The following is a 72089-nucleotide window of genomic DNA, read 5'->3' as shown; positions in this document are numbered from 1 at the left end:
GGCAGGTTAGGCTAATGGGTAGTGCCGGATGAGAAAAAAATGTCAGCTCATTGTGGGGTCCATTCCATCCTCCACTGGGCACCCTTTTTGTCCCCTCCTGAATGGCCCCTTTCCCCACATTTGGACCCTCCTTTACACACCCATATATACGCCCAATAGCTATTCTCAGAAGCACAGCCATCGGTGGCTCAAGTGGTAAGTGCTTGGGCTTGGAATGCTGGAGAACTGATTTCAAATCCAATTTCTGCAATCTCCTGGGCATGTTCTTTTTAATTAAAAAAAAATGTTTTTTAATTGAAAATGGGTTTGCATTGCCCTGCACGATCAGCCAACAGCTAATACCCCTTCAATACTTGCATTCCTACTAACAGTTGTACCTTTGTTTTCTGCACTCTGGCCTAGGTAACACCCATACAAAATGTTGTCTCTCTGGCCCCAATTGACTGGAAAAAAACAAGGGGAAAAGGTGTAATCTACGGGTCATGGTTGATACAATAATTGCCCTGGGACTCAAACAGGACACATTTTCGTGGTGCTGTGAGGTGACCACCGCCCCCTGCATAGCAAGCAAACCTGTATCAGCATCTCACCAGCAACTGAATGTGTCGCCTGCAGGCTACACATAGGAGGCTGCAGTAGGTGCATTAACCCATTGGGCTGTCGACCCTCCTTCCTATGAGAGCAGGAAACTGAATTTCCATGTTGCCTTCCTTTGGCACATTAGATCTATCTTTCAACCCAATTAAGAGGATGTTTTGCTTCACGGAGAGATGATAATCATTGTGAGGTGTCAGCCACTTATAGCTAAGCAGGTCAGTTAAATCTTTGACTTTGTCATTGGGGTGTACTGATATGCGCAGCGCAGTCTTCTGTCCTCTGATACTCTATGCTTTCTTATTGCTGCTTGTTCATGATTCCTAAATGTAAACACTCTGCTCTCAAAAGTGAAAGATTTGAAAGACTCTTGATGCAACGAGCATTTCCCACTCTTCGCCCTGGGGGTGAGAGGGCTGCTTTCTGCCTTTAACACCCTCACTTTTGGATTGGCTGGCTCCAGCACTGAGAATGAGGACCTAATCCTTGTCGGAAACGGGCATAGGTCTGCGCCCTGCGTCCTCCACGCGTCCCTAACGCTCCCAAACGCGACCACAGCCCTTACGGGCACAGCCCTATGTCCAGTGCAGCCTCTATGGTGCAGCCACCCATGTAGCTTAGGGTTAGGATATGTGCTCTTCAACGTAAGCCTGGCCAACCAGGCCCCTGGAGAGTGTCACAGCATGCCCTGTAATCCCCTAGTGATTGTGGCCTTGTTGACGATGATCTTGCTGGAATACTGATGCCTTTTTTTCTCCCAGAAACCCCAGAAGCCTAGTGAAATGAAGGGGTATGCACCTCTCACTGGCCTCTGTTTACCCTCTGGCTAACTGAAATTAGTTCTGGGCTCTCCAGGCAAATGTATCCATTCGGGAGAGAGCTAGAAATAGGAAGGCTCTTTCTGCAGGCACGGTGGGGAAGAGTCAGAGAGCTACATGCCTGAGGCATCTTTCCTCCTCCTCCTTCGCTCATTGTGTTCCCTAACTTCTAACTCTCTGCCAGGCCAGGCCCTGTTTCTTTTACTGCCAACCCCCCTGACCCCTCGTCTTCCACCTACTTCCCGCTCTATTATGCCTTCTCCTTTTTTGCTCTCTTCGATGGCCCTTTCAAAAGGAATGCAGGCCTAGCTAAGCCTGATGAAGGAAATCTACCAACAAAAGATGCATTCCTCGCTTATGGTAGGTGCTATGAGACGAGTAAGAAGGGCTGAAGGGGTGATTGGGTTGTTGAGTCGGGAAGCACCAGAGGCGTAGCCAGGATTGACTAGCAAATGGGGCCTGATGCTAATGTAGTTGGGCCCACTGCACTGACAAAAATATCTGTAAATTCCCACACAGCGCTGCTGAGTGGGCATTTACAGATTTTGGGTGGGCCTTGCCCCTCAGGCCCTACCCTGCCTACGCCTCTGTCTCTCCCCCAGGGCTACAGCAAGAGTCTTTCAAATCTTTCACTTTTGAGAGCAGAGTGTTTACATTTAAAAATCTTGAACAAGCAGCAATACCAAAGCATAGTAGAAGAGGACAGAAGACTGCCCTGCGCATATCAGAACACCCCAATGACAAAGGCAAAGATTTAACTGACCTGCTTAGCTATTAGTGGCTGACATCTCACAATGAGTATCATCTCTCTGTGAAGCAAAACATCCTCTGAATTGGGGTGAAAGATAGATCTAATGTGCCAAAGGAAGGCAACATGGAAATTCAGTTTTCTGCCCTCAGAGGAAGGAGGATCGACAGCCCAATGGGTTAATGCACCTACTGCAGCATCCTATGTGTAGCCAGTAGGCGACACATTCAGTTGCTGGTGAGATGCTGATACAGGTTTGCTTGCTATGCAGGGGCCGGGGGTCACCTCACAGCGCCTCGAGAAGGTGTCCTGTTTGAGTCCCTGTGCAAATACCTTATCAACCGTGACCCGTAGGTTACACTTTTCCCCCTCATTTTTTCCAGTCGGTTGGGGCCAGAGAGAGAAGATTTTCTATGGGCGTTACCAAGGCCATAGTGTAGAAAACAAAGGTACAATTGTTAGTAGGAATGCAGGTATTGAAGGGGCATTAGCTGTTGGCTGATCGCACAGGGCAATTCATACCCATTTTGAAAAGAAAAAAAAAAGTTACAAAATAAAAAATAAAAACATGCCCGGCAGATTCCAGACATTGGATTAGAACTCAGGCCTCCAGCATCCCAAGACCAAGCACTTACCACGTGAGCCACTGGTGTCTATTCTTCTGAGTGTTGCTTTTGGGCGTATATATCTTTCTTCTGCATGCCCCTGTGAGCATACCCATTTGCATTGTGAAACATGTTCACTGAAGAAAGTGAGGATAGAACATCTGGCCCCCCAGCTCCACTAAATACCAGCTAACAGCAGTGTCCTAGAGGTTAAGTGCATGTGATACAGCGCTGGGGGCCTGGGTTCGAGTCCTGCTTCCGGCACTTAAACGGAATAGTGGGGTAATTTCCTTGTACAGTTGCTGTGGAACATAGCAGAGAAGTGGGACTGTGGAAGTGAGGGAGTGCAGGCTAAAGGAGGAGGTGGGGCACGCTAAAGGAGGAGGATGTACAGGCTAAAGGGAGAGGCGGGGGTCCCTGTGGAGAGGAGGTGGGGCTGGCTGAGCCAGGGTAGGTCTAGAAGGGCATGGCGTAGGTTCCCTGGTAAAGGAAGGGAGGAAGAAAGCATAGAGGAGGCCAGGAAGTGCAGGGTATAAAGGAGGAGGCAGGTTAGGCTAATGGGTAGTGCCGGATGAGAAAAAAATGTCAGCTCATTGTGGGGTCCATTCCATCCTCCACTGGGCACCCTTTTTGTCCCCTCCTCAATGGCCCCTTTCCCCACATTTGGACCCTCCTTTACACACCCATATATACGCCCAATAGCTATTCTCAGAAGCACAGCCATCGGTGGCTCAAGTGGTAAGTGCTTGGGCTTGGAATGCTGGAGAACTGATTTCAAATCCAATTTCTGCAATCTCCTGGGCATGTTCTTTTTAATTAAAAAAAAATGTTTTTTAATTGAAAATGGGTTTGCATTGCCCTGCACGATCAGCCAACAGCTAATACCCCTTCAATACTTGCATTCCTACTAACAGTTGTACCTTTGTTTTCTGCACTCTGGCCTAGGTAACACCCATACAAAATGTTGTCTCTCTGGCCCCAATTGACTGGAAAAAAACAAGGGGAAAAGGTGTAATCTACGGGTCATGGTTGATACAATAATTGCCCTGGGACTCAAACAGGACACATTTTCGTGGTGCTGTGAGGTGACCACCGGCCCCTGCATAGCAAGCAAACCTGTATCAGCATCTCACCAGCAACTGAATGTGTCGCCTGCAGGCTACACATAGGAGGCTGCAGTAGGTGCATTAACCCATTGGGCTGTCGACCCTCCTTCCTATGAGAGCAGGAAACTGAATTTCCATGTTGCCTTCCTTTGGCACATTAGATCTATCTTTCAACCCAATTAAGAGGATGTTTTGCTTCACGGAGAGATGATAATCATTGTGAGGTGTCAGCCACTTATAGCTAAGCAGGTCAGTTAAATCTTTGACTTTGTCATTGGGGTGTACTGATATGCGCAGCGCAGTCTTCTGTCCTCTGATACTCTATGCTTTCTTATTGCTGTTTGTTCATGATTCCTAAATGTAAACACTCTGCTCTCAAAAGTGAAAGATTTGAAAGACTCTTGATGCAACGAGCATTTCCCACTCTTCGCCCTGGGGGTGAGAGGGCTGCTTTCTGCCTTTAACACCCTCACTTTTGGATTGGCTGGCTCCAGCACTGAGAATGAGGACCTAATCCTTGTCGGAAACGGGCAGAGGTCTGCGCCCTGCGTCCTCCACGCGTCCCTAACGCTCCCAAACGCGACCACAGCCCTTACGGGCACAGCCCTATGTCCAGTGCAGCCTCTATGGTGCAGCCACCCATGTAGCTTAGGGTTAGGATATGTGCTCTTCAACGTAAGCCTGGCCAACCAGGCCCCTGGAGAGTGTCACAGCATGCCCTGTAATCCCCTAGTGATTGTGGCCTTGTTGACGATGATCTTGCTGGAATACTGATGCCTTTTTTCTCCCAGAAACCCCAGAAGCCTAGTGAAATGAAGGGGTATGCACCTCTCACTGGCCTCTGTTTACCCTCTGGCTAACTGAAATTAGTTCTGGGCTCTCCAGGCAAATGTATCCATTCGGGAGAGAGCTAGAAATAGGAAGGCTCTTTCTGCAGGCACGGTGGGGAAGAGTCAGAGAGCTACATGCCTGAGGCATCTTTCCTCCTCCTCCTTCGCTCATTGTGTTCCCTAACTTCTAACTCTCTGCCAGGCCAGGCCCTGTTTCTTTTACTGCCAACCCCCCTGACCCCTCGTCTTCCACCTACTTCCCGCTCTATTATGCCTTCTCCTTTTTTGCTCTCTTCGATGGCCCTTTCAAAAGGAATGCAGGCCTACCTAAGCCTGATGAAGGAAATCTACCAACAAAAGATGCATTCCTCGCTTATGGTAGGTGCTATGAGACGAGTAAGAAGGGCTGAAGGGGTGATTGGGTTGTTGAGTCGGGAAGCACCAGAGGCGTAGCCAGGATTGACTAGCAAATGGGGCCTGATGCTAATGTAGTTGGGCCCACTGCACTGACAAAAATATCTGTAAATTCCCACACAGCGCTGCTGAGTGGGCATTTACAGATTTTGGGTGGGCCTTGCCCCTCAGGCCCTACCCTGCCTACGCCTCTGTCTCTCCCCCAGGGCTACAGCAAGAGTCTTTCAAATCTTTCACTTTTGAGAGCAGAGTGTTTACATTTAAAAATCTTGAACAAGCAGCAATACCAAAGCATAGTAGAAGAGGACAGAAGACTGCCCTGCGCATATCAGAACACCCCAATGACAAAGGCAAAGATTTAACTGACCTGCTTAGCTATTAGTGGCTGACATCTCACAATGAGTATCATCTCTCTGTGAAGCAAAACATCCTCTGAATTGGGGTGAAAGATAGATCTAATGTGCCCAAGGAAGGCAACATGGAAATTCAGTTTTCTGCCCTCAGAGGAAGGAGGATCGACAGCCCAATGGGTTAATGCACCTACTGCAGCATCCTACGTGTAGCCAGTAGGCGACACATTCAGTTGCTGGTGAGATGCTGATACAGGTTTGCTTGCTATGCAGGGGCCGGGGGTCACCTCACAGCGCCTCGAGAAGGTGTCCTGTTTGAGTCCCTGTGCAAATACCTTATCAACCATGACCCGTAGGTTACACTTTTTCCCCTCGTTTTTTCCAGTCAGTTGGGGCCAGAGAGACAAAATTTTCTATGGGCGTTACCAAGGCCATAGTGTAGAAAACAAAGGCACAATTGTTAGTAGGAATGCAGGTATTGAAGGGGCATTAGCTGTTGGCTGATCGCACAGGGCAATTCATACCCATTTTGAAAAGAAAAAAAAAAGTTACAAAATAAAAAATAAAAATATGCCCGGCAGATTCCAGACATTGGATTAGAACTCAGGCCTCCAGCATCCCAAGACCAAGCACTTACCACGTGAGCCACTGGTGTCTATTCTTCTGAGTGTTGCTTTTGGGCGTATATATCTTTCTTCTGCATGCCCCTGTGAGCATACCCATTTGCATTGTGAAACATGTTCACTGAAGAAAGTGAGGATAGAACATCTGGCCCCCCAGCTCCACTAAATACCAGCTAACAGCAGTGTCCTAGAGGTTAAGTGCATGTGATACAGCGCTGGGGGCCTGGGTTCGAGTCCTGCTTCCGGCACTTAAACGGAATAGTGGGGTAATTTCCTTGTACAGTTGCTGTGGAACATAGCAGAGAAGTGGGACTGTGGAAGTGAGGGAGTGCAGGCTAAAGGAGGAGGTGGGGCACGCTAAAGGAGGAGGATGTACAGGCTAAAGGGAGAGGCGGGGGTCCCTGTGGAGAGGAGGTGGGGCTGGCTGAGCCAGGGTAGGTCTAGAAGGGCATGGCGTAGGTTCCCTGGTAAAGGAAGGGAGGAAGAAAGCATAGAGGAGGCCAGGAAGTGCAGGGTATAAAGGAGGAGGCAGGTTAGGCTAATGGGTAGTGCCGGATGAGAAAAAAATGTCAGCTCATTGTGGGGTCCATTCCATCCTCCACTGGGCACCCTTTTTGTCCCCTCCTCAATGGCCCCTTTCCCCACATTTGGACCCTCCTTTACACACCCATATATACGCCCAATAGCTATTCTCAGAAGCACAGCCATCGGTGGCTCAAGTGGTAAGTGCTTGGGCTTGGAATGCTGGAGAACTGATTTCAAATCCAATTTCTGCAATCTCCTGGGCATGTTCTTTTTAATTAAAAAAAAATGTTTTTTAATTGAAAATGGGTTTGCATTGCCCTGCACGATCAGCCAACAGCTAATACCCCTTCAATACTTGCATTCCTACTAACAGTTGTACCTTTGTTTTCTGCACTCTGGCCTAGGTAACACCCATACAAAATGTTGTCTCTCTGGCCCCAATTGACTGGAAAAAAACAAGGGGAAAAGGTGTAATCTACGGGTCATGGTTGATACAGTAATTGCCCTGGGACTCAAACAGGACACATTTTCGTGGTGCTGTGAGGTGACCACCGGCCCCTGCATAGCAAGCAAACCTGTATCAGCATCTCACCAGCAACTGAATGTGTCGCCTGCAGGCTACACATAGGAGGCTGCAGTAGGTGCATTAACCCATTGGGCTGTCGACCCTCCTTCCTATGAGAGCAGGAAACTGAATTTCCATGTTGCCTTCCTTTGGCACATTAGATCTATCTTTCAACCCAATTAAGAGGATGTTTTGCTTCACGGAGAGATGATAATCATTGTGAGGTGTCAGCCACTTATAGCTAAGCAGGTCAGTTAAATCTTTGACTTTGTCATTGGGGTGTACTGATATGCGCAGCGCAGTCTTCTGTCCTCTGATACTCTATGCTTTCTTATTGCTGTTTGTTCATGATTCCTAAATGTAAACACTCTGCTCTCAAAAGTGAAAGATTTGAAAGACTCTTGATGCAACGAGCATTTCCCACTCTTCGCCCTGGGGGTGAGAGGGCTGCTTTCTGCCTTTAACACCCTCACTTTTGGATTGGCTGGCTCCAGCACTGAGAATGAGGACCTAATCCTTGTCGGAAACGGGCAGAGGTCTGCGCCCTGCGTCCTCCACGCGTCCCTAACGCTCCCAAACGCGACCACAGCCCTTACGGGCACAGCCCTATGTCCAGTGCAGCCTCTATGGTGCAGCCACCCATGTAGCTTAGGGTTAGGATATGTGCTCTTCAACGTAAGCCTGGCCAACCAGGCCCCTGGAGAGTGTCACAGCATGCCCTGTAATCCCCTAGTGATTGTGGCCTTGTTGACGATGATCTTGCTGGAATACTGATGCCTTTTTTCTCCCAGAAACCCCAGAAGCCTAGTGAAATGAAGGGGTATGCACCTCTCACTGGCCTCTGTTTACCCTCTGGCTAACTGAAATTAGTTCTGGGCTCTCCAGGCAAATGTATCCATTCGGGAGAGAGCTAGAAATAGGAAGGCTCTTTCTGCAGGCACGGTGGGGAAGAGTCAGAGAGCTACATGCCTGAGGCATCTTTCCTCCTCCTCCTTCGCTCATTGTGTTCCCTAACTTCTAACTCTCTGCCAGGCCAGGCCCTGTTTCTTTTACTGCCAACCCCCCTGACCCCTCGTCTTCCACCTACTTCCCGCTCTATTATGCCTTCTCCTTTTTTGCTCTCTTCGATGGCCCTTTCAAAAGGAATGCAGGCCTAGCTAAGCCTGATGAAGGAAATCTACCAACAAAAGATGCATTCCTCGCTTATGGTAGGTGCTATGAGACGAGTAAGAAGGGCTGAAGGGGTGATTGGGTTGTTGAGTCGGGAAGCACCAGAGGCGTAGCCAGGATTGACTAGCAAATGGGGCCTGATGCTAATGTAGTTGGGCCCACTGCACTGACAAAAATATCTGTAAATTCCCACACAGCGCTGCTGAGTGGGCATTTACAGATTTTGGGTGGGCCTTGCCCCTCAGGCCCTACCCTGCCTACGCCTCTGTCTCTCCCCCAGGGCTACAGCAAGAGTCTTTCAAATCTTTCACTTTTGAGAGCAGAGTGTTTACATTTAAAAATCTTGAACAAGCAGCAATACCAAAGCATAGTAGAAGAGGACAGAAGACTGCCCTGCGCATATCAGAACACCCCAATGACAAAGGCAAAGATTTAACTGACCTGCTTAGCTATTAGTGGCTGACATCTCACAATGAGTATCATCTCTCTGTGAAGCAAAACATCCTCTGAATTGGGGTGAAAGATAGATCTAATGTGCCCAAGGAAGGCAACATGGAAATTCAGTTTTCTGCCCTCAGAGGAAGGAGGATCGACAGCCCAATGGGTTAATGCACCTACTGCAGCATCCTACGTGTAGCCAGTAGGCGACACATTCAGTTGCTGGTGAGATGCTGATACAGGTTTGCTTGCTATGCAGGGGCCGGGGGTCACCTCACAGCGCCTCGAGAAGGTGTCCTGTTTGAGTCCCTGTGCAAATACCTTATCAACCATGACCCGTAGGTTACACTTTTTCCCCTCGTTTTTTCCAGTCAGTTGGGGCCAGAGAGACAAAATTTTCTATGGGCGTTACCAAGGCCATAGTGTAGAAAACAAAGGCACAATTGTTAGTAGGAATGCAGGTATTGAAGGGGCATTAGCTGTTGGCTGATCGCACAGGGCAATTCATACCCATTTTGAAAAGAAAAAAAAAAGTTACAAAATAAAAAATAAAAATATGCCCGGCAGATTCCAGACATTGGATTAGAACTCAGGCCTCCAGGATCCCAAGACCAAGCACTTACCACGTGAGCCACTGGTGTCTATTCTTCTGAGTGTTGCTTTTGGGCGTATATATCTTTCTTCTGCATGCCCCTGTGAGCATACCCATTTGCATTGTGAAACATGTTCACTGAAGAAAGTGAGGATAGAACATCTGGCCCCCCAGCTCCACTAAATACCAGCTAACAGCAGTGTCCTAGAGGTTAAGTGCATGTGATACAGCGCTGGGGGCCTGGGTTCGAGTCCTGCTTCCGGCACTTAAACGGAATAGTGGGGTAATTTCCTTGTACAGTTGCTGTGGAACATAGCAGAGAAGTGGGACTGTGGAAGTGAGGGAGTGCAGGCTAAAGGAGGAGGTGGGGCACGCTAAAGGAGGAGGATGTACAGGCTAAAGGGAGAGGCGGGGGTCCCTGTGGAGAGGAGGTGGGGCTGGCTGAGCCAGGGTAGGTCTAGAAGGGCATGGCGTAGGTTCCCTGGTAAAGGAAGGGAGGAAGAAAGCATAGAGGAGGCCAGGAAGTGCAGGGTATAAAGGAGGAGGCAGGTTAGGCTAATGGGTAGTGCCGGATGAGAAAAAAATGTCAGCTCATTGTGGGGTCCATTCCATCCTCCACTGGGCACCCTTTTTGTCCCCTCCTCAATGGCCCCTTTCCCCACATTTGGACCCTCCTTTACACACCCATATATACGCCCAATAGCTATTCTCAGAAGCACAGCCATCGGTGGCTCAAGTGGTAAGTGCTTGGGCTTGGAATGCTGGAGAACTGATTTCAAATCCAATTTCTGCAATCTCCTGGGCATGTTCTTTTTAATTAAAAAAAAATGTTTTTTAATTGAAAATGGGTTTGCATTGCCCTGCACGATCAGCCAACAGCTAATACCCCTTCAATACTTGCATTCCTACTAACAGTTGTACCTTTGTTTTCTGCACTCTGGCCTAGGTAACACCCATACAAAATGTTGTCTCTCTGGCCCCAATTGACTGGAAAAAAACAAGGGGAAAAGGTGTAATCTACGGGTCATGGTTGATACAATAATTGCCCTGGGACTCAAACAGGACACATTTTCGTGGTGCTGTGAGGTGACCACCGGCCCCTGCATAGCAAGCAAACCTGTATCAGCATCTCACCAGCAACTGAATGTGTCGCCTGCAGGCTACACATAGGAGGCTGCAGTAGGTGCATTAACCCATTGGGCTGTCGACCCTCCTTCCTATGAGAGCAGGAAACTGAATTTCCATGTTGCCTTCCTTTGGCACATTAGATCTATCTTTCAACCCAATTAAGAGGATGTTTTGCTTCACGGAGAGATGATAATCATTGTGAGGTGTCAGCCACTTATAGCTAAGCAGGTCAGTTAAATCTTTGACTTTGTCATTGGGGTGTACTGATATGCGCAGCGCAGTCTTCTGTCCTCTGATACTCTATGCTTTCTTATTGCTGTTTGTTCATGATTCCTAAATGTAAACACTCTGCTCTCAAAAGTGAAAGATTTGAAAGACTCTTGATGCAACGAGCATTTCCCACTCTTCGCCCTGGGGGTGAGAGGGCTGCTTTCTGCCTTTAACACCCTCACTTTTGGATTGGCTGGCTCCAGCACTGAGAATGAGGACCTAATCCTTGTCGGAAACGGGCAGAGGTCTGCGCCCTGCGTCCTCCACGCGTCCCTAACGCTCCCAAACGCGACCACAGCCCTTACGGGCACAGCCCTATGTCCAGTGCAGCCTCTATGGTGCAGCCACCCATGTAGCTTAGGGTTAGGATATGTGCTCTTCAACGTAAGCCTGGCCAACCAGGCCCCTGGAGAGTGTCACAGCATGCCCTGTAATCCCCTAGTGATTGTGGCCTTGTTGACGATGATCTTGCTGGAATACTGATGCCTTTTTTCTCCCAGAAACCCCAGAAGCCTAGTGAAATGAAGGGGTATGCACCTCTCACTGGCCTCTGTTTACCCTCTGGCTAACTGAAATTAGTTCTGGGCTCTCCAGGCAAATGTATCCATTCGGGAGAGAGCTAGAAATAGGAAGGCTCTTTCTGCAGGCACGGTGGGGAAGAGTCAGAGAGCTACATGCCTGAGGCATCTTTCCTCCTCCTCCTTCGCTCATTGTGTTCCCTAACTTCTAACTCTCTGCCAGGCCAGGCCCTGTTTCTTTTACTGCCAACCCCCCTGACCCCTCGTCTTCCACCTACTTCCCGCTCTATTATGCCTTCTCCTTTTTTGCTCTCTTCGATGGCCCTTTCAAAAGGAATGCAGGCCTAGCTAAGCCTGATGAAGGAAATCTACCAACAAAAGATGCATTCCTCGCTTATGGTAGGTGCTATGAGACGAGTAAGAAGGGCTGAAGGGGTGATTGGGTTGTTGAGTCGGGAAGCACCAGAGGCGTAGCCAGGATTGACTAGCAAATGGGGCCTGATGCTAATGTAGTTGGGCCCACTGCACTGACAAAAATATCTGTAAATTCCCACACAGCGCTGCTGAGTGGGCATTTACAGATTTTGGGTGGGCCTTGCCCCTCAGGCCCTACCCTGCCTACGCCTCTGTCTCTCCCCCAGGGCTACAGCAAGAGTCTTTCAAATCTTTCACTTTTGAGAGCAGAGTGTTTACATTTAAAAATCTTGAACAAGCAGCAATACCAAAGCATAGTAGAAGAGGACAGAAGACTGCCCTGCGCATATCAGAACACCCCAATGACAAAGGCAAAGATTTAACTGACCTGCTTAGCTATTAGTGGCTGACATCTCACAATGAGTATCATCTCTCTGTGAAGCAAAACATCCTCTGAATTGGGGTGAAAGATAGATCTAATGTGCCCAAGGAAGGCAACATGGAAATTCAGTTTTCTGCCCTCAGAGGAAGGAGGATCGACAGCCCAATGGGTTAATGCACCTACTGCAGCATCCTACGTGTAGCCAGTAGGCGACACATTCAGTTGCTGGTGAGATGCTGATACAGGTTTGCTTGCTATGCAGGGGCCGGGGGTCACCTCACAGCGCCTCGAGAAGGTGTCCTGTTTGAGTCCCTGTGCAAATACCTTATCAACCATGACCCGTAGGTTACACTTTTTCCCCTCGTTTTTTCCAGTCAGTTGGGGCCAGAGAGACAAAATTTTCTATGGGCGTTACCAAGGCCATAGTGTAGAAAACAAAGGCACAATTGTTAGTAGGAATGCAGGTATTGAAGGGGCATTAGCTGTTGGCTGATCGCACAGGGCAATTCATACCCATTTTGAAAAGAAAAAAAAAGTTACAAAATAAAAAATAAAAACATGCCCGGCAGATTCCAGACATTGGATTAGAACTCAGGTCTCTAGCATACCAACACCAAGCACTTACCACGTGAGCCACTGGTGTCTATTCTTCTGAGTGTTGCTTTTGGGCGTATATATCTTTCTTCTGCATGCCCCTGTGAGCATACCCATTTGCATTGTGAAACATGTTCACTGAAGAAAGTGAGGATAGAACATCTGGCCCCCCCCCCCAGCTCCACTAAATACCAGCTAACTGCAGTGTCCTAGAGGTTAAGTGCATGTGATACAGCGCTGGGGGCCTGGGTTCGAGTCCTGCTTTCGGCACTTAAACGGAATAGTGGGGTAATCTCCTTGTACAGTTGCTGTGGAACATAGCAGAGAAGTGGGACTGTGGAAGTGAGGGAGTGCAGGCTAAAGGAGGAGGTGGGGCACGCTAAAGGAGGAGGATGTACAGGATAAAGGGAGAGGCGGGGGTCCCTGTGGAGAGGAGGTGGGGCTGGCTGAGCCAGGGTAGGTCTAGAAGGGCATGGCGTAGGTTCCCTGGTAAAGGAAGGGAGGAAGAAAGCATAGAGGAGGCCAGGAAGTGCAGGGTATAAAGGAGGAGGCAGGTTAGGCTAATGGGTAGTGCCGGATGAGAAAAAAATGTCAGCTCATTGTGGGGTCCATTCCATCCTCCACTGGGCACCCTTTTTGTCCCCTCCTCAATGGCCCCTTTCCCCACATTTGGACCCTCCTTTACACACCCATATATACGCCCAATAGCTATTCTCAGAAGCACAGCCATCGGTGGCTCAAGTGGTAAGTGCTTGGGCTTGGAATGCTGGAGAACTGATTTCAAATCCAATTTCTGCAATCTCCTGGGCATGTTCTTTTTAATTAAAAAAAAATGTTTTTTAATTGAAAATGGGTTTGCATTGCCCTGCACGATCAGCCAACAGCTAATACCCCTTCAATACTTGCATTCCTACTAACAGTTGTACCTTTGTTTTCTGCACTCTGGCCTAGGTAACACCCATACAAAATGTTGTCTCTCTGGCCCCAATTGACTGGAAAAAAACAAGGGGAAAAGGTGTAATCTACGGGTCATGGTTGATACAATAATTGCCCTGGGACTCAAACAGGACACATTTTCGTGGTGCTGTGAGGTGACCACCGGCCCCTGCATAGCAAGCAAACCTGTATCAGCATCTCACCAGCAACTGAATGTGTCGCCTGCAGGCTACACATAGGAGGCTGCAGTAGGTGCATTAACCCATTGGGCTGTCGACCCTCCTTCCTATGAGAGCAGGAAACTGAATTTCCATGTTGCCTTCCTTTGGCACATTAGATCTATCTTTCAACCCAATTAAGAGGATGTTTTGCTTCACGGAGAGATGATAATCATTGTGAGGTGTCAGCCACTTATAGCTAAGCAGGTCAGTTAAATCTTTGACTTTGTCATTGGGGTGTACTGATATGCGCAGCGCAGTCTTCTGTCCTCTGATACTCTATGCTTTCTTATTGCTGCTTGTTCATGATTCCTAAATGTAAACACTCTGCTCTCAAAAGTGAAAGATTTGAAAGACTCTTGATGCAACGAGCATTTCCCACTCTTCGCCCTGGGGGTGAGAGGGCTGCTTTCTGCCTTTAACACCCTCACTTTTGGATTGGCTGGCTCCAGCACTGAGAATGAGGACCTAATCCTTGTCGGAAACGGGCAGAGGTCTGCGCCCTGCGTCCTCCACGCGTCCCTAACGCTCCCAAATGCGACCACAGCCCTTACGGGCACAGCCCTATGTCCAGTGCAGCCTCTATGGTGCAGCCACCCATGTAGCTTAGGGTTAGGATATGTGCTCTTCAACGTAAGCCTGGCCAACCAGGCCCCTGGAGAGTGTCACAGCATGCCCTGTAATCCCCTAGTGATTGTGGCCTTGTTGACGATGATCTTGCTGGAATACTGATGCCTTTTTTTCTCCCAGAAACCCCAGAAGCCTAGTGAAATGAAGGGGTATGCACCTCTCACTGGCCTCTGTTTACCCTCTGGCTAACTGAAATTAGTTCTGGGCTCTCCAGGCAAATGTATCCATTCGGGAGAGAGCTAGAAATAGGAAGGCTCTTTCTGCAGGCACGGTGGGGAAGAGTCAGAGAGCTACATGCCTGAGGCATCTTTCCTCCTCCTCCTTCGCTAATTGTGTTCCCTAACTTCTAACTCTCTGCCAGGCCAGGCCCTGTTTCTTTTACTGCCAACCCCCCTGACCCCTCGTCTTCCACCTACTTCCCGCTCTATTATGCCTTCTCCTTTTTTGCTCTCTTCGATGGCCCTTTCAAAAGGAATGCAGGCCTACCTAAGCCTGATGAAGGAAATCTACCAACAAAAGATGCATTCCTCGCTTATGGTAGGTGCTATGAGACGAGTAAGAAGGGCTGAAGGGGTGATTGGGTTGTTGAGTCGGGAAGCACCAGAGGCGTAGCCAGGATTGACTAGCAAATGGGGCCTGATGCTAATGTAGTTGGGCCCACTGCACTGACAAAAATATCTGTAAATTCCCACACAGCGCTGCTGAGTGGGCATTTACAGATTTTGGGTGGGCCTTGCCCCTCAGGCCCTACCCTGCCTACGCCTCTGTCTCTCCCCCAGGGCTACAGCAAGAGTCTTTCAAATCTTTCACTTTTGAGAGCAGAGTGTTTACATTTAAAAATCTTGAACAAGCAGCAATACCAAAGCATAGTAGAAGAGGACAGAAGACTGCCCTGCGCATATCAGAACACCCCAATGACAAAGGCAAAGATTTAACTGACCTGCTTAGCTATTAGTGGCTGACATCTCACAATGAGTATCATCTCTCTGTGAAGCAAAACATCCTCTGAATTGGGGTGAAAGATAGATCTAATGTGCCCAAGGAAGGCAACATGGAAATTCAGTTTTCTGCCCTCAGAGGAAGGAGGATCGACAGCCCAATGGGTTAATGCACCTACTGCAGCATCCTACGTGTAGCCAGTAGGCGACACATTCAGTTGCTGGTGAGATGCTGATACAGGTTTGCTTGCTATGCAGGGGCCGGGGGTCACCTCACAGCGCCTCGAGAAGGTGTCCTGTTTGAGTCCCTGTGCAAATACCTTATCAACCATGACCCGTAGGTTACACTTTTTCCCCTCGTTTTTTCCAGTCAGTTGGGGCCAGAGAGACAAAATTTTCTATGGGCGTTACCAAGGCCATAGTGTAGAAAACAAAGGCACAATTGTTAGTAGGAATGCAGGTATTGAAGGGGCATTAGCTGTTGGCTGATCGCACAGGGCAATTCATACCCATTTTGAAAAGAAAAAAAAAAGTTACAAAATAAAAAATAAAAACATGCCCTGCAGATTCCAGACATTGGATTAGAACTCAGGTTTCTAGCATACCAACACCAAGCACTTACCACGTGAGCCACTGGTGTCTATTCTTCTGAGTGTTGCTTTTGGGCGTATATATCTTTCTTCTGCATGCCCCTGTGAGCATACCCATTTGCATTGTGAAACATGTTCACTGAAGAAAGTGAGGATAGAACATCTGGCCCCCCAGCTCCACTAAATACCAGCTAACTGCAGTGTCCTAGAGGTTAAGTGCATGTGATACAGCGCTGGGGGCCTGGGTTCGAGTCCTGCTTTCGGCACATAAACGGAATAGTGGGGTAATCTCCTTGTACAGTTGCTGTGGAACATAGCAGAGAAGTGGGACTGTGGAAGTGAGGGAGTGCAGGCTAAAGGAGGAGGTGGGGCACGCTAAAGGAGGAGGATGTACAGGCTAAAGGGAGAGGCAGGGGTCCCTGTGGAGAGGAGGTGGGGCTGGCTGAGCCAGGGTAGGTCTAGAAGGGCATGGCGTAGGTTCCCTGGTAAAGGAAGGGAGGAAGAAAGCATAGAGGAGGCCAGGAAGTGCAGGGTATAAAGGAGGAGGCAGGTTAGGCTAATGGGTAGTGCCGGATGAGAAAAAAATGTCAGCTCATTGTGGGGTCCATTCCATCCTCCACTGGGCACCCTTTTTGTCCCCTCCTCAATGGCCCCTTTCCCCACATTTGGACCCTCCTTTACACACCCATATATACGCCCAATAGCTATTCTCAGAAGCACAGCCATCGGTGGCTCAAGTGGTAAGTGCTTGGGCTTGGAATGCTGGAGAACTGATTTCAAATCCAATTTCTGCAATCTCCTGGGCATGTTCTTTTTAATTAAAAAAAAATGTTTTTTAATTGAAAATGGGTTTGCATTGCCCTGCACGATCAGCCAACAGCTAATACCCCTTCAATACTTGCATTCCTACTAACAGTTGTACCTTTGTTTTCTGCACTCTGGCCTAGGTAACACCCATACAAAATGTTGTCTCTCTGGCCCCAATTGACTGGAAAAAAACAAGGGGAAAAGGTGTAATCTACGGGTCATGGTTGATACAATAATTGCCCTGGGACTCAAACAGGACACATTTTCGTGGTGCTGTGAGGTGACCACCGGCCCCTGCATAGCAAGCAAACCTGTATCAGCATCTCACCAGCAACTGAATGTGTCGCCTGCAGGCTACACATAGGAGGCTGCAGTAGGTGCATTAACCCATTGGGCTGTCGATCCTCCTTCCTCTGAGGGCAGAAAACTGAATTTCCATGTTGCCTTCCTTGGGCACATTAGATCTATCTTTCACCCCAATTCAGAGGATGTTTTGCTTCACAGAGAGATGATACTCATTGTGAGATGTCAGCCACTAATAGCTAAGCAGGTCAGTTAAATCTTTGCCTTTGTCATTGGGGTGTTCTGATATGCGCAGGGCAGTCTTCTGTCCTCTTCTACTATGCTTTGGTATTGCTGCTTGTTCAAGATTTTTAAATGTAAACACTCTGCTCTCAAAAGTGAAAGATTTGAAAGACTCTTGATGCAACGAGCATTTCCCACTCTTCGCCCTGGGGGTGAGAGGGCTGCTTTCTGCCTTTAACACCCTCACTTTTGGATTGGCTGGCTCCAGCACAGAGAATGAGGACCTAATCCTTGTCGGAAACGGGCAGAGGTCTGCGCCCTGCGTCCTCCACGCGTCCCTAACGCTCCCAAACGCGACCACAGCCCTTACGGGCACAGCCCTATGTCCAGTGCAGCCTCTATGGTGCAGCCACCCATGTAGCTTAGGGTTAGGATATGTGCTCTTCAACGTAAGCCTGGCCAACCAGGCCCCTGGAGAGTGTCACAGCATGCCCTGTAATCCCCTAGTGATTGTGGCCTTGTTGACGATGATCTTGCTGGAATACTGATGCCTTTTTTCTCCCAGAAACCCCAGAAGCCTAGTGAAATGAAGGGGTATGCACCTCTCACTGGCCTCTGTTTACCCTCTGGCTAACTGAAATTAGTTCTGGGCTCTCCAGGCAAATGTATCCATTCGGGAGAGAGCTAGAAATAGGAAGGCTCTTTCTGCAGGCACGGTGGGGAAGAGTCAGAGAGCTACATGCCTGAGGCATCTTTCCTCCTCCTCCTTCGCTCATTGTGTTCCCTAACTTCTAACTCTCTGCCAGGCCAGGCCCTGTTTCTTTTACTGCCAACCCCCCTGACCCCTCGTCTTCCACCTACTTCCCGCTCTATTATGCCTTCTCCTTTTTTGCTCTCTTCGATGGCCCTTTCAAAAGGAATGCAGGCCTAGCTAAGCCTGATGAAGGAAATCTACCAACAAAAGATGCATTCCTCGCTTATGGTAGGTGCTATGAGACGAGTAAGAAGGGCTGAAGGGGTGATTGGGTTGTTGAGTCGGGAAGCACCAGAGGCGTAGCCAGGATTGACTAGCAAATGGGGCCTGATGCTAATGTAGTTGGGCCCACTGCACTGACAAAAATATCTGTAAATTCCCACACAGCGCTGCTGAGTGGGCATTTACAGATTTTGGGTGGGCCTTGCCCCTCAGGCCCTACCCTGCCTACGCCTCTGTCTCTCCCCCAGGGCTACAGCAAGAGTCTTTCAAATCTTTCACTTTTGAGAGCAGAGTGTTTACATTTAAAAATCTTGAACAAGCAGCAATACCAAAGCATAGTAGAAGAGGACAGAAGACTTCCCTGCGCATATCAGAACACCCCAATGACAAAGGCAAAGATTTAACTGACCTGCTTAGCTATTAGTGGCTGACATCTCACAATGAGTATCATCTCTCTGTGAAGCAAAACATCCTCTGAATTGGGGTGAAAGATAGATCTAATGTGCCCAAGGAAGGCAACATGGAAATTCAGTTTTCTGCCCTCAGAGGAAGGAGGATCGACAGCCCAATGGGTTAATGCACCTACTGCAGCATCCTACGTGTAGCCAGTAGGCGACACATTCAGTTGCTGGTGAGATGCTGATACAGGTTTGCTTGCTATGCAGGGGCCGGGGGTCACCTCACAGCGCCTCGAGAAGGTGTCCTGTTTGAGTCCCTGTGCAAATACCTCATCAACCGTGACCCGTAGGTTACACTTTTCCCCCTCATTTTTTCCAGTCGGTTGGGGCCAGAGAGAGAAGATTTTCTATGGGCGTTACCAAGGCCATAGTGTAGAAAACAAAGGTACAATTGTTAGTAGGAATGCAGGTATTGAAGGGGCATTAGCTGTTGGCTGATCGCACAGGGCAATTCATACCCATTTTGAAAAGAAAAAAAAAAGTTACAAAATAAAAAATAAAAACATGCCCGGCAGATTCCAGACATTGGATTAGAACTCAGGCCTCCAGCATCCCAAGACCAAGCACTTACCACGTGAGCCACTGGTGTCTATTCTTCTGAGTGTTGCTTTTGGGCGTATATATCTTTCTTCTGCATGCCCCTGTGAGCATACCCATTTGCATTGTGAAACATGTTCACTGAAGAAAGTGAGGATAGAACATCTGGCCCCCCAGCTCCACTAAATACCAGCTAACAGCAGTGTCCTAGAGGTTAAGTGCATGTGATACAGCGCTGGGGGCCTGGGTTCGAGTCCTGCTTCCGGCACTTAAACGGAATAGTGGGGTAATTTCCTTGTACAGTTGCTGTGGAACATAGCAGAGAAGTGGGACTGAGGGAGTGCAGGCTAAAGGAGGAGGTGGGGCACGCTAAAGGAGGAGGATGTACAGGCTAAAGGGAGAGGCGGGGGTCCCTGTGGAGAGGAGGTGGGGCTGGCTGAGCCAGGGTAGGTCTAGAAGGGCATGGCGTAGGTTCCCTGGTAAAGGAAGGGAGGAAGAAAGCATAGAGGAGGCCAGGAAGTGCAGGGTATAAAGGAGGAGGCAGGTTAGGCTAATGGGTAGTGCCGGATGAGAAAAAAATGTCAGCTCATTGTGGGGTCCATTCCATCCTCCACTGGGCACCCTTTTTGTCCCCTCCTCAATGGCCCCTTTCCCCACATTTGGACCCTCCTTTACACACCCATATATACGCCCAATAGCTATTCTCAGAAGCACAGCCATCGGTGGCTCAAGTGGTAAGTGCTTGGGCTTGGAATGCTGGAGAACTGATTTCAAATCCAATTTCTGCAATCTCCTGGGCATGTTCTTTTTAATTAAAAAAAAATGTTTTTTAATTGAAAATGGGTTTGCATTGCCCTGCACGATCAGCCAACAGCTAATACCCCTTCAATACTTGCATTCCTACTAACAGTTGTACCTTTGTTTTCTGCACTCTGGCCTAGGTAACACCCATACAAAATGTTGTCTCTCTGGCCCCAATTGACTGGAAAAAAACAAGGGGAAAAGGTGTAATCTACGGGTCATGGTTGATACAATAATTGCCCTGGGACTCAAACAGGACACATTTTCGTGGTGCTGTGAGGTGACCACCGGCCCCTGCATAGCAAGCAAACCTGTATCAGCATCTCACCAGCAACTGAATGTGTCGCCTGCAGGCTACACATAGGAGGCTGCAGTAGGTGCATTAACCCATTGGGCTGTCGACCCTCCTTCCTATGAGAGCAGGAAACTGAATTTCCATGTTGCCTTCCTTTGGCACATTAGATCTATCTTTCAACCCAATTAAGAGGATGTTTTGCTTCACGGAGAGATGATAATCATTGTGAGGTGTCAGCCACTTATAGCTAAGCAGGTCAGTTAAATCTTTGACTTTGTCATTGGGGTGTACTGATATGCGCAGCGCAGTCTTCTGTCCTCTGATACTCTATGCTTTCTTATTGCTGTTTGTTCATGATTCCTAAATGTAAACACTCTGCTCTCAAAAGTGAAAGATTTGAAAGACTCTTGATGCAACGAGCATTTCCCACTCTTCGCCCTGGGGGTGAGAGGGCTGCTTTCTGCCTTTAACACCCTCACTTTTGGATTGGCTGGCTCCAGCACTGAGAATGAGGACCTAATCCTTGTCGGAAACGGGCAGAGGTCTGCGCCCTGCGTCCTCCACGCGTCCCTAACGCTCCCAAACGCGACCACAGCCCTTACGGGCACAGCCCTATGTCCAGTGCAGCCTCTATGGTGCAGCCACCCATGTAGCTTAGGGTTAGGATATGTGCTCTTCAACGTAAGCCTGGCCAACCAGGCCCCTGGAGAGTGTCACAGCATGCCCTGTAATCCCCTAGTGATTGTGGCCTTGTTGACGATGATCTTGCTGGAATACTGATGCCTTTTTTCTCCCAGAAACCCCAGAAGCCTAGTGAAATGAAGGGGTATGCACCTCTCACTGGCCTCTGTTTACCCTCTGGCTAACTGAAATTAGTTCTGGGCTCTCCAGGCAAATGTATCCATTCGGGAGAGAGCTAGAAATAGGAAGGCTCTTTCTGCAGGCACGGTGGGGAAGAGTCAGAGAGCTACATGCCTGAGGCATCTTTCCTCCTCCTCCTTCGCTCATTGTGTTCCCTAACTTCTAACTCTCTGCCAGGCCAGGCCCTGTTTCTTTTACTGCCAACCCCCCTGACCCCTCGTCTTCCACCTACTTCCCGCTCTATTATGCCTTCTCCTTTTTTGCTCTCTTCGATGGCCCTTTCAAAAGGAATGCAGGCCTAGCTAAGCCTGATGAAGGAAATCTACCAACAAAAGATGCATTCCTCGCTTATGGTAGGTGCTATGAGACGAGTAAGAAGGGCTGAAGGGGTGATTGGGTTGTTGAGTCGGGAAGCACCAGAGGCGTAGCCAGGATTGACTAGCAAATGGGGCCTGATGCTAATGTAGTTGGGCCCACTGCACTGACAAAAATATCTGTAAATTCCCACACAGCGCTGCTGAGTGGGCATTTACAGATTTTGGGTGGGCCTTGCCCCTCAGGCCCTACCCTGCCTACGCCTCTGTCTCTCCCCCAGGGCTACAGCAAGAGTCTTTCAAATCTTTCACTTTTGAGAGCAGAGTGTTTACATTTAAAAATCTTGAACAAGCAGCAATACCAAAGCATAGTAGAAGAGGACAGAAGACTGCCCTGCGCATATCAGAACACCCCAATGACAAAGGCAAAGATTTAACTGACCTGCTTAGCTATTAGTGGCTGACATCTCACAATGAGTATCATCTCTCTGTGAAGCAAAACATCCTCTGAATTGGGGTGAAAGATAGATCTAATGTGCCCAAGGAAGGCAACATGGAAATTCAGTTTTCTGCCCTCAGAGGAAGGAGGATCGACAGCCCAATGGGTTAATGCACCTACTGCAGCATCCTACGTGTAGCCAGTAGGCGACACATTCAGTTGCTGGTGAGATGCTGATACAGGTTTGCTTGCTATGCAGGGGCCGGGGGTCACCTCACAGCGCCTCGAGAAGGTGTCCTGTTTGAGTCCCTGTGCAAATACCTTATCAACCATGACCCGTAGGTTACACTTTTTCCCCTCGTTTTTTCCAGTCAGTTGGGGCCAGAGAGACAAAATTTTCTATGGGCGTTACCAAGGCCATAGTGTAGAAAACAAAGGCACAATTGTTAGTAGGAATGCAGGTATTGAAGGGGCATTAGCTGTTGGCTGATCGCACAGGGCAATTCATACCCATTTTGAAAAGAAAAAAAAAAGTTACAAAATAAAAAATAAAAATATGCCCGGCAGATTCCAGACATTGGATTAGAACTCAGGCCTCCAGGATCCCAAGACCAAGCACTTACCACGTGAGCCACTGGTGTCTATTCTTCTGAGTGTTGCTTTTGGGCGTATATATCTTTCTTCTGCATGCCCCTGTGAGCATACCCATTTGCATTGTGAAACATGTTCACTGAAGAAAGTGAGGATAGAACATCTGGCCCCCCAGCTCCACTAAATACCAGCTAACAGCAGTGTCCTAGAGGTTAAGTGCATGTGATACAGCGCTGGGGGCCTGGGTTCGAGTCCTGCTTCCGGCACTTAAACGGAATAGTGGGGTAATTTCCTTGTACAGTTGCTGTGGAACATAGCAGAGAAGTGGGACTGTGGAAGTGAGGGAGTGCAGGCTAAAGGAGGAGGTGGGGCACGCTAAAGGAGGAGGATGTACAGGCTAAAGGGAGAGGCGGGGGTCCCTGTGGAGAGGAGGTGGGGCTGGCTGAGCCAGGGTAGGTCTAGAAGGGCATGGCGTAGGTTCCCTGGTAAAGGAAGGGAGGAAGAAAGCATAGAGGAGGCCAGGAAGTGCAGGGTATAAAGGAGGAGGCAGGTTAGGCTAATGGGTAGTGCCGGATGAGAAAAAAATGTCAGCTCATTGTGGGGTCCATTCCATCCTCCACTGGGCACCCTTTTTGTCCCCTCCTCAATGGCCCCTTTCCCCACATTTGGACCCTCCTTTACACACCCATATATACGCCCAATAGCTATTCTCAGAAGCACAGCCATCGGTGGCTCAAGTGGTAAGTGCTTGGGCTTGGAATGCTGGAGAACTGATTTCAAATCCAATTTCTGCAATCTCCTGGGCATGTTCTTTTTAATTAAAAAAAAATGTTTTTTAATTGAAAATGGGTTTGCATTGCCCTGCACGATCAGCCAACAGCTAATACCCCTTCAATACTTGCATTCCTACTAACAGTTGTACCTTTGTTTTCTGCACTCTGGCCTAGGTAACACCCATACAAAATGTTGTCTCTCTGGCCCCAATTGACTGGAAAAAAACAAGGGGAAAAGGTGTAATCTACGGGTCATGGTTGATACAATAATTGCCCTGGGACTCAAACAGGACACATTTTCGTGGTGCTGTGAGGTGACCACCGGCCCCTGCATAGCAAGCAAACCTGTATCAGCATCTCACCAGCAACTGAATGTGTCGCCTGCAGGCTACACATAGGAGGCTGCAGTAGGTGCATTAACCCATTGGGCTGTCGACCCTCCTTCCTATGAGAGCAGGAAACTGAATTTCCATGTTGCCTTCCTTTGGCACATTAGATCTATCTTTCAACCCAATTAAGAGGATGTTTTGCTTCACGGAGAGATGATAATCATTGTGAGGTGTCAGCCACTTATAGCTAAGCAGGTCAGTTAAATCTTTGACTTTGTCATTGGGGTGTACTGATATGCGCAGCGCAGTCTTCTGTCCTCTGATACTCTATGCTTTCTTATTGCTGTTTGTTCATGATTCCTAAATGTAAACACTCTGCTCTCAAAAGTGAAAGATTTGAAAGACTCTTGATGCAACGAGCATTTCCCACTCTTCGCCCTGGGGGTGAGAGGGCTGCTTTCTGCCTTTAACACCCTCACTTTTGGATTGGCTGGCTCCAGCACTGAGAATGAGGACCTAATCCTTGTCGGAAACGGGCAGAGGTCTGCGCCCTGCGTCCTCCACGCGTCCCTAACGCTCCCAAACGCGACCACAGCCCTTACGGGCACAGCCCTATGTCCAGTGCAGCCTCTATGGTGCAGCCACCCATGTAGCTTAGGGTTAGGATATGTGCTCTTCAACGTAAGCCTGGCCAACCAGGCCCCTGGAGAGTGTCACAGCATGCCCTGTAATCCCCTAGTGATTGTGGCCTTGTTGACGATGATCTTGCTGGAATACTGATGCCTTTTTTCTCCCAGAAACCCCAGAAGCCTAGTGAAATGAAGGGGTATGCACCTCTCACTGGCCTCTGTTTACCCTCTGGCTAACTGAAATTAGTTCTGGGCTCTCCAGGCAAATGTATCCATTCGGGAGAGAGCTAGAAATAGGAAGGCTCTTTCTGCAGGCACGGTGGGGAAGAGTCAGAGAGCTACATGCCTGAGGCATCTTTCCTCCTCCTCCTTCGCTCATTGTGTTCCCTAACTTCTAACTCTCTGCCAGGCCAGGCCCTGTTTCTTTTACTGCCAACCCCCCTGACCCCTCGTCTTCCACCTACTTCCCGCTCTATTATGCCTTCTCCTTTTTTGCTCTCTTCGATGGCCCTTTCAAAAGGAATGCAGGCCTAGCTAAGCCTGATGAAGGAAATCTACCAACAAAAGATGCATTCCTCGCTTATGGTAGGTGCTATGAGACGAGTAAGAAGGGCTGAAGGGGTGATTGGGTTGTTGAGTCGGGAAGCACCAGAGGCGTAGCCAGGATTGACTAGCAAATGGGGCCTGATGCTAATGTAGTTGGGCCCACTGCACTGACAAAAATATCTGTAAATTCCCACACAGCGCTGCTGAGTGGGCATTTACAGATTTTGGGTGGGCCTTGCCCCTCAGGCCCTACCCTGCCTACGCCTCTGTCTCTCCCCCAGGGCTACAGCAAGAGTCTTTCAAATCTTTCACTTTTGAGAGCAGAGTGTTTACATTTAAAAATCTTGAACAAGCAGCAATACCAAAGCATAGTAGAAGAGGACAGAAGACTGCCCTGCGCATATCAGAACACCCCAATGACAAAGGCAAAGATTTAACTGACCTGCTTAGCTATTAGTGGCTGACATCTCACAATGAGTATCATCTCTCTGTGAAGCAAAACATCCTCTGAATTGGGGTGAAAGATAGATCTAATGTGCCCAAGGAAGGCAACATGGAAATTCAGTTTTCTGCCCTCAGAGGAAGGAGGATCGACAGCCCAATGGGTTAATGCACCTACTGCAGCATCCTACGTGTAGCCAGTAGGCGACACATTCAGTTGCTGGTGAGATGCTGATACAGGTTTGCTTGCTATGCAGGGGCCGGGGGTCACCTCACAGCGCCTCGAGAAGGTGTCCTGTTTGAGTCCCTGTGCAAATACCTTATCAACCATGACCCGTAGGTTACACTTTTTCCCCTCGTTTTTTCCAGTCAGTTGGGGCCAGAGAGACAAAATTTTCTATGGGCGTTACCAAGGCCATAGTGTAGAAAACAAAGGCACAATTGTTAGTAGGAATGCAGGTATTGAAGGGGCATTAGCTGTTGGCTGATCGCACAGGGCAATTCATACCCATTTTGAAAAGAAAAAAAAAGTTACAAAATAAAAAATAAAAACATGCCCGGCAGATTCCAGACATTGGATTAGAACTCAGGTCTCTAGCATACCAACACCAAGCACTTACCACGTGAGCCACTGGTGTCTATTCTTCTGAGTGTTGCTTTTGGGCGTATATATCTTTCTTCTGCATGCCCCTGTGAGCATACCCATTTGCATTGTGAAACATGTTCACTGAAGAAAGTGAGGATAGAACATCTGGCCCCCCCCCCCAGCTCCACTAAATACCAGCTAACTGCAGTGTCCTAGAGGTTAAGTGCATGTGATACAGCGCTGGGGGCCTGGGTTCGAGTCCTGCTTTCGGCACTTAAACGGAATAGTGGGGTAATCTCCTTGTACAGTTGCTGTGGAACATAGCAGAGAAGTGGGACTGTGGAAGTGAGGGAGTGCAGGCTAAAGGAGGAGGTGGGGCACGCTAAAGGAGGAGGATGTACAGGATAAAGGGAGAGGCGGGGGTCCCTGTGGAGAGGAGGTGGGGCTGGCTGAGCCAGGGTAGGTCTAGAAGGGCATGGCGTAGGTTCCCTGGTAAAGGAAGGGAGGAAGAAAGCATAGAGGAGGCCAGGAAGTGCAGGGTATAAAGGAGGAGGCAGGTTAGGCTAATGGGTAGTGCCGGATGAGAAAAAAATGTCAGCTCATTGTGGGGTCCATTCCATCCTCCACTGGGCACCCTTTTTGTCCCCTCCTCAATGGCCCCTTTCCCCACATTTGGACCCTCCTTTACACACCCATATATACGCCCAATAGCTATTCTCAGAAGCACAGCCATCGGTGGCTCAAGTGGTAAGTGCTTGGGCTTGGAATGCTGGAGAACTGATTTCAAATCCAATTTCTGCAATCTCCTGGGCATGTTCTTTTTAATTAAAAAAAAATGTTTTTTAATTGAAAATGGGTTTGCATTGCCCTGCACGATCAGCCAACAGCTAATACCCCTTCAATACTTGCATTCCTACTAACAGTTGTACCTTTGTTTTCTGCACTCTGGCCTAGGTAACACCCATACAAAATGTTGTCTCTCTGGCCCCAATTGACTGGAAAAAAACAAGGGGAAAAGGTGTAATCTACGGGTCATGGTTGATACAATAATTGCCCTGGGACTCAAACAGGACACATTTTCGTGGTGCTGTGAGGTGACCACCGGCCCCTGCATAGCAAGCAAACCTGTATCAGCATCTCACCAGCAACTGAATGTGTCGCCTGCAGGCTACACATAGGAGGCTGCAGTAGGTGCATTAACCCATTGGGCTGTCGACCCTCCTTCCTATGAGAGCAGGAAACTGAATTTCCATGTTGCCTTCCTTTGGCACATTAGATCTATCTTTCAACCCAATTAAGAGGATGTTTTGCTTCACGGAGAGATGATAATCATTGTGAGGTGTCAGCCACTTATAGCTAAGCAGGTCAGTTAAATCTTTGACTTTGTCATTGGGGTGTACTGATATGCGCAGCGCAGTCTTCTGTCCTCTGATACTCTATGCTTTCTTATTGCTGCTTGTTCATGATTCCTAAATGTAAACACTCTGCTCTCAAAAGTGAAAGATTTGAAAGACTCTTGATGCAACGAGCATTTCCCACTCTTCGCCCTGGGGGTGAGAGGGCTGCTTTCTGCCTTTAACACCCTCACTTTTGGATTGGCTGGCTCCAGCACTGAGAATGAGGACCTAATCCTTGTCGGAAACGGGCAGAGGTCTGCGCCCTGCGTCCTCCACGCGTCCCTAACGCTCCCAAATGCGACCACAGCCCTTACGGGCACAGCCCTATGTCCAGTGCAGCCTCTATGGTGCAGCCACCCATGTAGCTTAGGGTTAGGATATGTGCTCTTCAACGTAAGCCTGGCCAACCAGGCCCCTGGAGAGTGTCACAGCATGCCCTGTAATCCCCTAGTGATTGTGGCCTTGTTGACGATGATCTTGCTGGAATACTGATGCCTTTTTTTCTCCCAGAAACCCCAGAAGCCTAGTGAAATGAAGGGGTATGCACCTCTCACTGGCCTCTGTTTACCCTCTGGCTAACTGAAATTAGTTCTGGGCTCTCCAGGCAAATGTATCCATTCGGGAGAGAGCTAGAAATAGGAAGGCTCTTTCTGCAGGCACGGTGGGGAAGAGTCAGAGAGCTACATGCCTGAGGCATCTTTCCTCCTCCTCCTTCGCTAATTGTGTTCCCTAACTTCTAACTCTCTGCCAGGCCAGGCCCTGTTTCTTTTACTGCCAACCCCCCTGACCCCTCGTCTTCCACCTACTTCCCGCTCTATTATGCCTTCTCCTTTTTTGCTCTCTTCGATGGCCCTTTCAAAAGGAATGCAGGCCTACCTAAGCCTGATGAAGGAAATCTACCAACAAAAGATGCATTCCTCGCTTATGGTAGGTGCTATGAGACGAGTAAGAAGGGCTGAAGGGGTGATTGGGTTGTTGAGTCGGGAAGCACCAGAGGCGTAGCCAGGATTGACTAGCAAATGGGGCCTGATGCTAATGTAGTTGGGCCCACTGCACTGACAAAAATATCTGTAAATTCCCACACAGCGCTGCTGAGTGGGCATTTACAGATTTTGGGTGGGCCTTGCCCCTCAGGCCCTACCCTGCCTACGCCTCTGTCTCTCCCCCAGGGCTACAGCAAGAGTCTTTCAAATCTTTCACTTTTGAGAGCAGAGTGTTTACATTTAAAAATCTTGAACAAGCAGCAATACCAAAGCATAGTAGAAGAGGACAGAAGACTGCCCTGCGCATATCAGAACACCCCAATGACAAAGGCAAAGATTTAACTGACCTGCTTAGCTATTAGTGGCTGACATCTCACAATGAGTATCATCTCTCTGTGAAGCAAAACATCCTCTGAATTGGGGTGAAAGATAGATCTAATGTGCCCAAGGAAGGCAACATGGAAATTCAGTTTTCTGCCCTCAGAGGAAGGAGGATCGACAGCCCAATGGGTTAATGCACCTACTGCAGCATCCTACGTGTAGCCAGTAGGCGACACATTCAGTTGCTGGTGAGATGCTGATACAGGTTTGCTTGCTATGCAGGGGCCGGGGGTCACCTCACAGCGCCTCGAGAAGGTGTCCTGTTTGAGTCCCTGTGCAAATACCTTATCAACCATGACCCGTAGGTTACACTTTTTCCCCTCGTTTTTTCCAGTCAGTTGGGGCCAGAGAGACAAAATTTTCTATGGGCGTTACCAAGGCCATAGTGTAGAAAACAAAGGCACAATTGTTAGTAGGAATGCAGGTATTGAAGGGGCATTAGCTGTTGGCTGATCGCACAGGGCAATTCATACCCATTTTGAAAAGAAAAAAAAAAGTTACAAAATAAAAAATAAAAACATGCCCTGCAGATTCCAGACATTGGATTAGAACTCAGGTTTCTAGCATACCAACACCAAGCACTTACCACGTGAGCCACTGGTGTCTATTCTTCTGAGTGTTGCTTTTGGGCGTATATATCTTTCTTCTGCATGCCCCTGTGAGCATACCCATTTGCATTGTGAAACATGTTCACTGAAGAAAGTGAGGATAGAACATCTGGCCCCCCAGCTCCACTAAATACCAGCTAACTGCAGTGTCCTAGAGGTTAAGTGCATGTGATACAGCGCTGGGGGCCTGGGTTCGAGTCCTGCTTTCGGCACATAAACGGAATAGTGGGGTAATCTCCTTGTACAGTTGCTGTGGAACATAGCAGAGAAGTGGGACTGTGGAAGTGAGGGAGTGCAGGCTAAAGGAGGAGGTGGGGCACGCTAAAGGAGGAGGATGTACAGGCTAAAGGGAGAGGCAGGGGTCCCTGTGGAGAGGAGGTGGGGCTGGCTGAGCCAGGGTAGGTCTAGAAGGGCATGGCGTAGGTTCCCTGGTAAAGGAAGGGAGGAAGAAAGCATAGAGGAGGCCAGGAAGTGCAGGGTATAAAGGAGGAGGCAGGTTAGGCTAATGGGTAGTGCCGGATGAGAAAAAAATGTCAGCTCATTGTGGGGTCCATTCCATCCTCCACTGGGCACCCTTTTTGTCCCCTCCTCAATGGCCCCTTTCCCCACATTTGGACCCTCCTTTACACACCCATATATACGCCCAATAGCTATTCTCAGAAGCACAGCCATCGGTGGCTCAAGTGGTAAGTGCTTGGGCTTGGAATGCTGGAGAACTGATTTCAAATCCAATTTCTGCAATCTCCTGGGCATGTTCTTTTTAATTAAAAAAAAATGTTTTTTAATTGAAAATGGGTTTGCATTGCCCTGCACGATCAGCCAACAGCTAATACCCCTTCAATACTTGCATTCCTACTAACAGTTGTACCTTTGTTTTCTGCACTCTGGCCTAGGTAACACCCATACAAAATGTTGTCTCTCTGGCCCCAATTGACTGGAAAAAAACAAGGGGAAAAGGTGTAATCTACGGGTCATGGTTGATACAATAATTGCCCTGGGACTCAAACAGGACACATTTTCGTGGTGCTGTGAGGTGACCACCGGCCCCTGCATAGCAAGCAAACCTGTATCAGCATCTCACCAGCAACTGAATGTGTCGCCTGCAGGCTACACATAGGAGGCTGCAGTAGGTGCATTAACCCATTGGGCTGTCGATCCTCCTTCCTCTGAGGGCAGAAAACTGAATTTCCATGTTGCCTTCCTTGGGCACATTAGATCTATCTTTCACCCCAATTCAGAGGATGTTTTGCTTCACAGAGAGATGATACTCATTGTGAGATGTCAGCCACTAATAGCTAAGCAGGTCAGTTAAATCTTTGCCTTTGTCATTGGGGTGTTCTGATATGCGCAGGGCAGTCTTCTGTCCTCTTCTACTATGCTTTGGTATTGCTGCTTGTTCAAGATTTTTAAATGTAAACACTCTGCTCTCAAAAGTGAAAGATTTGAAAGACTCTTGATGCAACGAGCATTTCCCACTCTTCGCCCTGGGGGTGAGAGGGCTGCTTTCTGCCTTTAACACCCTCACTTTTGGATTGGCTGGCTCCAGCACAGAGAATGAGGACCTAATCCTTGTCGGAAACGGGCAGAGGTCTGCGCCCTGCGTCCTCCACGCGTCCCTAACGCTCCCAAACGCGACCACAGCCCTTACGGGCACAGCCCTATGTCCAGTGCAGCCTCTATGGTGCAGCCACCCATGTAGCTTAGGGTTAGGATATGTGCTCTTCAACGTAAGCCTGGCCAACCAGGCCCCTGGAGAGTGTCACAGCATGCCCTGTAATCCCCTAGTGATTGTGGCCTTGTTGACGATGATCTTGCTGGAATACTGATGCCTTTTTTCTCCCAGAAACCCCAGAAGCCTAGTGAAATGAAGGGGTATGCACCTCTCACTGGCCTCTGTTTACCCTCTGGCTAACTGAAATTAGTTCTGGGCTCTCCAGGCAAATGTATCCATTCGGGAGAGAGCTAGAAATAGGAAGGCTCTTTCTGCAGGCACGGTGGGGAAGAGTCAGAGAGCTACATGCCTGAGGCATCTTTCCTCCTCCTCCTTCGCTCATTGTGTTCCCTAACTTCTAACTCTCTGCCAGGCCAGGCCCTGTTTCTTTTACTGCCAACCCCCCTGACCCCTCGTCTTCCACCTACTTCCCGCTCTATTATGCCTTCTCCTTTTTTGCTCTCTTCGATGGCCCTTTCAAAAGGAATGCAGGCCTAGCTAAGCCTGATGAAGGAAATCTACCAACAAAAGATGCATTCCTCGCTTATGGTAGGTGCTATGAGACGAGTAAGAAGGGCTGAAGGGGTGATTGGGTTGTTGAGTCGGGAAGCACCAGAGGCGTAGCCAGGATTGACTAGCAAATGGGGCCTGATGCTAATGTAGTTGGGCCCACTGCACTGACAAAAATATCTGTAAATTCCCACACAGCGCTGCTGAGTGGGCATTTACAGATTTTGGGTGGGCCTTGCCCCTCAGGCCCTACCCTGCCTACGCCTCTGTCTCTCCCCCAGGGCTACAGCAAGAGTCTTTCAAATCTTTCACTTTTGAGAGCAGAGTGTTTACATTTAAAAATCTTGAACAAGCAGCAATACCAAAGCATAGTAGAAGAGGACAGAAGACTTCCCTGCGCATATCAGAACACCCCAATGACAAAGGCAAAGATTTAACTGACCTGCTTAGCTATTAGTGGCTGACATCTCACAATGAGTATCATCTCTCTGTGAAGCAAAACATCCTCTGAATTGGGGTGAAAGATAGATCTAATGTGCCCAAGGAAGGCAACATGGAAATTCAGTTTTCTGCCCTCAGAGGAAGGAGGATCGACAGCCCAATGGGTTAATGCACCTACTGCAGCATCCTACGTGTAGCCAGTAGGCGACACATTCAGTTGCTGGTGAGATGCTGATACAGGTTTGCTTGCTATGCAGGGGCCGGGGGTCACCTCACAGCGCCTCGAGAAGGTGTCCTGTTTGAGTCCCTGTGCAAATACCTCATCAACCGTGACCCGTAGGTTACACTTTTCCCCCTCATTTTTTCCAGTCGGTTGGGGCCAGAGAGAGAAGATTTTCTATGGGCGTTACCAAGGCCATAGTGTAGAAAACAAAGGTACAATTGTTAGTAGGAATGCAGGTATTGAAGGGGCATTAGCTGTTGGCTGATCGCACAGGGCAATTCATACCCATTTTGAAAAGAAAAAAAAAAGTTACAAAATAAAAAATAAAAACATGCCCGGCAGATTCCAGACATTGGATTAGAACTCAGGCCTCCAGCATCCCAAGACCAAGCACTTACCACGTGAGCCACTGGTGTCTATTCTTCTGAGTGTTGCTTTTGGGCGTATATATCTTTCTTCTGCATGCCCCTGTGAGCATACCCATTTGCATTGTGAAACATGTTCACTGAAGAAAGTGAGGATAGAACATCTGGCCCCCCAGCTCCACTAAATACCAGCTAACAGCAGTGTCCTAGAGGTTAAGTGCATGTGATACAGCGCTGGGGGCCTGGGTTCGAGTCCTGCTTCCGGCACTTAAACGGAATAGTGGGGTAATTTCCTTGTACAGTTGCTGTGGAACATAGCAGAGAAGTGGGACTGAGGGAGTGCAGGCTAAAGGAGGAGGTGGGGCACGCTAAAGGAGGAGGATGTACAGGCTAAAGGGAGAGGCGGGGGTCCCTGTGGAGAGGAGGTGGGGCTGGCTGAGCCAGGGTAGGTCTAGAAGGGCATGGCGTAGGTTCCCTGGTAAAGGAAGGGAGGAAGAAAGCATAGAGGAGGCCAGGAAGTGCAGGGTATAAAGGAGGAGGCAGGTTAGGCTAATGGGTAGTGCCGGATGAGAAAAAAATGTCAGCTCATTGTGGGGTCCATTCCATCCTCCACTGGGCACCCTTTTTGTCCCCTCCTCAATGGCCCCTTTCCCCACATTTGGACCCTCATTTACACACCCATATATACGCCCAATAGCTATTCTCAGAAGCACAGCCATCGGTGGCTCAAGTGGTAAGTGCTTGGGCTTGGAATGCTGGAGAACTGATTTCAAATCCAATTTCTGCAATCTCCTGGGCATGTTCTTTTTAATTAAAAAAAAATGTTTTTTAATTGAAAATGGGTTTGCATTGCCCTGCACGATCAGCCAACAGCTAATACCCCTTCAATACTTGCATTCCTACTAACAGTTGTACCTTTGTTTTCTGCACTCTGGCCTAGGTAACACCCATACAAAATGTTGTCTCTCTGGCCCCAATTGACTGGAAAAAAACAAGGGGAAAAGGTGTAATCTACGGGTCATGGTTGATACAATAATTGCCCTGGGACTCAAACAGGACACATTTTCGTGGTGCTGTGAGGTGACCACCGGCCCCTGCATAGCAAGCAAACCTGTATCAGCATCTCACCAGCAACTGAATGTGTCGCCTGCAGGCTACACATAGGAGGCTGCAGTAGGTGCATTAACCCATTGGGCTGTCGACCCTCCTTCCTATGAGAGCAGGAAACTGAATTTCCATGTTGCCTTCCTTTGGCACATTAGATCTATCTTTCAACCCAATTAAGAGGATGTTTTGCTTCACGGAGAGATGATAATCATTGTGAGGTGTCAGCCACTTATAGCTAAGCAGGTCAGTTAAATCTTTGACTTTGTCATTGGGGTGTACTGATATGCGCAGCGCAGTCTTCTGTCCTCTGATACTCTATGCTTTCTTATTGCTGTTTGTTCATGATTCCTAAATGTAAACACTCTGCTCTCAAAAGTGAAAGATTTGAAAGACTCTTGATGCAACGAGCATTTCCCACTCTTCGCCCTGGGGGTGAGAGGGCTGCTTTCTGCCTTTAACACCCTCACTTTTGGATTGGCTGGCTCCAGCACTGAGAATGAGGACCTAATCCTTGTCGGAAACGGGCAGAGGTCTGCGCCCTGCGTCCTCCACGCGTCCCTAACGCTCCCAAACGCGACCACAGCCCTTACGGGCACAGCCCTATGTCCAGTGCAGCCTCTATGGTGCAGCCACCCATGTAGCTTAGGGTTAGGATATGTGCTCTTCAACGTAAGCCTGGCCAACCAGGCCCCTGGAGAGTGTCACAGCATGCCCTGTAATCCCCTAGTGATTGTGGCCTTGTTGACGATGATCTTGCTGGAATACTGATGCCTTTTTTCTCCCAGAAACCCCAGAAGCCTAGTGAAATGAAGGGGTATGCACCTCTCACTGGCCTCTGTTTACCCTCTGGCTAACTGAAATTAGTTCTGGGCTCTCCAGGCAAATGTATCCATTCGGGAGAGAGCTAGAAATAGGAAGGCTCTTTCTGCAGGCACGGTGGGGAAGAGTCAGAGAGCTACATGCCTGAGGTATCTTTCCTCCTCCTCCTTCGCTCATTGTGTTCCCTAACTTCTAACTCTCTGCCAGGCCAGGCCCTGTTTCTTTTACTGCCAACCCCCCTGACCCCTCGTCTTCCACCTACTTCCCGCTCTATTATGCCTTCTCCTTTTTTGCTCTCTTCGATGGCCCTTTCAAAAGGAATGCAGGCCTAGCTAAGCCTGATGAAGGAAATCTACCAACAAAAGATGCATTCCTCGCTTATGGTAGGTGCTATGAGACGAGTAAGAAGGGCTGAAGGGGTGATTGGGTTGTTGAGTCGGGAAGCACCAGAGGCGTAGCCAGGATTGACTAGCAAATGGGGCCTGATGCTAATGTAGTTGGGCCCACTGCACTGACAAAAATATCTGTAAATTCCCACACAGCGCTGCTGAGTGGGCATTTACAGATTTTGGGTGGGCCTTGCCCCTCAGGCCCTACCCTGCCTACGCCTCTGTCTCTCCCCCAGGGCTACAGCAAGAGTCTTTCAAATCTTTCACTTTTGAGAGCAGAGTGTTTACATTTAAAAATCTTGAACAAGCAGCAATACCAAAGCATAGTAGAAGAGGACAGAAGACTGCCCTGCGCATATCAGAACACCCCAATGACAAAGGCAAAGATTTAACTGACCTGCTTAGCTATTAGTGGCTGACATCTCACAATGAGTATCATCTCTCTGTGAAGCAAAACATCCTCTGAATTGGGGTGAAAGATAGATCTAATGTGCCCAAGGAAGGCAACATGGAAATTCAGTTTTCTGCCCTCAGAGGAAGGAGGATCGACAGCCCAATGGGTTAATGCACCTACTGCAGCATCCTACGTGTAGCCAGTAGGCGACACATTCAGTTGCTGGTGAGATGCTGATACAGGTTTGCTTGCTATGCAGGGGCCGGGGGTCACCTCACAGCGCCTCGAGAAGGTGTCCTGTTTGAGTCCCTGTGCAAATACCTTATCAACCATGACCCGTAGGTTACACTTTTTCCCCTCGTTTTTTCCAGTCAGTTGGGGCCAGAGAGACAAAATTTTCTATGGGCGTTACCAAGGCCATAGTGTAGAAAACAAAGGCACAATTGTTAGTAGGAATGCAGGTATTGAAGGGGCATTAGCTGTTGGCTGATCGCACAGGGCAATTCATACCCATTTTGAAAAGAAAAAAAAAAGTTACAAAATAAAAAATAAAAACATGCCCGGCAGATTCCAGACATTGGATTAGAACTCAGGCCTCCAGCATCCCAAGACCAAGCACTTACCACGTGAGCCACTGGTGTCTATTCTTCTGAGTGTTGCTTTTGGGCGTATATATCTTTCTTCTGCATGCCCCTGTGAGCATACCCATTTGCATTGTGAAACATGTTCACTGAAGAAAGTGAGGATAGAACATCTGGCCCCCCAGCTCCACTAAATACCAGCTAACAGCAGTGTCCTAGAGGTTAAGTGCATGTGATACAGCGCTGGGGGCCTGGGTTCGAGTCCTGCTTCCGGCACTTAAACGGAATAGTGGGGTAATTTCCTTGTACAGTTGCTGTGGAACATAGCAGAGAAGTGGGACTGTGGAAGTGAGGGAGTGCAGGCTAAAGGAGGAGGTGGGGCACGCTAAAGGAGGAGGATGTACAGGCTAAAGGGAGAGGCGGGGGTCCCTGTGGAGAGGAGGTGGGGCTGGCTGAGCCAGGGTAGGTCTAGAAGGGCATGGCGTAGGTTCCCTGGTAAAGGAAGGGAGGAAGAAAGCATAGAGGAGGCCAGGAAGTGCAGGGTATAAAGGAGGAGGCAGGTTAGGCTAATGGGTAGTGCCGGATGAGAAAAAAATGTCAGCTCATTGTGGGGTCCATTCCATCCTCCACTGGGCACCCTTTTTGTCCCCTCCTCAATGGCCCCTTTCCCCACATTTGGACCCTCCTTTACACACCCATATATACGCCCAATAGCTATTCTCAGAAGCACAGCCATCGGTGGCTCAAGTGGTAAGTGCTTGGGCTTGGAATGCTGGAGAACTGATTTCAAATCCAATTTCTGCAATCTCCTGGGCATGTTCTTTTTAATTAAAAAAAAATGTTTTTTAATTGAAAATGGGTTTGCATTGCCCTGCACGATCAGCCAACAGCTAATACCCCTTCAATACTTGCATTCCTACTAACAGTTGTACCTTTGTTTTCTGCACTCTGGCCTAGGTAACACCCATACAAAATGTTGTCTCTCTGGCCCCAATTGACTGGAAAAAAACAAGGGGAAAAGGTGTAATCTACGGGTCATGGTTGATACAATAATTGCCCTGGGACTCAAACAGGACACATTTTCGTGGTGCTGTGAGGTGACCACCGGCCCCTGCATAGCAAGCAAACCTGTATCAGCATCTCACCAGCAACTGAATGTGTCGCCTGCAGGCTACACATAGGAGGCTGCAGTAGGTGCATTAACCCATTGGGCTGTCGACCCTCCTTCCTATGAGAGCAGGAAACTGAATTTCCATGTTGCCTTCCTTTGGCACATTAGATCTATCTTTCAACCCAATTAAGAGGATGTTTTGCTTCACGGAGAGATGATAATCATTGTGAGGTGTCAGCCACTTATAGCTAAGCAGGTCAGTTAAATCTTTGACTTTGTCATTGGGGTGTACTGATATGCGCAGCGCAGTCTTCTGTCCTCTGATACTCTATGCTTTCTTATTGCTGTTTGTTCATGATTCCTAAATGTAAACACTCTGCTCTCAAAAGTGAAAGATTTGAAAGACTCTTGATGCAACGAGCATTTCCCACTCTTCGCCCTGGGGGTGAGAGGGCTGCTTTCTGCCTTTAACACCCTCACTTTTGGATTGGCTGGCTCCAGCACTGAGAATGAGGACCTAATCCTTGTCGGAAACGGGCAGAGGTCTGCGCCCTGCGTCCTCCACGCGTCCCTAACGCTCCCAAACGCGACCACAGCCCTTACGGGCACAGCCCTATGTCCAGTGCAGCCTCTATGGTGCAGCCACCCATGTAGCTTAGGGTTAGGATATGTGCTCTTCAACGTAAGCCTGGCCAACCAGGCCCCTGGAGAGTGTCACAGAATGCCCTGTAATCCCCTAGTGATTGTGGCCTTGTTGACGATGATCTTGCTGGAATACTGATGCCTTTTTTCTCCCAGAAACCCCAGAAGCCTAGTGAAATGAAGGGGTATGCACCTCTCACTGGCCTCTGTTTACCCTCTGGCTAACTGAAATTAGTTCTGGGCTCTCCAGGCAAATGTATCCATTCGGGAGAGAGCTAGAAATAGGAAGGCTCTTTCTGCAGGCACGGTGGGGAAGAGTCAGAGAGCTACATGCCTGAGGCATCTTTCCTCCTCCTCCTTCGCTCATTGTGTTCCCTAACTTCTAACTCTCTGCCAGGCCAGGCCCTGTTTCTTTTACTGCCAACCCCCCTGACCCCTCGTCTTCCACCTACTTCCCGCTCTATTATGCCTTCTCCTTTTTTGCTCTCTTCGATGGCCCTTTCAAAAGGAATGCAGGCCTAGCTAAGCCTGATGAAGGAAATCTACCAACAAAAGATGCATTCCTCGCTTATGGTAGGTGCTATGAGACGAGTAAGAAGGGCTGAAGGGGTGATTGGGTTGTTGAGTCGGGAAGCACCAGAGGCGTAGCCAGGATTGACTAGCAAATGGGGCCTGATGCTAATGTAGTTGGGCCCACTGCACTGACAAAAATATCTGTAAATTCCCACACAGCGCTGCTGAGTGGGCATTTACAGATTTTGGGTGGGCCTTGCCCCTCAGGCCCTACCCTGCCTACGCCTCTGTCTCTCCCCCAGGGCTACAGCAAGAGTCTTTCAAATCTTTCACTTTTGAGAGCAGAGTGTTTACATTTAAAAATCTTGAACAAGCAGCAATACCAAAGCATAGTAGAAGAGGACAGAAGACTGCCCTGCGCATATCAGAACACCCCAATGACAAAGGCAAAGATTTAACTGACCTGCTTAGCTATTAGTGGCTGACATCTCACAATGAGTATCATCTCTCTGTGAAGCAAAACATCCTCTGAATTGGGGTGAAAGATAGATCTAATGTGCCCAAGGAAGGCAACATGGAAATTCAGTTTTCTGCCCTCAGAGGAAGGAGGATCGACAGCCCAATGGGTTAATGCACCTACTGCAGCATCCTACGTGTAGCCAGTAGGCGACACATTCAGTTGCTGGTGAGATGCTGATACAGGTTTGCTTGCTATGCAGGGGCCGGGGGTCACCTCACAGCGCCTCGAGAAGGTGTCCTGTTTGAGTCCCTGTGCAAATACCTTATCAACCATGACCCGTAGGTTACACTTTTTCCCCTCGTTTTTTCCAGTCAGTTGGGGCCAGAGAGACAAAATTTTCTATGGGCGTTACCAAGGCCATAGTGTAGAAAACAAAGGCACAATTGTTAGTAGGAATGCAGGTATTGAAGGGGCATTAGCTGTTGGCTGATCGCACAGGGCAATTCATACCCATTTTGAAAAGAAAAAAAAAGTTACAAAATAAAAAATAAAAACATGCCCGGCAGATTCTAGACATTGGATTAGAACTCAGGTCTCTAGCATACCAACACCAAGCACTTACCACGTGAGCCACTGGTGTCTATTCTTCTGAGTGTTGCTTTTGGGCGTATATATCTTTCTTCTGCATGCCCCTGTGAGCATACCCATTTGCATTGTGAAACATGTTCACTGAAGAAAGTGAGGATAGAACATCTGGCCCCCCCCCCAGCTCCACTAAATACCAGCTAACTGCAGTGTCCTAGAGGTTAAGTGCATGTGATACAGCGCTGGGGGCCTGGGTTCGAGTCCTGCTTTCGGCACTTAAACGGAATAGTGGGGTAATCTCCTTGTACAGTTGCTGTGGAACATAGCAGAGAAGTGGGACTGTGGAAGTGAGGGAGTGCAGGCTAAAGGAGGAGGTGGGGCACGCTAAAGGAGGAGGATGTACAGGATAAAGGGAGAGGCGGGGGTCCCTGTGGAGAGGAGGTGGGGCTGGCTGAGCCAGGGTAGGTCTAGAAGGGCATGGCGTAGGTTCCCTGGTAAAGGAAGGGAGGAAGAAAGCATAGAGGAGGCCAGGAAGTGCAGGGTATAAAGGAGGAGGCAGGTTAGGCTAATGGGTAGTGCCGGATGAGAAAAAAATGTCAGCTCATTGTGGGGTCCATTCCATCCTCCACTGGGCACCCTTTTTGTCCCCTCCTCAATGGCCCCTTTCCCCACATTTGGACCCTCCTTTACACACCCATATATACGCCCAATAGCTATTCTCAGAAGCACAGCCATCGGTGGCTCAAGTGGTAAGTGCTTGGGCTTGGAATGCTGGAGAACTGATTTCAAATCCAATTTCTGCAATCTCCTGGGCATGTTCTTTTTAATTAAAAAAAAATGTTTTTTAATTGAAAATGGGTTTGCATTGCCCTGCACGATCAGCCAACAGCTAATACCCCTTCAATACTTGCATTCCTACTAACAGTTGTACCTTTGTTTTCTGCACTCTGGCCTAGGTAACACCCATACAAAATGTTGTCTCTCTGGCCCCAATTGACTGGAAAAAAACAAGGGGAAAAGGTGTAATCTACGGGTCATGGTTGATACAATAATTGCCCTGGGACTCAAACAGGACACATTTTCGTGGTGCTGTGAGGTGACCACCGGCCCCTGCATAGCAAGCAAACCTGTATCAGCATCTCACCAGCAACTGAATGTGTCGCCTGCAGGCTACACATAGGAGGCTGCAGTAGGTGCATTAACCCATTGGGCTGTCGACCCTCCTTCCTATGAGAGCAGGAAACTGAATTTCCATGTTGCCTTCCTTTGGCACATTAGATCTATCTTTCAACCCAATTAAGAGGATGTTTTGCTTCACGGAGAGATGATAATCATTGTGAGGTGTCAGCCACTTATAGCTAAGCAGGTCAGTTAAATCTTTGACTTTGTCATTGGGGTGTACTGATATGCGCAGCGCAGTCTTCTGTCCTCTGATACTCTATGCTTTCTTATTGCTGCTTGTTCATGATTCCTAAATGTAAACACTCTGCTCTCAAAAGTGAAAGATTTGAAAGACTCTTGATGCAACGAGCATTTCCCACTCTTCGCCCTGGGGGTGAGAGGGCTGCTTTCTGCCTTTAACACCCTCACTTTTGGATTGGCTGGCTCCAGCACTGAGAATGAGGACCTAATCCTTGTCGGAAACGGGCAGAGGTCTGCGCCCTGCGTCCTCCACGCGTCCCTAACGCTCCCAAATGCGACCACAGCCCTTACGGGCACAGCCCTATGTCCAGTGCAGCCTCTATGGTGCAGCCACCCATGTAGCTTAGGGTTAGGATATGTGCTCTTCAACGTAAGCCTGGCCAACCAGGCCCCTGGAGAGTGTCACAGCATGCCCTGTAATCCCCTAGTGATTGTGGCCTTGTTGACGATGATCTTGCTGGAATACTGATGCCTTTTTTTCTCCCAGAAACCCCAGAAGCCTAGTGAAATGAAGGGGTATGCACCTCTCACTGGCCTCTGTTTACCCTCTGGCTAACTGAAATTAGTTCTGGGCTCTCCAGGCAAATGTATCCATTCGGGAGAGAGCTAGAAATAGGAAGGCTCTTTCTGCAGGCACGGTGGGGAAGAGTCAGAGAGCTACATGCCTGAGGCATCTTTCCTCCTCCTCCTTCGCTAATTGTGTTCCCTAACTTCTAACTCTCTGCCAGGCCAGGCCCTGTTTCTTTTACTGCCAACCCCCCTGACCCCTCGTCTTCCACCTACTTCCCGCTCTATTATGCCTTCTCCTTTTTTGCTCTCTTCGATGGCCCTTTCAAAAGGAATGCAGGCCTACCTAAGCCTGATGAAGGAAATCTACCAACAAAAGATGCATTCCTCGCTTATGGTAGGTGCTATGAGACGAGTAAGAAGGGCTGAAGGGGTGATTGGGTTGTTGAGTCGGGAAGCACCAGAGGCGTAGCCAGGATTGACTAGCAAATGGGGCCTGATGCTAATGTAGTTGGGCCCACTGCACTGACAAAAATATCTGTAAATTCCCACACAGCGCTGCTGAGTGGGCATTTACAGATTTTGGGTGGGCCTTGCCCCTCAGGCCCTACCCTGCCTACGCCTCTGTCTCTCCCCCAGGGCTACAGCAAGAGTCTTTCAAATCTTTCACTTTTGAGAGCAGAGTGTTTACATTTAAAAATCTTGAACAAGCAGCAATACCAAAGCATAGTAGAAGAGGACAGAAGACTGCCCTGCGCATATCAGAACACCCCAATGACAAAGGCAAAGATTTAACTGACCTGCTTAGCTATTAGTGGCTGACATCTCACAATGAGTATCATCTCTCTGTGAAGCAAAACATCCTCTGAATTGGGGTGAAAGATAGATCTAATGTGCCCAAGGAAGGCAACATGGAAATTCAGTTTTCTGCCCTCAGAGGAAGGAGGATCGACAGCCCAATGGGTTAATGCACCTACTGCAGCATCCTACGTGTAGCCAGTAGGCGACACATTCAGTTGCTGGTGAGATGCTGATACAGGTTTGCTTGCTATGCAGGGGCCGGGGGTCACCTCACAGCGCCTCGAGAAGGTGTCCTGTTTGAGTCCCTGTGCAAATACCTTATCAACCATGACCCGTAGGTTACACTTTTTCCCCTCGTTTTTTCCAGTCAGTTGGGGCCAGAGAGACAAAATTTTCTATGGGCGTTACCAAGGCCATAGTGTAGAAAACAAAGGCACAATTGTTAGTAGGAATGCAGGTATTGAAGGGGCATTAGCTGTTGGCTGATCGCACAGGGCAATTCATACCCATTTTGAAAAGAAAAAAAAAAGTTACAAAATAAAAAATAAAAACATGCCCTGCAGATTCCAGACATTGGATTAGAACTCAGGTTTCTAGCATACCAACACCAAGCACTTACCACGTGAGCCACTGGTGTCTATTCTTCTGAGTGTTGCTTTTGGGCGTATATATCTTTCTTCTGCATGCCCCTGTGAGCATACCCATTTGCATTGTGAAACATGTTCACTGAAGAAAGTGAGGATAGAACATCTGGCCCCCCAGCTCCACTAAATACCAGCTAACTGCAGTGTCCTAGAGGTTAAGTGCATGTGATACAGCGCTGGGGGCCTGGGTTCGAGTCCTGCTTTCGGCACATAAACGGAATAGTGGGGTAATCTCCTTGTACAGTTGCTGCGGAACATAGCAGAGAAGTGGGACTGTGGAAGTGAGGGAGTGCAGGCTAAAGGAGGAGGTGGGGCACGCTAAAGGAGGAGGATGTACAGGCTAAAGGGAGAGGCAGGGGTCCCTGTGGAGAGGAGGTGGGGCTGGCTGAGCCAGGGTAGGTCTAGAAGGGCATGGCGTAGGTTCCCTGGTAAAGGAAGGGAGGAAGAAAGCATAGAGGAGGCCAGGAAGTGCAGGGTATAAAGGAGGAGGCAGGTTAGGCTAATGGGTAGTGCCGGATGAGAAAAAAATGTCAGCTCATTGTGGGGTCCATTCCATCCTCCACTGGGCACCCTTTTTGTCCCCTCCTCAATGGCCCCTTTCCCCACATTTGGACCCTCCTTTACACACCCATATATACGCCCAATAGCTATTCTCAGAAGCACAGCCATCGGTGGCTCAAGTGGTAAGTGCTTGGGCTTGGAATGCTGGAGAACTGATTTCAAATCCAATTTCTGCAATCTCCTGGGCATGTTCTTTTTAATTAAAAAAAAATGTTTTTTAATTGAAAATGGGTTTGCATTGCCCTGCACGATCAGCCAACAGCTAATACCCCTTCAATACTTGCATTCCTACTAACAGTTGTACCTTTGTTTTCTGCACTCTGGCCTAGGTAACACCCATACAAAATGTTGTCTCTCTGGCCCCAATTGACTGGAAAAAAACAAGGGGAAAAGGTGTAATCTACGGGTCATGGTTGATACAATAATTGCCCTGGGACTCAAACAGGACACATTTTCGTGGTGCTGTGAGGTGACCACCGGCCCCTGCATAGCAAGCAAACCTGTATCAGCATCTCACCAGCAACTGAATGTGTCGCCTGCAGGCTACACATAGGAGGCTGCAGTAGGTGCATTAACCCATTGGGCTGTCGACCCTCCTTCCTATGAGAGCAGGAAACTGAATTTCCATGTTGCCTTCCTTTGGCACATTAGATCTATCTTTCAACCCAATTAAGAGGATGTTTTGCTTCACGGAGAGATGATAATCATTGTGAGGTGTCAGCCACTTATAGCTAAGCAGGTCAGTTAAATCTTTGACTTTGTCATTGGGGTGTACTGATATGCGCAGCACAGTCTTCTGTCCTCTGATACTCTATGCTTTCTTATTGCTGTTTGTTCATGATTCCTAAATGTAAACACTCTGCTCTCAAAAGTGAAAGATTTGAAAGACTCTTGATGCAACGAGCATTTCCCACTCTTCGCCCTGGGGGTGAGAGGGCTGCTTTCTGCCTTTAACACCCTCACTTTTGGATTGGCTGGCTCCAGCACTGAGAATGAGGACCTAATCCTTGTCGGAAACGGGCAGAGGTCTGCGCCCTGCGTCCTCCACGCGTCCCTAACGCTCCCAAACGCGACCACAGCCCTTACGGGCACAGCCCTATGTCCAGTGCAGCCTCTATGGTGCAGCCACCCATGTAGCTTAGGGTTAGGATATGTGCTCTTCAACGTAAGCCTGGCCAACCAGGCCCCTGGAGAGTGTCACAGCATGCCCTGTAATCCCCTAGTGATTGTGGCCTTGTTGACGATGATCTTGCTGGAATACTGATGCCTTTTTTCTCCCAGAAACCCCAGAAGCCTAGTGAAATGAAGGGGTATGCGCCTCTCACTGGCCTCTGTTTACCCTCTGGCTAACTGAAATTAGTTCTGGGCTCTCCAGGCAAATGTATCCATTCGGGAGAGAGCTAGAAATAGGAAGGCTCTTTCTGCAGGCACGGTGGGGAAGAGTCAGAGAGCTACATGCCTGAGGCATCTTTCCTCCTCCTCCTTCGCTCATTGTGTTCCCTAACTTCTAACTCTCTGCCAGGCCAGGCCCTGTTTCTTTTACTGCCAACCCCCCTGACCCCTCGTCTTCCACCTACTTCCCGCTCTATTATGCCTTCTCCTTTTTTGCTCTCTTCGATGGCCCTTTCAAAAGGAATGCAGGCCTAGCTAAGCCTGATGAAGGAAATCTACCAACAAAAGATGCATTCCTCGCTTATGGTAGGTGCTATGAGACGAGTAAGAAGGGCTGAAGGGGTGATTGGGTTGTTGAGTCGGGAAGCACCAGAGGCGTAGCCAGGATTGACTAGCAAATGGGGCCTGATGCTAATGTAGTTGGGCCCACTGCACTGACAAAAATATCTGTAAATTCCCACACAGCGCTGCTGAGTGGGCATTTACAGATTTTGGGTGGGCCTTGCCCCTCAGGCCCTACCCTGCCTACGCCTCTGTCTCTCCCCCAGGGCTACAGCAAGAGTCTTTCAAATCTTTCACTTTTGAGAGCAGAGTGTTTACATTTAAAAATCTTGAACAAGCAGCAATACCAAAGCATAGTAGAAGAGGACAGAAGACTGCCCTGCGCATATCAGAACACCCCAATGACAAAGGCAAAGATTTAACTGACCTGCTTAGCTATTAGTGGCTGACATCTCACAATGAGTATCATCTCTCTGTGAAGCAAAACATCCTCTGAATTGGGGTGAAAGATAGATCTAATGTGCCCAAGGAAGGCAACATGGAAATTCAGTTTTCTGCCCTCAGAGGAAGGAGGATCGACAGCCCAATGGGTTAATGCACCTACTGCAGCATCCTACGTGTAGCCAGTAGGCGACACATTCAGTTGCTGGTGAGATGCTGATACAGGTTTGCTTGCTATGCAGGGGCCGGGGGTCACCTCACAGCGCCTCGAGAAGGTGTCCTGTTTGAGTCCCTGTGCAAATACCTTATCAACCATGACCCGTAGGTTACACTTTTTCCCCTCGTTTTTTCCAGTCAGTTGGGGCCAGAGAGACAAAATTTTCTATGGGCGTTACCAAGGCCATAGTGTAGAAAACAAAGGCACAATTGTTAGTAGGAATGCAGGTATTGAAGGGGCATTAGCTGTTGGCTGATCGCACAGGGCAATTCATACCCATTTTGAAAAGAAAAAAAAAGTTACAAAATAAAAAATAAAAACATGCCCGGCAGATTCCAGACATTGGATTAGAACTCAGGTCTCTAGCATACCAACACCAAGCACTTACCACGTGAGCCACTGGTGTCTATTCTTCTGAGTGTTGCTTTTGGGCGTATATATCTTTCTTCTGCATGCCCCTGTGAGCATACCCATTTGCATTGTGAAACATGTTCACTGAAGAAAGTGAGGATAGATCATCTGGCCCCCCCCCCCAGCTCCACTAAATACCAGCTAACTGCAGTGTCCTAGAGGTTAAGTGCATGTGATACAGCGCTGGGGGCCTGGGTTCGAGTCCTGCTTTCGGCACTTAAACGGAATAGTGGGGTAATCTCCTTGTACAGTTGCTGTGGAACATAGCAGAGAAGTGGGACTGTGGAAGTGAGGGAGTGCAGGCTAAAGGAGGAGGTGGGGCACGCTAAAGGAGGAGGATGTACAGGATAAAGGGAGAGGCGGGGGTCCCTGTGGAGAGGAGGTGGGGCTGGCTGAGCCAGGGTAGGTCTAGAAGGGCATGGCGTAGGTTCCCTGGTAAAGGAAGGGAGGAAGAAAGCATAGAGGAGGCCAGGAAGTGCAGGGTATAAAGGAGGAGGCAGGTTAGGCTAATGGGTAGTGCCGGATGAGAAAAAAATGTCAGCTCATTGTGGGGTCCATTCCATCCTCCACTGGGCACCCTTTTTGTCCCCTCCTCAATGGCCCCTTTCCCCACATTTGGACCCTCCTTTACACACCCATATATACGCCCAATAGCTATTCTCAGAAGCACAGCCATCGGTGGCTCAAGTGGTAAGTGCTTGGGCTTGGAATGCTGGAGAACTGATTTCAAATCCAATTTCTGCAATCTCCTGGGCATGTTCTTTTTAATTAAAAAAAAATGTTTTTTAATTGAAAATGGGTTTGCATTGCCCTGCACGATCAGCCAACAGCTAATACCCCTTCAATACTTGCATTCCTACTAACAGTTGTACCTTTGTTTTCTGCACTCTGGCCTAGGTAACACCCATACAAAATGTTGTCTCTCTGGCCCCAATTGACTGGAAAAAAACAAGGGGAAAAGGTGTAATCTACGGGTCATGGTTGATACAATAATTGCCCTGGGACTCAAACAGGACACATTTTCGTGGTGCTGTGAGGTGACCACCGGCCCCTGCATAGCAAGCAAACCTGTATCAGCATCTCACCAGCAACTGAATGTGTCGCCTGCAGGCTACACATAGGAGGCTGCAGTAGGTGCATTAACCCATTGGGCTGTCGACCCTCCTTCCTATGAGAGCAGGAAACTGAATTTCCATGTTGCCTTCCTTTGGCACATTAGATCTATCTTTCAACCCAATTAAGAGGATGTTTTGCTTCACGGAGAGATGATAATCATTGTGAGGTGTCAGCCACTTATAGCTAAGCAGGTCAGTTAAATCTTTGACTTTGTCATTGGGGTGTACTGATATGCGCAGCGCAGTCTTCTGTCCTCTGATACTCTATGCTTTCTTATTGCTGCTTGTTCATGATTCCTAAATGTAAACACTCTGCTCTCAAAAGTGAAAGATTTGAAAGACTCTTGATGCAACGAGCATTTCCCACTCTTCGCCCTGGGGGTGAGAGGGCTGCTTTCTGCCTTTAACACCCTCACTTTTGGATTGGCTGGCTCCAGCAGTGAGAATGAGGACCTAATCCTTGTCGGAAACAGGCAGAGGTCTGCGCCCTGCGTCCTCCACGCGTCCCTAACGCTCCCAAATGCGACCACAGCCCTTACGGGCACAGCCCTATGTCCAGTGCAGCCTCTATGGTGCAGCCACCCATGTAGCTTAGGGTTAGGATATGTGCTCTTCAACGTAAGCCTGGCCAACCAGGCCCCTGGAGAGTGTCACAGCATGCCCTGTAATCCCCTAGTGATTGTGGCCTTGTTGACGATGATCTTGCTGGAATACTGATGCCTTTTTTTCTCCCAGAAACCCCAGAAGCCTAGTGAAATGAAGGGGTATGCACCTCTCACTGGCCTCTGTTTACCCTCTGGCTAACTGAAATTAGTTCTGGGCTCTCCAGGCAAATGTATCCATTCGGGAGAGAGCTAGAAATAGGAAGGCTCTTTCTGCAGGCACGGTGGGGAAGAGTCAGAGAGCTACATGCCTGAGGCATCTTTCCTCCTCCTCCTTCGCTAATTGTGTTCCCTAACTTCTAACTCTCTGCCAGGCCAGGCCCTGTTTCTTTTACTGCCAACCCCCCTGACCCCTCGTCTTCCACCTACTTCCCGCTCTATTATGCCTTCTCCTTTTTTGCTCTCTTCGATGGCCCTTTCAAAAGGAATGCAGGCCTACCTAAGCCTGATGAAGGAAATCTACCAACAAAAGATGCATTCCTCGCTTATGGTAGGTGCTATGAGACGAGTAAGAAGGGCTGAAGGGGTGATTGGGTTGTTGAGTCGGGAAGCACCAGAGGCGTAGCCAGGATTGACTAGCAAATGGGGCCTGATGCTAATGTAGTTGGGCCCACTGCACTGACAAAAATATCTGTAAATTCCCACACAGCGCTGCTGAGTGGGCATTTACAGATTTTGGGTGGGCCTTGCCCCTCAGGCCCTACCCTGCCTACGCCTCTGTCTCTCCCCCAGGGCTACAGCAAGAGTCTTTCAAATCTTTCACTTTTGAGAGCAGAGTGTTTACATTTAAAAATCTTGAACAAGCAGCAATACCAAAGCATAGTAGAAGAGGACAGAAGACTGCCCTGCGCATATCAGAACACCCCAATGACAAAGGCAAAGATTTAACTGACCTGCTTAGCTATTAGTGGCTGACATCTCACAATGAGTATCATCTCTCTGTGAAGCAAAACATCCTCTGAATTGGGGTGAAAGATAGATCTAATGTGCCCAAGGAAGGCAACATGGAAATTCAGTTTTCTGCCCTCAGAGGAAGGAGGATCGACAGCCCAATGGGTTAATGCACCTACTGCAGCATCCTACGTGTAGCCAGTAGGCGACACATTCAGTTGCTGGTGAGATGCTGATACAGGTTTGCTTGCTATGCAGGGGCCGGGGGTCACCTCACAGCGCCTCGAGAAGGTGTCCTGTTTGAGTCCCTGTGCAAATACCTTATCAACCATGACCCGTAGGTTACACTTTTTCCCCTCGTTTTTCCAGTCAGTTGGGGCCAGAGAGACAAAATTTTCTATGGGCGTTACCAAGGCCATAGTGTAGAAAACAAAGGCACAATTGTTAGTAGGAATGCAGGTATTGAAGGGGCATTAGCTGTTGGCTGATCGCACAGGGCAATTCATACCCATTTTGAAAAGAAAAAAAAAAGTTACAAAATAAAAAATAAAAACATGCCCTGCAGATTCCAGACATTGGATTAGAACTCAGGTTTCTAGCATACCAACACCAAGCACTTACCACGTGAGCCACTGGTGTCTATTCTTCTGAGTGTTGCTTTTGGGCGTATATATCTTTCTTCTGCATGCCCCTGTGAGCATACCCATTTGCATTGTGAAACATGTTCACTGAAGAAAGTGAGGATAGAACATCTGGCCCCCCAGCTCCACTAAATACCAGCTAACTGCAGTGTCCTAGAGGTTAAGTGCATGTGATACAGCGCTGGGGGCCTGGGTTCGAGTCCTGCTTTCGGCACATAAACGGAATAGTGGGGTAATCTCCTTGTACAGTTGCTGTGGAACATAGCAGAGAAGTGGGACTGTGGAAGTGAGGGAGTGCAGGCTAAAGGAGGAGGTGGGGCACGCTAAAGGAGGAGGATGTACAGGCTAAAGGGAGAGGCGGGGGTCCCTGTGGAGAGGAGGTGGGGCTGGCTGAGCCAGGGTAGGTCTAGAAGGGCATGGCGTAGGTTCCCTGGTAAAGGAAGGGAGGAAGAAAGCATAGAGGAGGCCAGGAAGTGCAGGGTATAAAGGAGGAGGCAGGTTAGGCTAATGGGTAGTGCCGGATGAGAAAAAAATGTCAGCTCATTGTGGGGTCCATTCCATCCTCCACTGGGCACCCTTTTTGTCCCCTCCTCAATGGCCCCTTTCCCCACATTTGGACCCTCCTTTACACACCCATATATACGCCCAATAGCTATTCTCAGAAGCACAGCCATCGGTGGCTCAAGTGGTAAGTGCTTGGGCTTGGAATGCTGGAGAACTGATTTCAAATCCAATTTCTGCAATCTCCTGGGCATGTTCTTTTTAATTAAAAAAAAATGTTTTTTAATTGAAAATGGGTTTGCATTGCCCTGCACGATCAGCCAACAGCTAATACCCCTTCAATACTTGCATTCCTACTAACAGTTGTACCTTTGTTTTCTGCACTCTGGCCTAGGTAACACCCATACAAAATGTTGTCTCTCTGGCCCCAATTGACTGGAAAAAAACAAGGGGAAAAGGTGTAATCTACGGGTCATGGTTGATACAATAATTGCCCTGGGACTCAAACAGGACACATTTTCGTGGTGCTGTGAGGTGACCACCGGCCCCTGCATAGCAAGCAAACCTGTATCAGCATCTCACCAGCAACTGAATGTGTCGCCTGCAGGCTACACATAGGAGGCTGCAGTAGGTGCATTAACCCATTGGGCTGTCGACCCTCCTTCCTATGAGAGCAGGAAACTGAATTTCCATGTTGCCTTCCTTTGGCACATTAGATCTATCTTTCAACCCAATTAAGAGGATGTTTTGCTTCACGGAGAGATGATAATCATTGTGAGGTGTCAGCCACTTATAGCTAAGCAGGTCAGTTAAATCTTTGACTTTGTCATTGGGGTGTACTGATATGCGCAGCGCAGTCTTCTGTCCTCTGATACTCTATGCTTTCTTATTGCTGTTTGTTCATGATTCCTAAATGTAAACACTCTGCTCTCAAAAGTGAAAGATTTGAAAGACTCTTGATGCAACGAGCATTTCCCACTCTTCGCCCTGGGGGTGAGAGGGCTGCTTTCTGCCTTTAACACCCTCACTTTTGGATTGGCTGGCTCCAGCACTGAGAATGAGGACCTAATCCTTGTCGGAAACGGGCAGAGGTCTGCGCCCTGCGTCCTCCACGCGTCCCTAACGCTCCCAAACGCGACCACAGCCCTTACGGGCACAGCCCTATGTCCAGTGCAGCCTCTATGGTGCAGCCACCCATGTAGCTTAGGGTTAGGATATGTGCTCTTCAACGTAAGCCTGGCCAACCAGGCCCCTGGAGAGTGTCACAGAATGCCCTGTAATCCCCTAGTGATTGTGGCCTTGTTGACGATGATCTTGCTGGAATACTGATGCCTTTTTTCTCCCAGAAACCCCAGAAGCCTAGTGAAATGAAGGGGTATGCACCTCTCACTGGCCTCTGTTTACCCTCTGGCTAACTGAAATTAGTTCTGGGCTCTCCAGGCAAATGTATCCATTCGGGAGAGAGCTAGAAATAGGAAGGCTCTTTCTGCAGGCACGGTGGGGAAGAGTCAGAGAGCTACATGCCTGAGGCATCTTTCCTCCTCCTCCTTCGCTCATTGTGTTCCCTAACTTCTAACTCTCTGCCAGGCCAGGCCCTGTTTCTTTTACTGCCAACCCCCCTGACCCCTCGTCTTCCACCTACTTCCCGCTCTATTATGCCTTCTCCTTTTTTGCTCTCTTCGATGGCCCTTTCAAAAGGAATGCAGGCCTAGCTAAGCCTGATGAAGGAAATCTACCAACAAAAGATGCATTCCTCGCTTATGGTAGGTGCTATGAGACGAGTAAGAAGGGCTGAAGGGGTGATTGGGTTGTTGAGTCGGGAAGCACCAGAGGCGTAGCCAGGATTGACTAGCAAATGGGGCCTGATGCTAATGTAGTTGGGCCCACTGCACTGACAAAAATATCTGTAAATTCCCACACAGCGCTGCTGAGTGGGCATTTACAGATTTTGGGTGGGCCTTGCCCCTCAGGCCCTACCCTGCCTACGCCTCTGTCTCTCCCCCAGGGCTACAGCAAGAGTCTTTCAAATCTTTCACTTTTGAGAGCAGAGTGTTTACATTTAAAAATCTTGAACAAGCAGCAATACCAAAGCATAGTAGAAGAGGACAGAAGACTGCCCTGCGCATATCAGAACACCCCAATGACAAAGGCAAAGATTTAACTGACCTGCTTAGCTATTAGTGGCTGACATCTCACAATGAGTATCATCTCTCTGTGAAGCAAAACATCCTCTGAATTGGGGTGAAAGATAGATCTAATGTGCCCAAGGAAGGCAACATGGAAATTCAGTTTTCTGCCCTCAGAGGAAGGAGGATCGACAGCCCAATGGGTTAATGCACCTACTGCAGCATCCTACGTGTAGCCAGTAGGCGACACATTCAGTTGCTGGTGAGATGCTGATACAGGTTTGCTTGCTATGCAGGGGCCGGGGGTCACCTCACAGCGCCTCGAGAAGGTGTCCTGTTTGAGTCCCTGTGCAAATACCTTATCAACCATGACCCGTAGGTTACACTTTTTCCCCTCGTTTTTTCCAGTCAGTTGGGGCCAGAGAGACAAAATTTTCTATGGGCGTTACCAAGGCCATAGTGTAGAAAACAAAGGCACAATTGTTAGTAGGAATGCAGGTATTGAAGGGGCATTAGCTGTTGGCTGATCGCACAGGGCAATTCATACCCATTTTGAAAAGAAAAAAAAAGTTACAAAATAAAAAATAAAAACATGCCCGGCAGATTCCAGACATTGGATTAGAACTCAGGTCTCTAGCATACCAACACCAAGCACTTACCACGTGAGCCACTGGTGTCTATTCTTCTGAGTGTTGCTTTTGGGCGTATATATCTTTCTTCTGCATGCCCCTGTGAGCATACCCATTTGCATTGTGAAACATGTTCACTGAAGAAAGTGAGGATAGAACATCTGGCCCCCCCCCCAGCTCCACTAAATACCAGCTAACTGCAGTGTCCTAGAGGTTAAGTGCATGTGATACAGCGCTGGGGGCCTGGGTTCGAGTCCTGCTTTCGGCACTTAAACGGAATAGTGGGGTAATCTCCTTGTACAGTTGCTGTGGAACATAGCAGAGAAGTGGGACTGTGGAAGTGAGGGAGTGCAGGCTAAAGGAGGAGGTGGGGCACGCTAAAGGAGGAGGATGTACAGGATAAAGGGAGAGGCGGGGGTCCCTGTGGAGAGGAGGTGGGGCTGGCTGAGCCAGGGTAGGTCTAGAAGGGCATGGCGTAGGTTCCCTGGTAAAGGAAGGGAGGAAGAAAGCATAGAGGAGGCCAGGAAGTGCAGGGTATAAAGGAGGAGGCAGGTTAGGCTAATGGGTAGTGCCGGATGAGAAAAAAATGTCAGCTCATTGTGGGGTCCATTCCATCCTCCACTGGGCACCCTTTTTGTCCCCTCCTCAATGGCCCCTTTCCCCACATTTGGACCCTCCTTTACACACCCATATATACGCCCAATAGCTATTCTCAGAAGCACAGCCATCGGTGGCTCAAGTGGTAAGTGCTTGGGCTTGGAATGCTGGAGAACTGATTTCAAATCCAATTTCTGCAATCTCCTGGGCATGTTCTTTTTAATTAAAAAAAAATGTTTTTTAATTGAAAATGGGTTTGCATTGCCCTGCACGATCAGCCAACAGCTAATACCCCTTCAATACTTGCATTCCTACTAACAGTTGTACCTTTGTTTTCTGCACTCTGGCCTAGGTAACACCCATACAAAATGTTGTCTCTCTGGCCCCAATTGACTGGAAAAAAACAAGGGGAAAAGGTGTAATCTACGGGTCATGGTTGATACAATAATTGCCCTGGGACTCAAACAGGACACATTTTCGTGGTGCTGTGAGGTGACCACCGGCCCCTGCATAGCAAGCAAACCTGTATCAGCATCTCACCAGCAACTGAATGTGTCGCCTGCAGGCTACACATAGGAGGCTGCAGTAGGTGCATTAACCCATTGGGCTGTCGACCCTCCTTCCTATGAGAGCAGGAAACTGAATTTCCATGTTGCCTTCCTTTGGCACATTAGATCTATCTTTCAACCCAATTAAGAGGATGTTTTGCTTCACGGAGAGATGATAATCATTGTGAGGTGTCAGCCACTTATAGCTAAGCAGGTCAGTTAAATCTTTGACTTTGTCATTGGGGTGTACTGATATGCGCAGCACAGTCTTCTGTCCTCTGATACTCTATGCTTTCTTATTGCTGTTTGTTCATGATTCCTAAATGTAAACACTCTGCTCTCAAAAGTGAAAGATTTGAAAGACTCTTGATGCAACGAGCATTTCCCACTCTTCGCCCTGGGGGTGAGAGGGCTGCTTTCTGCCTTTAACACCCTCACTTTTGGATTGGCTGGCTCCAGCACTGAGAATGAGGACCTAATCCTTGTCGGAAACGGGCAGAGGTCTGCGCCCTGCGTCCTCCACGCGTCCCTAACGCTCCCAAACGCGACCACAGCCCTTACGGGCACAGCCCTATGTCCAGTGCAGCCTCTATGGTGCAGCCACCCATGTAGCTTAGGGTTAGGATATGTGCTCTTCAACGTAAGCCTGGCCAACCAGGCCCCTGGAGAGTGTCACAGCATGCCCTGTAATCCCCTAGTGATTGTGGCCTTGTTGACGATGATCTTGCTGGAATACTGATGCCTTTTTTCTCCCAGAAACCCCAGAAGCCTAGTGAAATGAAGGGGTATGCGCCTCTCACTGGCCTCTGTTTACCCTCTGGCTAACTGAAATTAGTTCTGGGCTCTCCAGGCAAATGTATCCATTCGGGAGAGAGCTAGAAATAGGAAGGCTCTTTCTGCAGGCACGGTGGGGAAGAGTCAGAGAGCTACATGCCTGAGGCATCTTTCCTCCTCCTCCTTCGCTCATTGTGTTCCCTAACTTCTAACTCTCTGCCAGGCCAGGCCCTGTTTCTTTTACTGCCAACCCCCCTGACCCCTCGTCTTCCACCTACTTCCCGCTCTATTATGCCTTCTCCTTTTTTGCTCTCTTCGATGGCCCTTTCAAAAGGAATGCAGGCCTAGCTAAGCCTGATGAAGGAAATCTACCAACAAAAGATGCATTCCTCGCTTATGGTAGGTGCTATGAGACGAGTAAGAAGGGCTGAAGGGGTGATTGGGTTGTTGAGTCGGGAAGCACCAGAGGCGTAGCCAGGATTGACTAGCAAATGGGGCCTGATGCTAATGTAGTTGGGCCCACTGCACTGACAAAAATATCTGTAAATTCCCACACAGCGCTGCTGAGTGGGCATTTACAGATTTTGGGTGGGCCTTGCCCCTCAGGCCCTACCCTGCCTACGCCTCTGTCTCTCCCCCAGGGCTACAGCAAGAGTCTTTCAAATCTTTCACTTTTGAGAGCAGAGTGTTTACATTTAAAAATCTTGAACAAGCAGCAATACCAAAGCATAGTAGAAGAGGACAGAAGACTGCCCTGCGCATATCAGAACACCCCAATGACAAAGGCAAAGATTTAACTGACCTGCTTAGCTATTAGTGGCTGACATCTCACAATGAGTATCATCTCTCTGTGAAGCAAAACATCCTCTGAATTGGGGTGAAAGATAGATCTAATGTGCCCAAGGAAGGCAACATGGAAATTCAGTTTTCTGCCCTCAGAGGAAGGAGGATCGACAGCCCAATGGGTTAATGCACCTACTGCAGCATCCTACGTGTAGCCAGTAGGCGACACATTCAGTTGCTGGTGAGATGCTGATACAGGTTTGCTTGCTATGCAGGGGCCGGGGGTCACCTCACAGCGCCTCGAGAAGGTGTCCTGTTTGAGTCCCTGTGCAAATACCTTATCAACCATGACCCGTAGGTTACACTTTTTCCCCTCGTTTTTTCCAGTCAGTTGGGGCCAGAGAGACAAAATTTTCTATGGGCGTTACCAAGGCCATAGTGTAGAAAACAAAGGCACAATTGTTAGTAGGAATGCAGGTATTGAAGGGGCATTAGCTGTTGGCTGATCGCACAGGGCAATTCATACCCATTTTGAAAAGAAAAAAAAAGTTACAAAATAAAAAATAAAAACATGCCCGGCAGATTCCAGACATTGGATTAGAACTCAGGTCTCTAGCATACCAACACCAAGCACTTACCACGTGAGCCACTGGTGTCTATTCTTCTGAGTGTTGCTTTTGGGCGTATATATCTTTCTTCTGCATGCCCCTGTGAGCATACCCATTTGCATTGTGAAACATGTTCACTGAAGAAAGTGAGGATAGATCATCTGGCCCCCCCCCCCAGCTCCACTAAATACCAGCTAACTGCAGTGTCCTAGAGGTTAAGTGCATGTGATACAGCGCTGGGGGCCTGGGTTCGAGTCCTGCTTTCGGCACTTAAACGGAATAGTGGGGTAATCTCCTTGTACAGTTGCTGTGGAACATAGCAGAGAAGTGGGACTGTGGAAGTGAGGGAGTGCAGGCTAAAGGAGGAGGTGGGGCACGCTAAAGGAGGAGGATGTACAGGATAAAGGGAGAGGCGGGGGTCCCTGTGGAGAGGAGGTGGGGCTGGCTGAGCCAGGGTAGGTCTAGAAGGGCATGGCGTAGGTTCCCTGGTAAAGGAAGGGAGGAAGAAAGCATAGAGGAGGCCAGGAAGTGCAGGGTATAAAGGAGGAGGCAGGTTAGGCTAATGGGTAGTGCCGGATGAGAAAAAAATGTCAGCTCATTGTGGGGTCCATTCCATCCTCCACTGGGCACCCTTTTTGTCCCCTCCTCAATGGCCCCTTTCCCCACATTTGGACCCTCCTTTACACACCCATATATACGCCCAATAGCTATTCTCAGAAGCACAGCCATCGGTGGCTCAAGTGGTAAGTGCTTGGGCTTGGAATGCTGGAGAACTGATTTCAAATCCAATTTCTGCAATCTCCTGGGCATGTTCTTTTTAATTAAAAAAAAATGTTTTTTAATTGAAAATGGGTTTGCATTGCCCTGCACGATCAGCCAACAGCTAATACCCCTTCAATACTTGCATTCCTACTAACAGTTGTACCTTTGTTTTCTGCACTCTGGCCTAGGTAACACCCATACAAAATGTTGTCTCTCTGGCCCCAATTGACTGGAAAAAAACAAGGGGAAAAGGTGTAATCTACGGGTCATGGTTGATACAATAATTGCCCTGGGACTCAAACAGGACACATTTTCGTGGTGCTGTGAGGTGACCACCGGCCCCTGCATAGCAAGCAAACCTGTATCAGCATCTCACCAGCAACTGAATGTGTCGCCTGCAGGCTACACATAGGAGGCTGCAGTAGGTGCATTAACCCATTGGGCTGTCGACCCTCCTTCCTATGAGAGCAGGAAACTGAATTTCCATGTTGCCTTCCTTTGGCACATTAGATCTATCTTTCAACCCAATTAAGAGGATGTTTTGCTTCACGGAGAGATGATAATCATTGTGAGGTGTCAGCCACTTATAGCTAAGCAGGTCAGTTAAATCTTTGACTTTGTCATTGGGGTGTACTGATATGCGCAGCGCAGTCTTCTGTCCTCTGATACTCTATGCTTTCTTATTGCTGCTTGTTCATGATTCCTAAATGTAAACACTCTGCTCTCAAAAGTGAAAGATTTGAAAGACTCTTGATGCAACGAGCATTTCCCACTCTTCGCCCTGGGGGTGAGAGGGCTGCTTTCTGCCTTTAACACCCTCACTTTTGGATTGGCTGGCTCCAGCAGTGAGAATGAGGACCTAATCCTTGTCGGAAACAGGCAGAGGTCTGCGCCCTGCGTCCTCCACGCGTCCCTAACGCTCCCAAATGCGACCACAGCCCTTACGGGCACAGCCCTATGTCCAGTGCAGCCTCTATGGTGCAGCCACCCATGTAGCTTAGGGTTAGGATATGTGCTCTTCAACGTAAGCCTGGCCAACCAGGCCCCTGGAGAGTGTCACAGCATGCCCTGTAATCCCCTAGTGATTGTGGCCTTGTTGACGATGATCTTGCTGGAATACTGATGCCTTTTTTTCTCCCAGAAACCCCAGAAGCCTAGTGAAATGAAGGGGTATGCACCTCTCACTGGCCTCTGTTTACCCTCTGGCTAACTGAAATTAGTTCTGGGCTCTCCAGGCAAATGTATCCATTCGGGAGAGAGCTAGAAATAGGAAGGCTCTTTCTGCAGGCACGGTGGGGAAGAGTCAGAGAGCTACATGCCTGAGGCATCTTTCCTCCTCCTCCTTCGCTAATTGTGTTCCCTAACTTCTAACTCTCTGCCAGGCCAGGCCCTGTTTCTTTTACTGCCAACCCCCCTGACCCCTCGTCTTCCACCTACTTCCCGCTCTATTATGCCTTCTCCTTTTTTGCTCTCTTCGATGGCCCTTTCAAAAGGAATGCAGGCCTAGCTAAGCCTGATGAAGGAAATCTACCAACAAAAGATGCATTCCTCGCTTATGGTAGGTGCTATGAGACGAGTAAGAAGGGCTGAAGGGGTGATTGGGTTGTTGAGTCGGGAAGCACCAGAGGCGTAGCCAGGATTGACTAGCAAATGGGGCCTGATGCTAATGTAGTTGGGCCCACTGCACTGACAAAAATATCTGTAAATTCCCACACAGCGCTGCTGAGTGGGCATTTACAGATTTTGGGTGGGCCTTGCCCCTCAGGCCCTACCCTGCCTACGCCTCTGTCTCTCCCCCAGGGCTACAGCAAGAGTCTTTCAAATCTTTCACTTTTGAGAGCAGAGTGTTTACATTTAAAAATCTTGAACAAGCAGCAATACCAAAGCATAGTAGAAGAGGACAGAAGACTGCCCTGCGCATATCAGAACACCCCAATGACAAAGGCAAAGATTTAACTGACCTGCTTAGCTATTAGTGGCTGACATCTCACAATGAGTATCATCTCTCTGTGAAGCAAAACATCCTCTGAATTGGGGTGAAAGATAGATCTAATGTGCCCAAGGAAGGCAACATGGAAATTCAGTTTTCTGCCCTCAGAGGAAGGAGGATCGACAGCCCAATGGGTTAATGCACCTACTGCAGCATCCTACGTGTAGCCAGTAGGCGACACATTCAGTTGCTGGTGAGATGCTGATACAGGTTTGCTTGCTATGCAGGGGCCGGGGGTCACCTCACAGCGCCTCGAGAAGGTGTCCTGTTTGAGTCCCTGTGCAAATACCTTATCAACCATGACCCGTAGGTTACACTTTTTCCCCTCGTTTTTTCCAGTCAGTTGGGGCCAGAGAGACAAAATTTTCTATGGGCGTTACCAAGGCCATAGTGTAGAAAACAAAGGCACAATTGTTAGTAGGAATGCAGGTATTGAAGGGGCATTAGCTGTTGGCTGATCGCACAGGGCAATTCATACCCATTTTGAAAAGAAAAAAAGAAGTTACAAAATAAAAAATAAAAACATGCCCGGCAGATTCCAGACATTGGATTAGAACTCAGGTCTCTAGCATACCAACACCAAGCACTTACCACGTGAGCCACTGGTGTCTATTCTTCTGAGTGTTGCTTTTGGGCGTATATATCTTTCTTCTGCATGCCCCTGTGAGCATACCCATTTGCATTGTGAAACATGTTCACTGAAGAAAGTGAGGATAGAACATCTGGCCCCCCAGCTCCACTAAATACCAGCTAACTGCAGTGTCCTAGAGGTTAAGTGCATGTGATACAGCGCTGGGGGCCTGGGTTCGAGTCCTGCTTTCGGCACTTAAACGGAATAGTGGGGTAATCTCCTTGTACAGTTGCTGTGGAACATAGCAGAGAAGTGGGACTGTGGAAGTGAGGGAGTGCAGGCTAAAGGAGGAGGTGGGGCACGCTAAAGGCGGAGGATGTACAGGCTAAAGGGAGAGGCAGGGGTCCCTGTGGAGAGGAGGTCGGGCTGGCTGAGCCAGGGTAGGTCTAGAAGGGCATGGCGTAGGTTCCCTGGTAAAGGAAGGGAGGAAGAAAGCATAGAGGAGGCCAGGAAGTGCAGGGTATAAAGGAGGAGGCAGGTTAGGCTAATGGGTAGTGCCGGATGAGAAAAAAATGTCAGCTCATTGTGGGGTCCATTCCATCCTCCACTGGGCACCCTTTTTGTCCCCTCCTCAATGGCCCCTTTCCCCACATTTGGACCCTCCTTTACACACACATATATACGCCCAATAGCTATTCTCAGAAGCACAGCCATCGGTGGCTCAAGTGGTAAGTGCTTGGGCTTGGAATGCTGGAGAACTGATTTCAAATCCAATTTCTGCAATCTCCTGGGCATGTTCTTTTTAATTAAAAAAAAATGTTTTTTAATTGAAAATGGGTTTGCATTGCTCTGCACGATCAGCCAACAGCTAATACCCCTTCAATACTTGCATTCCTACTAACAGTTGTACCTTTGTTTTCTGCACTCTGGCCTAGGTAACACCCATACAAAATGTTGTCTCTCTGGCCCCAATTGACTGGAAAAAAACAAGGGGAAAAGGTGTAATCTACGGATCATGGTTGATACAATAATTGCCCTGGGACTCAAACAGGACACATTTTCGTGGTGCTGTGAGGTGACCACCGGCCCCTGCATAGCAAGCAAACCTGTATCAGCATCTCACCAGCAACTGAATGTGTCGCCTGCAGGCTACACATAGGAGGCTGCAGTAGGTGCATTAACCCATTGGGCTGTCGATCCTCCTTCCTCTGAGGGCAGAAAACTGAATTTCCATGTTGCCTTCCTTGGGCACATTAGATCTATCTTTCACCCCAATTCAGAGGATGTTTTGCTTCACAGAGAGATGATACTCATTGTGAGATGTCAGCCACTAATAGCTAAGCAGGTCAGTTAAATCTTTGCCTTTGTCATTGGGGTGTTCTGATATGCGCAGGGCAGTCTTCTGTCCTCTTCTACTATGCTTTGGTATTGCTGCTTGTTCAAGATTTTTAAATGTAAACACTCTGCTCTCAAAAGTGAAAGATTTGAAAGACTCTTGATGCAACGAGCATTTCCCACTCTTCGCCCTGGGGGTGAGAGGGCTGCTTTCTGCCTTTAACACCCTCACTTTTGGATTGGCTGGCTCCAGCACTGAGAATGAGGACCTAATCCTTGTCGGAAACGGGCAGAGGTCTGCGCCCTGCGTCCTCCACGCGTCCCTAACGCTCCCAAATGCGACCACAGCCCTTACGGGCACAGCCCTATGTCCAGTGCAGCCTCTATGGTGCAGCCACCCATGTAGCTTAGGGTTAGGATATGTGCTCTTCAACGTAAGCCTGGCCAACCAGGCCCCTGGAGAGTGTCACAGCATGCCCTGTAATCCCCTAGTGATTGTGGCCTTGTTGACGATGATCTTGCTGGAATACTGATGCCTTTTTTTCTCCCAGAAACCCCAGAAGCCTAGTGAAATGAAGGGGTATGCACCTCTCACTGGCCTCTGTTTACCCTCTGGCTAACTGAAATTAGTTCTGGGCTCTCCAGGCAAATGTATCCATTCGGGAGAGAGCTAGAAATAGGAAGGCTCTTTCTGCAGGCACGGTGGGGAAGAGTCAGAGAGCTACATGCCTGAGGCATCTTTCCTCCCCCTCCTTCGCTCATTGTGTTCCCTAACTTCTAACTCTCTGCCAGGCCAGGCCCTGTTTCTTTTACTGCCAACCCCCCTGACCCCTCGTCTTCCACCTACTTCCCGCTCTATTATGCCTTCTCCTTTTTTGCTCTCTTCGATGGCCCTTTCAAAAGGAATGCAGGCCTACCTAAGCCTGATGAAGGAAATCTACCAACAAAAGATGCATTCCTCGCTTATGGTAGGTGCTATGAGACGAGTAAGAAGGGCTGAAGGGGTGATTGGGTTGTTGAGTCGGGAAGCACCAGAGGCGTAGCCAGGATTGACTAGCAAATGGGGCCTGATGCTAATGTAGTTGGGCCCACTGCACTGACAAAAATATCTGTAAATTCCCACACAGCGCTGCTGAGTGGGCATTTACAGATTTTGGGTGGGCCTTGCCCCTCAGGCCCTACCCTGCCTACGCCTCTGTCTCTCCCCCAGGGCTACAGCAAGAGTCTTTCAAATCTTTCACTTTTGAGAGCAGAGTGTTTACATTTAAAAATCTTGAACAAGCAGCAATACCAAAGCATAGTAGAAGAGGACAGAAGACTGCCCTGCGCATATCAGAACACCCCAATGACAAAGGCAAAGATTTAACTGACCTGCTTAGCTATTAGTGGCTGACATCTCACAATGAGTATCATCTCTCTGTGAAGCAAAACATCCTCTGAATTGGGGTGAAAGATAGATCTAATGTGCCAAAGGAAGGCAACATGGAAATTCAGTTTTCTGCCCTCAGAGGAAGGAGGATCGACAGCCCAATGGGTTAATGCACCTACTGCAGCATCCTACGTGTATCCAGTAGGCGACACATTCAGTTGCTGGTGAGATGCTGATACAGGTTTGCTTGCTATGCAGGGGCAGGGGGTCACCTCACAGCGCCTCGAGAAGGTGTCCTGTAGAGTCCCTGTGCAAATACCTTATCAACCATGACCCGTAGGTTACACTTTTTCCCCTCGTTTTTTCCAGTAAGTTGGGGCCAGAGAGACAAGATTTTCTATGGGCATTACCAAGGCCATAGTGTAGAAAACAAAGGCACAATTGTTAGTAGGAATGCAGGTATTGAAGGGGCATTAGCTGTTGGCTGATCGCACAGGGCAATTCATACCCATTTTGAAAAGAAAAAAAAAGTTACAAAATAAAAAATAAAAACATGCCCGGCAGATTCCAGACATTGGATTAGAACTCAGGCCTCCAGCATCCCAATACCAAGCACTTACCACGTGAGCCACTGGTGTCTATTCTTCTGAGTGTTGCTTTTGGGCGTATATATCTTTCTTCTGCATGCCCCTGTGAGCATACCCATTTGCATTGTGAAACATGTTCACTGAAGAAAGTGAGGATAGAACATCTGGCCCCCCAGCTCCACTAAATACCAGCTAACTGCAGTGTCCTAGAGGTTAAGTGCATGTGATACAGCGCTGGGGGCCTGGGTTCGAGTCCTGCTTCCGGCACTTAAACGGAATAGTGGGGTAATCTCCTTGTACAGTTGCTGTGGAACATAGCAGAGAAGTGGGACTGTGGAAGTGAGGGAGTGCAGGCTAAAGGAGGAGGTGGGGCACGCTAAAGGAGGAGGATGTACAGGCTAAAGGGAGAGGCAGGGGTCCCTGTGGAGAGGAGGTGGGGCTGGCTGAGCCAGGGTAGGTCTAGAAGGGCATGGCGTAGGTTCCCTGGTAAAGGAAGGGAGGAAGAAAGCATAGAGGAGGCCAGGAAGTGCAGGGTATAAAGGAGGAGGCAGGTTAGGCTAATGGGTAGTGCCGGATGAGAAAAAAATGTCAGCTCATTGTGGGGTCCATCCTCCACTGGGCACCCTTTTTGTCCCCTCCTCAATGGCCCCTTTCCCCACATTTGGGCCTTCCTTTACACACCCATATATACGCCCAATAGCTATTCTCAGAAGCACAGCCATCGGTGGCTCAAGTGGTAAGTGCTTGGGCTTGGAATGCTGGAGAACTGATTTCAAATCCAATTTCTGCAATCTCCTGGGCATGTTCTTTTTAATTAAAAAAAAATGTTTTTTAATTGAAAATGGGTTTGCATTGCCCTGCACGATCAGCCAACAGCTAATACCCCTTCAATACTTGCATTCCTACTAACAGTTGTACCTTTGTTTTCTGCACTCTGGCCTAGGTAACACCCATACAAAATGTTGTCTCTCTGGCCCCAATTGACTGGAAAAAAACAAGGGGAAAAGGTGTAATCTACGGGTCATGGTTGATACAATAATTGCCCTGGGACTCAAACAGGACACATTTTCGTGGTGCTGTGAGGTGACCACCGGCCCCTGCATAGCAAGCAAACCTGTATCAGCATCTCACCAGCAACTGAATGTGTCGCCTGCAGGCTACACATAGGAGGCTGCAGTAGGTGCATTAACCCATTGGGCTGTCGACCCTCCTTCCTATGAGAGCAGGAAACTGAATTTCCATGTTGCCTTCCTTTGGCACATTAGATCTATCTTTCAACCCAATTAAGAGGATGTTTTGCTTCACGGAGAGATGATAATCATTGTGAGGTGTCAGCCACTTATAGCTAAGCAGGTCAGTTAAATCTTTGACTTTGTCATTGGGGTGTACTGATATGCGCAGCGCAGTCTTCTGTCCTCTGATACTCTATGCTTTCTTATTGCTGCTTGTTCATGATTCCTAAATGTAAACACTCTGCTCTCAAAAGTGAAAGATTTGAAAGACTCTTGATGCAACGAGCATTTCCCACTCTTCGCCCTGGGGGTGAGAGGGCTGCTTTCTGCCTTTAACACCCTCACTTTTGGATTGGCTGGCTCCAGCACTGAGAATGAGGACCTAATCCTTGTCGGAAACGGGCAGAGGTCTGCGCCCTGCGTCCTCCACGCGTCCCTAACGCTCCCAAACGCGACCACAGCCCTTACGGGCACAGCCCTATGTCCAGTGCAGCCTCTATGGTGAGCCACCCATGTAGCTTAGGGTTAGGATATGTGCTCTTCAACGTAAGCCTGGCCAACCAGGCCCCTGGAGAGTGTCACAGCATGCCCTGTAATCCCCTAGTGATTGTGGCCTTGTTGACGATGATCTTGCTGGAATACTGATGCCTTTTTTCTCCCAGAAACCCCAGAAGCCTAGTGAAATGAAGGGGTATGCACCTCTCACTGGCCTCTGTTTACCCTCTGGCTAACTGAAATTAGTTCTGGGCTCTCCAGGCAAATGTATCCATTCGGGAGAGAGCTAGAAATAGGAAGGCTCTTTCTGCAGGCACGGTGGGGAAGAGTCAGAGAGCTACATGCCTGAGGCATCTTTCCTCCTCCTCCTTCGCTCATTGTGTTCCCTAACTTCTAACTCTCTGCCAGGCCAGGCCCTGTTTCTTTTACTGCCAACCCCCCTGACCCCTCGTCTTCCACCTACTTCCCGCTCTATTATGCCTTCTCCTTTTTTGCTCTCTTCGATGGCCCTTTCAAAAGGAATGCAGGCCTAGCTAAGCCTGATGAAGGAAATCTACCAACAAAAGATGCATTCCTCGCTTATGGTAGGTGCTATGAGACGAGTAAGAAGGGCTGAAGGGGTGATTGGGTTGTTGAGTCGGGAAGCACCAGAGGCGTAGCCAGGATTGACTAGCAAATGGGGCCTGATGCTAATGTAGTTGGGCCCACTGCACTGACAAAAATATCTGTAAATTCCCACACAGCGCTGCTGAGTGGGCATTTACAGATTTTGGGTGGGCCTTGCCCCTCAGGCCCTACCCTGCCTACGCCTCTGTCTCTCCCCCAGGGCTACAGCAAGAGTCTTTCAAATCTTTCACTTTTGAGAGCAGAGTGTTTACATTTAAAAATCTTGAACAAGCAGCAATACCAAAGCATAGTAGAAGAGGACAGAAGACTGCCCTGCGCATATCAGAACACCCCAATGACAAAGGCAAAGATTTAACTGACCTGCTTAGCTATTAGTGGCTGACATCTCACAATGAGTATCATCTCTCTGTGAAGCAAAACATCCTCTGAATTGGGGTGAAAGATAGATCTAATGTGCCCAAGGAAGGCAACATGGAAATTCAGTTTTCTGCCCTCAGAGGAAGGAGGATCGACAGCCCAATGGGTTAATGCACCTACTGCAGCATCCTACGTGTAGCCAGTAGGCGACACATTCAGTTGCTGGTGAGATGCTGATACAGGTTTGCTTGCTATGCAGGGGCCGGGGGTCACCTCACAGCGCCTCGAGAAGGTGTCCTGTTTGAGTCCCTGTGCAAATACCTTATCAACCATGACCCGTAGGTTACACTTTTTCCCCTCGTTTTTTCCAGTCAGTTGGGGCCAGAGAGACAAAATTTTCTATGGGCGTTACCAAGGCCATAGTGTAGAAAACAAAGGCACAATTGTTAGTAGGAATGCAGGTATTGAAGGGGCATTAGCTGTTGGCTGATCGCACAGGGCAATTCATACCCATTTTGAAAAGAAAAAAAGAAGTTACAAAATAAAAAATAAAAACATGCCCGGCAGATTCCAGACATTGGATTAGAACTCAGGTCTCTAACATACCAACACCAAGCACTTACCACGTGAGCCACTGGTGTCTATTCTTCTGAGTGTTGCTTTTGGGCGTATATATCTTTCTTCTGCATGCCCCTGTGAGCATACCCATTTGCATTGTGAAACATGTTCACTGAAGAAAGTGAGGATAGAACATCTGGCCCCCCAGCTCCACTAAATACCAGCTAACTGCAGTGTCCTAGAGGTTAAGTGCATGTGATACAGCGCTGGGGGCCTGGGTTCGAGTCCTGCTTTCGGAACTTAAACGGAATAGTGGGGTAATCTCCTTGTACAGTTGCTGTGGAACATAGCAGAGAAGTGGGACTGTGGAAGTGAGGGAGTGCAGGCTAAAGGAGGAGGTGGGGCACGCTAAAGGCGGAGGATGTACAGGCTAAAGGGAGAGGCAGGGGTCCCTGTGGAGAGGAGGTGGGGCTGGCTGAGCCAGGGTAGGTCTAGAAGGGCATGGCGTAGGTTCCCTGGTAAAGGAAGGGAGGAAGAAAGCATAGAGGAGGCCAGGAAGTGCAGGGTATAAAGGAGGAGGCAGGTTAGGCTAATGGGTAGTGCCGGATGAGAAAAAAATGTCAGCTCATTGTGGGGTCCATTCCATCCTCCACTGGGCACCCTTTTTGTCCCCTCCTCAATGGCCCCTTTCCCCACATTTGGACCCTCCTTTACACACACATATATACGCCCAATAGCTATTCTCAGAAGCACAGCCATCGGTGGCTCAAGTGGTAAGTGCTTGGGCTTGGAATGCTGGAGAACTGATTTCAAATCCAATTTCTGCAATCTCCCGGGCACGTTCTTTTTAATTAAAAAAAAATGTTTTTTAATTGAAAATGGGTTTGCATTGCTCTGCACGATCAGCCAACAGCTAATACCCCTTCAATACTTGCATTCCTACTAACAGTTGTACCTTTGTTTTCTGCACTCTGGCCTAGGTAACACCCATACAAAATGTTGTCTCTCTGGCCCCAATTGACTGGAAAAAAACAAGGGGAAAAGGTGTAATCTACGGATCATGGTTGATACAATAATTGCCCTGGGACTCAAACAGGACACATTTTCGTGGTGCTGTGAGGTGACCACCGGCCCCTGCATAGCAAGCAAACCTGTATCAGCATCTCACCAGCAACTGAATGTGTCGCCTGCAGGCTACACATAGGAGGCTGCAGTAGGTGCATTAACCCATTGGGCTGTCGATCCTCCTTCCTCTGAGGGCAGAAAACTGAATTTCCATGTTGCCTTCCTTGGGCACATTAGATCTATCTTTCACCCCAATTCAGAGGATGTTTTGCTTCACAGAGAGATGATACTCATTGTGAGATGTCAGCCACTAATAGCTAAGCAGGTCAGTTAAATCTTTGCCTTTGTCATTGGGGTGTTCTGATATGCGCAGGGCAGTCTTCTGTCCTCTTCTACTATGCTTTGGTATTGCTGCTTGTTCAAGATTTTTAAATGTAAACACTCTGCTCTCAAAAGTGAAAGATTTGAAAGACTCTTGATGCAACGAGCATTTCCCACTCTTCGCCCTGGGGGTGAGAGGGCTGCTTTCTGCCTTTAACACCCTCACTTTTGGATTGGCTGGCTCCAGCACTGAGAATGAGGACCTAATCCTTGTCGGAAACGGGCAGAGGTCTGCGCCCTGCGTCCTCCACGCGTCCCTAACGCTCCCAAATGCGACCACAGCCCTTACGGGCACAGCCCTATGTCCAGTGCAGCCTCTATGGTGCAGCCACCCATGTAGCTTAGGGTTAGGATATGTGCTCTTCAACGTAAGCCTGGCCAACCAGGCCCCTGGAGAGTGTCACAGCATGCCCTGTAATCCCCTAGTGATTGTGGCCTTGTTGACGATGATCTTGCTGGAATACTGATGCCTTTTTTTCTCCCAGAAACCCCAGAAGCCTAGTGAAATGAAGGGGTATGCACCTCTCACTGGCCTCTGTTTACCCTCTGGCTAACTGAAATTAGTTCTGGGCTCTCCAGGCAAATGTATCCATTCGGGAGAGAGCTAGAAATAGGAAGGCTCTTTCTGCAGGCACGGTGGGGAAGAGTCAGAGAGCTACATGCCTGAGGCATCTTTCCTCCTCCTCCTTCGCTCATTGTGTTCCCTAACTTCTAACTCTCTGCCAGGCCAGGCCCTGTTTCTTTTACTGCCAACCCCCCTGACCCCTCGTCTTCCACCTACTTCCCGCTCTATTATGCCTTCTCCTTTTTTGCTCTCTTCGATGGCCCTTTCAAAAGGAATGCAGGCCTACCTAAGCCTGATGAAGGAAATCTACCAACAAAAGATGCATTCCTCGCTTATGGTAGGTGCTATGAGACGAGTAAGAAGGGCTGAAGGGGTGATTGGGTTGTTGAGTCGGGAAGCACCAGAGGCGTAGCCAGGATTGACTAGCAAATGGGGCCTGATGCTAATGTAGTTGGGCCCACTGCACTGACAAAAATATCTGTAAATTCCCACACAGCGCTGCTGAGTGGGCATTTACAGATTTTGGGTGGGCCTTGCCCCTCAGGCCCTACCCTGCCTACGCCTCTGTCTCTCCCCCAGGGCTACAGCAAGAGTCTTTCAAATCTTTCACTTTTGAGAGCAGAGTGTTTACATTTAAAAATCTTGAACAAGCAGCAATACCAAAGCATAGTAGAAGAGGACAGAAGACTGCCCTGCGCATATCAGAACACCCCAATGACAAAGGCAAAGATTTAACTGACCTGCTTAGCTATTAGTGGCTGACATCTCACAATGAGTATCATCTCTCTGTGAAGCAAAACATCCTCTGAATTGGGGTGAAAGATAGATCTAATGTGCCAAAGGAAGGCAACATGGAAATTCAGTTTTCTGCCCTCAGAGGAAGGAGGATCGACAGCCCAATGGGTTAATGCACCTACTGCAGCATCCTACGTGTATCCAGTAGGCGACACATTCAGTTGCTGGTGAGATGCTGATACAGGTTTGCTTGCTATGCAGGGGCAGGGGGTCACCTCACAGCACCTCGAGAAGGTGTCCTGTTGAGTCCCTGTGCAAATACCTTATCAACCATGACCCGTAGGTTACACTTTTTCCCCTCGTTTTTTCCAGTAAGTTGGGGCCAGAGAGACAAGATTTTCTATGGGCGTTACCAAGGCCATAGTGTAGAAAACAAAGGCACAATTGTTAGTAGGAATGCAGGTATTGAAGGGGCATTAGCTGTTGGCTGATCGCACAGGGCAATTCATACCCATTTTGAAAAGAAAAAAAAAGTTACAAAATAAAAAATAAAAACATGCCCGGCAGATTCCAGACATTGGATTAGAACTCAGGCCTCCAGCATCCCAAGACCAAGCACTTACCACGTGAGCCACTGGTGTCTATTCTTCTGAGTGTTGCTTTTGGGCGTATATATCTTTCTTCTGCATGCCCCTGTGAGCATACCCATTTGCATTGTGAAACATGTTCACTGAAGAAAGTGAGGATAGAACATCTGGCCCCCCAGCTCCACTAAATACCAGCTAACTGCAGTGTCCTAGAGGTTAAGTGCATGTGATACAGCGCTGGGGGCCTGGGTTCGAGTCCTGCTTCCGACACTTAAACGGAATAGTGGGGTAATCTCCTTGTACAGTTGCTGTGGAACATAGCAGAGAAGTGGGACTGTGGAAGTGAGGGAGTGCAGGCTAAAGGAGGAGGTGGGGCACGCTAAAGGAGGAGGATGTACAGGCTAAAGGGAGAGGCAGGGGTCCCTGTGGAGAGGAGGTGGGGCTGGCTGAGCCAGGGTAGGTCTAGAAGGGCATGGCGTAGGTTCCCTGGTAAAGGAAGGGAGGAAGAAAGCATAGAGGAGGCCAGGAAGTGCAGGGTATAAAGGAGGAGGCAGGTTAGGCTAATGGGTAGTGCCGGATGAGAAAAAAATGTCAGCTCATTGTGGGGTCCATCCTCCACTGGGCACCCTTTTTGTCCCCTCCTCAATGGCCCCTTTCCCCACATTTGGGCCCTCCTTTACACACCCATATATACGCCCAATAGCTATTCTCAGAAGCACAGCCATTGGTGGCTCAAGTGGTAAGTGCTTGGGCTTGGAATGCTGGAGAACTGATTTCAAATCCAATTTCTGCAATCTCCTGGGCATGTTCTTTTTAATTAAAAAAAAATGTTTTTTAATTGAAAATGGGTTTGCATTGCCCTGCACGATCAGCCAACAGCTAATACCCCTTCAATACTTGCATTCCTACTAACAGTTGTACCTTTGTTTTCTGCACTCTGGCCTAGGTAACACCCATACAAAATGTTGTCTCTCTGGCCCCAAATGACTGGAAAAAAACAAGGGGAAAAGGTGTAATCTACGGGTCATGGTTGATACAATAATTGCCCTGGGACTCAAACAGGACACATTTTCGTGGTGCTGTGAGGTGACCACCGGCCCCTGCATAGCAAGCAAACCTGTATCAGCATCTCACCAGCAACTGAATGTGTCGCCTGCAGGCTACACATAGGAGGCTGCAGTAGGTGCATTAACCCATTGGGCTGTCGACCCTCCTTCCTATGAGAGCAGGAAACTGAATTTAAATGTTGCCTTCCTTTGGCTTATTAGATCTATCTTTCAACCCAATTAAGAGGATGTTTTGCTTCACGGAGAGATGATAATCATTGTGAGGTGTCAGCCACTTATAGCTAAGCAGGTCAGTTAAATCTTTGACTTTGTCATTGGGGTGTACTGATATGCGCAGCGCAGTCTTCTGTCCTCTGATACTCTATGCTTTCTTATTGCTGCTTGTTCATGATTCCTAAATGTAAACACTCTGCTCTCAAAAGTGAAAGATTTGAAAGACTCTTGATGCAACGAGCATTTCCCACTCTTCGCCCTGGGGGTGAGAGGGCTGCTTTCTGCCTTTAACACCCTCACTTTTGGATTGGCTGGCTCCAGCACTGAGAATGAGGACCTAATCCTTGTCGGAAACGGGCAGAGGTCTGCGCCCTGCGTCCTCCACGCGTCCCTAACGCTCCCAAACGCGACCACAGCCCTTACGGGCACAGCCCTATGTCCAGTGCAGCCTCTATGGTGAGCCACCCATGTAGCTTAGGGTTAGGATATGTGCTCTTCAACGTAAGCCTGGCCAACCAGGCCCCTGGAGAGTGTCACAGCATGCCCTGTAATCCCCTAGTGATTGTGGCCTTGTTGACGATGATCTTGCTGGAATACTGATGCCTTTTTTCTCCCAGAAACCCCAGAAGCCTAGTGAAATGAAGGGGTATGCACCTCTCACTGGCCTCTGTTTACCCTCTGGCTAACTGAAATTAGTTCTGGGCTCTCCAGGCAAATGTATCCATTCGGGAGAGAGCTAGAAATAGGAAGGCTCTTTCTGCAGGCACGGTGGGGAAGAGTCAGAGAGCTACATGCCTGAGGCATCTTTCCTCCTCCTCCTTCGCTCATTGTGTTCCCTAACTTCTAACTCTCTGCCAGGCCAGGCCCTGTTTCTTTTACTGCCAACCCCCCTGACCCCTCGTCTTCCACCTACTTCCCGCTCTATTATGCCTTCTCCTTTTTTGCTCTCTTCGATGGCCCTTTCAAAAGGAATGCAGGCCTAGCTAAGCCTGATGAAGGAAATCTACCAACAAAAGATGCATTCCTCGCTTATGGTAGGTGCTATGAGACGAGTAAGAAGGGCTGAAGGGGTGATTGGGTTGTTGAGTCGGGAAGCACCAGAGGCGTAGCCAGGATTGACTAGCAAATGGGGCCTGATGCTAATGTAGTTGGGCCCACTGCACTGACAAAAATATCTGTAAATTCCCACACAGCGCTGCTGAGTGGGCATTTACAGATTTTGGGTGGGCCTTGCCCCTCAGGCCCTACCCTGCCTACGCCTCTGTCTCTCCCCCAGGGCTACAGCAAGAGTCTTTCAAATCTTTCACTTTTGAGAGCAGAGTGTTTACATTTAAAAATCTTGAACAAGCAGCAATACCAAAGCATAGTAGAAGAGGACAGAAGACTGCCCTGCGCATATCAGAACACCCCAATGACAAAGGCAAAGATTTAACTGACCTGCTTAGCTATTAGTGGCTGACATCTCACAATGAGTATCATCTCTCTGTGAAGCAAAACATCCTCTGAATTGGGGTGAAAGATAGATCTAATGTGCCCAAGGAAGGCAACATGGAAATTCAGTTTTCTGCCCTCAGAGGAAGGAGGATCGACAGCCCAATGGGTTAATGCACCTACTGCAGCATCCTACGTGTAGCCAGTAGGCGACACATTCAGTTGCTGGTGAGATGCTGATACAGGTTTGCTTGCTATGCAGGGGCCGGGGGTCACCTCACAGCGCCTCGAGAAGGTGTCCTGTTTGAGTCCCTGTGCAAATACCTTATCAACCATGACCCGTAGGTTACACTTTTTCCCCTCGTTTTTTCCAGTCAGTTGGGGCCAGAGAGACAAAATTTTCTATGGGCGTTACCAAGGCCATAGTGTAGAAAACAAAGGCACAATTGTTAGTAGGAATGCAGGTATTGAAGGGGCATTAGCTG

The sequence above is a fragment of the Ambystoma mexicanum genome, chromosome 1p (assembly GCF_040938575.1).
Source record: "Ambystoma mexicanum isolate Mex_15411 chromosome 1p, UKY_AmexF1_1, whole genome shotgun sequence".
In the NCBI taxonomy this organism is placed as follows: Eukaryota; Metazoa; Chordata; class Amphibia; order Caudata; family Ambystomatidae; genus Ambystoma; species Ambystoma mexicanum.
This window is presented reverse-complemented; position numbering follows the sequence as displayed.